General features: G+C 31.7%; 4 protein-coding genes across 7 annotated transcripts; 2 read left to right on the top strand and 2 right to left on the bottom strand.

Annotated features, from left to right (window-relative positions):
- Positions 1-2326: 2326 nt before the first annotated feature.
- LOC131655095 (2-oxoglutarate-dependent dioxygenase AOP3-like) lies at positions 2327-3579 on the top strand. The gene is made up of 3 exons (XM_058924997.1): positions 2327-2708; positions 2841-3171; positions 3279-3579. The coding sequence occupies exons 1-3, from the start codon at positions 2332-2334 to the stop codon at positions 3522-3524; spliced, it is 954 nt and encodes a 317-aa protein (XP_058780980.1). The 5' UTR covers positions 2327-2331; the 3' UTR covers positions 3525-3579.
- Positions 3580-15669: 12090 nt separating this feature from the next.
- LOC131655096 (probable 2-oxoglutarate-dependent dioxygenase AOP1) lies at positions 15670-16927 on the top strand. The gene is made up of 3 exons (XM_058924998.1): positions 15670-16040; positions 16158-16488; positions 16679-16927. Exons 1-3 carry the CDS (start codon positions 15670-15672, stop codon positions 16925-16927), a joined length of 951 nt encoding a protein of 316 aa, XP_058780981.1.
- Positions 16928-27002: 10075 nt separating this feature from the next.
- On the bottom strand, positions 27003-28219 carry LOC131655097 (probable 2-oxoglutarate-dependent dioxygenase AOP1). The gene is made up of 3 exons (XM_058924999.1): positions 27846-28219; positions 27412-27742; positions 27003-27294 (listed from the first exon to the last, which is right to left on the bottom strand). Exons 1-3 carry the CDS (start codon positions 28217-28219, stop codon positions 27049-27051), a joined length of 951 nt encoding a protein of 316 aa, XP_058780982.1. The 3' UTR covers positions 27003-27048.
- A 9221-nt stretch (positions 28220-37440) lies between these two features.
- On the bottom strand, positions 37441-45000 carry LOC131660593 (transcriptional corepressor LEUNIG-like). 4 transcript variants are annotated; one of them, XM_058929854.1, is made up of 18 exons: positions 44801-45000; positions 44373-44470; positions 44134-44243; positions 43614-43970; positions 43433-43518; positions 42730-42808; positions 42570-42645; positions 42405-42454; positions 41957-42268; positions 41607-41819; positions 41011-41256; positions 40780-40924; positions 39656-39765; positions 39306-39455; positions 38579-38734; positions 38339-38455; positions 38022-38228; positions 37441-37917 (listed from the first exon to the last, which is right to left on the bottom strand). In XM_058929854.1, the coding sequence occupies exons 1-18, from the start codon at positions 44830-44832 to the stop codon at positions 37774-37776; spliced, it is 2688 nt and encodes an 895-aa protein (XP_058785837.1). In that variant the 5' UTR covers positions 44833-45000; the 3' UTR covers positions 37441-37773. The 4 variants fall into 4 exon arrangements, with proteins under 4 accessions (XP_058785837.1, XP_058785836.1, XP_058785839.1 ...); XM_058929853.1 differs by having other exon boundaries at positions 43433-43521; positions 44801-44999; XM_058929856.1 differs by having other exon boundaries at positions 40780-40897; positions 44801-44998.
- Between the last annotated feature and the right edge of the window lie 24210 nt (positions 45001-69210).

The raw sequence follows: 69210 nt of genomic DNA on the forward strand, positions 1-69210 counted from the left end.
GATGACAATGCTAGGCTCCGACGAGGTTGCGACAACAAAACACCGGCGAAGATGCGGTGATGCTGCACGACTATGGCGGTTGCAGCGAAGACCAATTGAGTTTTAGGTTTTTGAATTGTGTTGAGCAAAGTAACGTTGTTGTAGAAAAAAATTTGTTTAATTTGAAGAATTACAATAACAGCAAAGTATATATAACTTCTGTTTCAAATGAAATAACAATTTAGTGTAGTGTTTTAGTGGTAGTTACTTAGTGCAAGAATTAATTTCTCACCTCTATACTAGTTCTCATCAAATTAATTTTTTTTTATAGTTTTTTAATTTTATTTTTTAAAAACATACATATCTATTTTTTTTATAGTTTTTTAATTTTATTTTTTAAAAACTATCATACCTATTATTAAAATATAAAATATAAATCCAAGAATTATATATATATATATATATATATATATATATATATATATATATATATATAATTTAAAATTTGCATACCATTAATTTATTTTATTAAAAATTAACTAAAATACATTATAAAAATAATTAATAACATTGAAAAAATTTAGATTAAAAATTAAAATTAAACTAAATATAAAAACACCATAAATATAATGATTAATTTTTTTTTTATAAATTTAAATAATGAAATGTCAAATCCGCAGGTAATTTCACAGGAAACTTTCCTGCGGAATTACCTGCGAATTTTGTATTACAGTTCGGTGTTAATAGAAGTTGATAATCGCAGGAAGATCCGCAGAAAATTTTCCTGCGAAATTGCCTGCGGATTTTATATTTTTGTTTGATATTTTGTTTAAAATATATTTTTCGCAATAAAATCTGCAGGTATTCCTGCGGAATTTGCTGCCAATGCTGGATCCGCAGGAAATTTATTTTATTTATTAAAGTCCCAGGAAAATCCATATTTTTAATAGTGGAAGGATAACCTTAAAAAAATTGACGTGAAAGATGATGTAGGCATATTCATAGAATATTCCATTTCAAGCAAACCTTTTAGAGGCTTTAATAAAAGAACCATGATAACAGAAGAATTTATTCACGTTACTTTTGATAAAACTAACCCTAAACTAGTAGAAATAGAGGTTCTTAATTGTGCAGATATCCTAGAAAAGACAAACATAGAAGAAAAGGTTCAAGAAATGGAACAAAGTCAAGATCAAGCTTTATATAAAAAACTTGGTCATGACTCATGACCTATTTCGAGCTGCTTGTAACTTCGCAGGGCATTTCTCCTTTCGCCAGTGTGTTTGACCTTCCATGTTATTCCATGAACTATCTCCTCTTAAAGTCCAATAAAATTATACCGATCCATAATGATAAAATTTATTTTTTTATAATATTTTTTTAGTGTCCAATAAAATTATACCGATACATAATGATAAATTTCATTTTTTTATAATATTTTTTTAGTTTCTTGGGTCTTCGATACAAAATTTATGAGGTCCATTTGATTCAAGATAAAATGACTTTGTAATTTAAATTTTTGTTAAAATATTTGAAATAAAAAATTTAAATTAATTATTAAAAAAATGACATTGGAGTTAAATTTATTTATTTTTTGATCAAGACAATATTCTATTTTATACATTGAACAGAGGGACAAATAAAACCTTATAATTAAATTAGTATTTAGAAAACATATAAAAAATTATGAACCTTACAAACGAATTTGTTTTTAAAAATATTGCTTTCCTTTTAAAATAGTATACATTCAACGCAACTTGTTTTTAGAGATATTGCTTTCCTTTTGAAATAGTATATATTCAAGGAAATCTACAATATAAATAAATTTATTTGAAAAAAGATAATATGACTTAAAAAATTTACTATCATTTTAAATTTTCTATGTATCATTTTTTCTTTCAATATTATCTAATTAGTATTAAATATTCTTTAAAAAAATCAATATTTTGTCCATTTGTATCATGAACTTAATTTTAAATACATTAACCTGAAAATATTATATTTATTATAATTAAGAATACGCTAAGGATTGATAAAAAAAGTTTGTTAGGATTATTATAATTTTCCTTTTATTAACAATTGATAATATAAAAAAAAGGATTTTTTCTAGAAAACATATTAATATATTTATTGAAAACAAATTCATTGAACCATTTGAGTAAAAAAATGAGAGCCGGTTTATCGGGTGATAGTAAAATAATAATAATAATAATAATAATAATAATAATAATAATAAAATTCAATTAAAATTAATTTACTTTTATACTAGTTTATACATTGTCACTATATATATTTGAACATTCTCTCTGAGAACAATATAATTCACTTAACAAAATATAAAGAAGAAGAAAAATGGATACTGAGAGCGGAATCCCAATTTTAGATTTCCGTAAAAGCATTGGAGTGACATTAGAAGAAGGAAGTGAAGGATGGAAAGAAATGAGTAAAAAGGTGAGAGAAGCATTTGAGAGTCATGGTGTTTTTCTTTTAAGGTGTGATGAAATATCAAATGAATTACAAAAAGAAATGTTTACAAGCATGAAATCTTTGTTTGAGCTACCTGAAGAAACAAAGCTGAAATTCACAGGCTCAAGGCTTGCTAGAGGCTACTTAGGAAAGAGTCCTTCCATTCCCCATAGTCAATCATTTGGGATCGAAGATGCTTTTAAGCTAGATACAACTCAAAATTTCACTAACCTCATGTGGCCTGAAGGCAATCCAACATTTAGGTAATTAAATATTTATTTATTATTATATTAGTTTTTATTCATATTAAATAAAATTCACTTTCGTAATTTTGTTTTAAAATACTTTTATTGTTTAATGGAGTGTGACATAATAGTATCTGTACATACTTACAGTGAGACACTATTTTCTTTTACCTCAAAAGCACTGGAACTAAGCTCTCTTATTCTAAAGATGGTTGTCGAGGGATTTGGCCTTCCAGAAAAATACATTTCAGAAGTTGAAGAATTGAGTAGCGACACTGATTCACGATTGACAAGGTACCAACTCCCTGAGAAAAACAAAGATTCTGCAGTTACTTTTGTTCCTCACACCGACAAAGGGAGCATAACCCTTATATGTGAGAACAAAATCCAAGGTTTGCAGGTGTTACAAAAATCAGGCAATTGGGTTAACGTAAATGTTCCTACGAATGGATTTATTGTAATGGTTGGTGACATGTTGCAGGTAAACTATTTTTAAAAAATATTGTTTTAGAAATCAAATAACTTTATTTTTTTTATAAATAATCAAATTAAGTGATTTTATTAATGACTACAATTATTAATATATAGACATGGAGCAATGGGAGATTTAAAGCACCAATGCACAGAGTGGTGTTAAAAGGAGACAGAGAGAGATTTGTGTTTGTTCTTTTTTCAGTGCCAAAGGAAGACACACTCATCAAAATTCCCTCTGAATTGGTAGATGAAGAAGATCATCCTCTCCGTTACAAGCCATTCAAATATGAGGAGTTCATGAATTTTATTAAAGTAGTTGGCACTAAAGAGGGGGCTCTTGAAGAATTTGCTGGACTTTGATGTCTCACTTTTTTAATTACGAATAATCAAATATTATGTATTACCTTCTGTCTTCTGCAAAAGTTATATTTTAGTGAGTTTAAATAAATGATATGCTTGGAATAAAATATGATTGCACTAAAAATTACCACCATTCCTTTTATATAAAGTATTGTAAATTCAATTCTTTTAGTGACAAAAAATATTTTACAAAAATTAAATGAATATTGAACTTGAAAGGAAAAGCCACACCAAATGTTGCTTGGTTGAAGAATCACAAAACTATAAATAAAATATCTTTAATAATGATTAAAATTGAAAATAAAAAAGTAACACAGTAAAAAGTTGGTATCTCCATAATTTCCTTTATGTGAAATTATTTTAAAAAGAAGAAAATAAATATGGTTACACAAAAATTTAGTATTCCCTTTATATTTTATATACAATATTCATTTATTTTTAATTAGTTAAAATAAATATCGATTTTCTCTCACACCTAAAATCATACAAGTTAAATGATGTTTCTATAGTCTAATTTGATTAAATACAACACGGATGAAATTTCATGAAAAATATATAAATATTATTTGAAGCTTTTTCAGTTAATATTGGAATTTGCACATCCTTATAAGTCGAATTGCATGAAATCATGTTTGCTATCGAATATGTTAACATGAAGAATTGGAGAAATGTTTCAGCTTGAAATTGACTTAATGTTGGTAATACGTACATTTTTTAATGTGAATATTGTCCATTGACATCTTTTAATAAAAGAGAAGAATACTTTACACACTATACGCTCTTTTAGATTCAAGATATTTCATATTCTTTAATAGAACAATGCATGTGGAAATAGATTAACAAATGCAATTTTTTTTGTTGACTATGATATTTGGTGGGATTCGTTTCCTATTTGTGTTTTTAAATTTTTTTTGTAGATAGGTTGAAAATATCCAACTGTCATTTTAGCTAGTTTTTTTATGGATTAAGTTTTATATCCCTCATTCTTTTTTGTTTATCCTTTTTTATTTAATAATTTATCTTTATTAAAAAATAGTTAAAATAAAAATTATAACAAATAAAAAATCAAGAATAAATTATATAAAAAGTAAGTGCCCCTTTATATATATTATGGTATAAAAAACTCAATTATTTAATTGAGTTAAATATCTCAAAATTAAAAAAAAAAATAGTTTAAATAAAAGAGAAAACTAGAAAAAAAACTTAACATTAAAATTTGATATCTATTTTATATCAAGAAGATGTAGTTACAATATAGTTTTTTAATTCATTTTTTCTTCTATATGTAGAAAAGTAAAATTATTGTAAGAAGAAAAAAAAATACAACCACAACAACAATCAAAATTTATCTCATTAAATAGGATCAACTTCATGAATCAACTTTTGCTATAATGTTCTATGCATTATCATTGTAACACCCGAGGTTGAAAAAGGTGATGGATGGTTGCACCACATATAATACCTGAGGCCAAAGGGGGCTAGGGTGGTCGCCACGTCGAAATGAGAGGAATCCTGAGGCCGTGCATGTATGAGACTGCATGGTTGAAGGAAGGCTTATAATGATTGATGGGTACTACCTATACCAACAAGATGCATCTTCTTTTCGCTAGTCTGTTCCATAAGAACTCCACAGTTAAGCGTGCTTGACTTAGAGCAATTCTGGGATGGGTGACCCTCTGGGAAGTTTCCTGGAAAGCGTGCAAGTGAGGTCAAAGCAAGCTGAAAAAACTCATGTTGGTTTGTGGGATTAGTCGATCATCCTGAAACCAGTCTGGGCGTTACCAATGGTATCAGAGCCAGACCTCTTCCAATACAATGTGGTTCGAGGTTCTGGTGGGCATGTGTCGCCACATCAGAATGAGAAGAATCTTGAGGCCGTGCAGGTATGAGACTACATGTTTGAAGGAAAGCTTATAAGGATTGATGGGTACTACCTATACCAACAAGATGCATCTTCTTTTCGGTAGCCCATTCCATAAGAACTCCACAGTTAAACGTGCTTGACTTGGAGCAATTCTGGGATGGGTGACCTTCTGGGAAGTTTCCTGAAAAGCGGTCAAAGCAGTATGAAAAGACTCGTGTTGGTTTGTGGGGTTAGTCGATCATCCAGAAACCAGTCTGGGGCGTTACAATCATGCTTTTATCCAAATTATTAATCTCAATATTTTTCTCAATAACTTCTCGTATAGTCTTTTCAGGTCTTCTTCTTCTTCTTTTTCTAGTTGTTTGACTTCTCTCTCTGTATCTCTCTCTGCCACCTAAGTCTATTTTTCACCATCAACTCTACTATAGATTCTACCCTAACACTCTCTCTATTATTTTCATTTTAATCCTATTTTATATAACCTTACCACACATTCAATGAAACATTCTCATCTTTTCTACCCTCACCTTATTCTCGTGATGATTCTTAACCGCCAAACATTAAGTCTCGTACAACATCATCAGTTTTATCCCCAGTCCGCCCTTTGGCTTGAGCGATACATATGAGTTACATAAAAGGAGAAATAGGGGGTCTTACCACAGTCCCCTTATATTTCTCCATCATTTTATTTTACAGGCCCAAGATATTAAAATTGTGAGACTCAGTGGATGATATGGTCTCTAACTTTAACCTATATGTTAAATATGCTTATTCTTTTGTTGAACTTACATTTCATATACTCCATCTTAGTTCTGATTATGTAAAAACCATACGTTTTTAAATCTCATATCCAAGTCTCCAACCTTTCATTTAAATCATCCTTCAACTCTCCAAATAGGACTATATCATCTACAAAAATCATACATCTCCTAGCTCTTAAATGTGTTCCATAAGTACATCTAAAATTAAGGTAAAAAGGTAAAGGTTTAAGGTTGAACATGTATGTAAACCAATTGTAACATAGAAATATTTTGTCTGTCCACTTTGTAATTGCACACCAGTCGACACTCCTTCATATAGCTCAAAAATAAACAATTATAACCCTTTTATTCTCTAGGGATTTTCACAAAATCTCTCTAGGCACTCTATGATACACATTCTCCAAGTCAATAAAAATTAAATGAAAATCTCGTTGGTCCACCCGATACTACTCCATAATGTAACGCCCGTTTTATTTTTGTATTTTTTATTTATTTTATTTTATTTAATTGTGTGCTATGTGGATTAAGTGTGAATTATGTGGATTAAGTGTGTTTATATGTGGCTTTATGTTATTTATTGAGTTTTATTAATAAATAACATAAGTTAGTGATGGTTATTAGTTATTGAACCTAAGTTAGTGTTAGTAATTGTGGGGTACTAATTAGAGCCCATTAGCAATGAGAAAAGATAGTAAGGGTTTAACAAAACAAGAGTTTTAGAGAATTAGAGAGTTAGAAGCTTGTTTTGCGAAATTGGGAAAAGAAGAGAAGAGTGTAGAGAAGAGGAGAATCCAAGATTGAAGTATAGAGTTGGCTTCAATCCAAACCCTAAGGTAAGGGTGAGATTCTTTCATTCTAAAGGGATGTATGATGATGTTTAGGGTGGGTTTCATCATATGTTTTTTCTCCATGAATGTGTGATTTGAAATTGTTAGGGTTTATGATAGAATTCTTGAAATTGTGCCATTAATCATGTTGTAGATGTTTGTGTGAGAATCCATGCCTAGAAGCATGAATAGGAACCCATAACATGTGATAAAATGATGTTTGAAATGAGTTTGAATGGTTAAAATTGAATTTGGGTTGGTGTTGGAAGTGGTGAAAACACACAGATTTTTCTGGTTCTAGTGTAGAACGTCGGGCGAGCGTTTTGCTTCGTCGGGCGAGTGCTGTTTTGTGGCTTCCTCCGGGCGAGCGAGTTGCTTTATTGGGCGAGCCAGCGCCAACATGGTTCCGCCGGCCGAGCGTAGCAGCGAGAGGGTGGCCAAGTTTCTGCCTCCGAGCGTCGGGCGAGTGATTGTTTCCGTCGGGCGAAATGCCTGTTTTGAGAAATTTCAAATGTTCATATCTTTTGATCTGTAACTCCTTTTTAAGTGTCGTTTGAACCTCCATGAATCTCTAATTGATATCCTTCTAGTGTATATGATTTGAAAACCTTTCGATATCTCTTTGAAACCTTTCCTTGGCTTGTATGTTGCTATTTGATGATGTTTTGAATTACCGTGAATGATAACGTTGATGTTGTTGTTGTTGTTGGATTTCAATATTGATTATGTCGTTGAAGTTGATTAAGTCGTTCAAGTTGATAATGTCATTTCAGTTGATTAAGTCGTTCAAGTGTGAATATGGGTGTGCATCATTGAGTCACATCCATTGCATTATTTGAGACGGCCCTTGTGCCAATTGTTTGAGACGGCCCTTATGGCAAATGTTTGAGACGTCCCAATGGCAAACTGTTTGATACGGGAGTTTACTCCAATGGTACCACATGTATTTCCATAGTTTGAGTTGCATAAAGTAAAGTCGCATGATGAGTTGTATTTGAATGTTTGTGCTTATGACGTGGATGTTAAGATGTGTGATGAGATAATTGCGTCATTGGATATGTGTGGTAATTAATTATATGTGTCATAAATTAATTATTTACATTATTTACCGTTTGCAAGTTGCTTAAGTTATGTGAATTGTGGTATATGATGTATATTGAGAAGTGATGACCAATGTATGATCTTTTCTCTTGCTTTGAATATTATCATACATTTCTTTATAATGATTGATATCCCATCCCTTTTATTTGAATGTTACCCTCCGTTGGTAATGTGCATGTAATGACATGGAGTAGCCATTTACCTATTAGCTCGTGTTGGTGTGTCTATGCTCTGATACGTAGCACTCGGGGGGACGTCTAGCTTGTTTTGATTATGTTGTGTTGTCTTGTTGTTATATTTGGATATTGTTATCTCTTATTGGAATATGTTGTTATGCCCCAAGGAGATATGTTGGATGTGTTGTTGTTCATGATCGACATGTATGATTTGACTATGTCGTTGATGTCGTTCTGCTGCGATGTTATTACTATTGGATTTTGGTAATTAATGAAGTAGGAGTCATCCTCCATTATACTTGCTATGTATCTTTATATGTGAGCATGTTTATGATTTGGTTTAAGTTGAAATTGTGACGCCTCAAATGTGATGTATGGTTTGAGACTTTTATACTCTGATTTTCCTGTACATTTGTCGGGTAGATTTGGGATGTTACACATCGCATATTAAATAAATTATAAAGACTAGTCGAATAAATTGGCACTTCACTTGAGAATAAATATTATATATTTTAAGATAATATTTTTGGATGTGATGATTTTATGAATTAAATCTAAGTATTGTCAAATATAATTCATTAATAAATCATGTTATAGAAAAAATACATAAAGTATATAATTAAATACAAATATTAGTATTAAATATTGCTTGGTGTACACATTCCACTTTTAAATAATTAATCCGAGAGGAATAATTTTTTCAACTAATTTATTATTCAAAATATTAGTATTATTGTCACAGCTTTACACATTCCACTTATAAACATCAGGGTGTAAGGATATCTTATGTAAAATTCTAGGTTTGAACCTGAGTTACCACATTCCTTCATATGCGCCTATGTTTTATTTGTGAATCTATGTACTTGCAGGTACTGTCAAGGTGATTCAAAGTGGTGAAGTTTATTGATAGCAAAGTTGCAATTAACTATTTAGTTTTGTGGTGACATTACTTGATATCCAACAATATTCAAATGTTTTGTTTTGATGATGAAAAAACCTAATATCAAGCGGTTGAAGATGCTCTCACTATCAAGATGTTTATAAAACTATCACTTTGAAGTCATCTATGTCATTCAACAATTTTCAAGTGAAGAATTATACTTAAAGCTTCTCTGATGGTTTTCTCGCTACACCTGAACATTATTCTTATCTCATAAAAGAGATGCATTTACTGCCTTTCAAAAACCAGCAAATGTTATCTAGAATGAAAAAGGAGTAAGTACTTCATCCATCAGAAATGATCATGGTGGGAAATTCCAAAATGAGGAATTTGAAAGATTTTAAGGAGAACAATATTTGACATACTTTTTCCATTCTACAAACTCCCCAACAAAATAGGGTAGTAGAAAGGAAAATATATCTATAGAAGATACTTATAAGATGATGTAGTAAGCATTACTTTCTATGTTATGAATCATGTCTTTATAAGACCAATTCTAAAGTGGATACCCTATGAGCTATATAAAGGATGAAAGTCGAATATTTTTTATTTACATATATTTGGATACAAATGCTTTATCCTTCACAATGAGAAGTATAACCTCGTAAAATTTGATGCAAAAGTTGACGAAGACATATACACAGGATATTCCATTTTAACAAAAGATTTTATAGCCTTTAACAAAAAAAACTGACTACAAAAGAATCTATTCATGTTACTTTTGATGAAACCAACACTAAACACAATTACTGATTGTACATGTATTCTGGAAAAGTCAAATAGAGAAGAAAATGATCAATAAGTGGAACAAAGTTAAGATCAAGATTTATATAAAGAACAAGGTCATGCCCATTTCGGAAGACCTATAGCTTCACGAGACCAATAAAATTACACTGGTGTTATTTTAGAATAATTGAGTGAAATTGGTAGTATTTTGACTAGCAAAGTTGTTAAGACAACTTCGACAGAAGGATAGCTACAAGGTTTTTCACTTCTTCAAAACAATATTAGGACATAGTATATTTTGGAGAAAGTTCTGATATTTCGATAGAGAAGTTTGAAATAAGGCTAAGAAACTGTTTTTTAGCCTTATCCATTCTTATAATATGCGTGGAAGCCAAGTGGTGAGTGAAGTGCATGCAGGGGAAATGTGTCAAGCAGTGGAGAAAAGACTGTTTGTTACGGTTATTTCATTTTCATTATAAATAAGGATTTTCAATGTTATTTCGTGTGTTCAATTTGTACAAACTCGTATTACTCAAAGTATATAGCGTATTGACAAAAGAGTTTTCGAGTGAAATGTACATATGAATCACCATATTTATTTCATTCAACGCCAAGTCTTTTATATTCATACTGTCTTCATGCACTTTAAATTCCATTCGAACTCATTTTATATTCCTTTACATTTTATTAACTTTTCTTGCATTATCTTAGAGATTAGTGTTGAAACCCTCATTATTAATAAAATCAATGCACATATATCCTAGGATCAATCTAGTCAATCTAGCAAGAAACCAAACTTTAACTTTTGGAAGACTAGTGGTTGTTTATCAAAATCCACGGTAAACAAATTGGCAAAGTTTTTTCCTAGTGGGACCCTTGTGTCAAATCCCTTTTAGTTATTTGTTAGAGTTTTTTTTTCCTGTTCTCAAAATTTTCAAGTCTTAGTATGTATAAGATTGAGGAATGGTAATATTTCAAAAGACTACCCCAATAGGACGAAAAGCAAATACACTGGGATGGAAAATCCAAGAAATAACAATAACAACAATGTAGAACAACCAACTAATACGACAGCGGAGGGAACAATCGTTGCGCATTCGACCGAAGCAATTCCTTCTACTACAAGTATGATATATAATCTGTCTATGGCGCAAAATAGGGGAAATATTAACCCCCAACGACGACGCAGAGTCATCCAGTGACTCCGAATCAACCCCAACAACAATATTAACCAAACTAATCAATAATTAGTAGTACAGATGAATCGAATTGTTAATTTCTTTGGCGTCCCTCAAGCGCCAATTCAATAAATTTGACCAATTGTCCAGTTGCAACCAACTAGGCTTCAAAATGAAGTCTTGGTTATATAAGAGACTGTCAATCAGGGTTAACATTTTGTGCCCCAAGTGGTAGAGGTAAATTAGGGGCGGCAGCTTGTACCCAAAATGGTCGAACAACCCAAAATGGTCGAACAACCAAGAGATGTCAAATGACCAAGAGTGGTGTTGGTAAATAGAAATAAAGATGCTTATGAAGTAGTTCATAGAGTCCAAAGAGAGCAGTTTGAAAGAGAAAATAACTTAGCTACCATGGTCGAAAGGATCATGGCGTGAAATAGAATGAATGTGAGCCTTCACAGACCAAACTATGTTTCCCCTCTGATAGAATAACTCTTACAAACTGAACTTCCTAGGGGATGGAAAGTCCCAAAGTTCACTAAACTTAATGGTGATACTAGTGGGTCTATATTTGAACACATAGCGAGATATTTGACTGAGGCAGGGGACATTACCAACAATGAGAACTTAAGGATGATATACTTTCCTAGTTCTCTTACCAAAAATGCTTTTACTTGGTTTTCGACCCTTCCGACAAATTTCATCCATGAATGGACTCGTTTGGAAAGACTATTCCATGAAAAATAGATGATTATCTAAATAGGTTATGTTTCTTAAAGGCAAGATGTTCCACACAAGTGCCCGAGCATGGGTTGGTCGAAATGGCTGCTGGTGGGTTGAATTATTCCATTAGGAAGAAATTAGATACCACGGTACTTGAGAGATATGACCCAATTGGAAGACAGGGTTCGACAGGTGGAACGCCTCAAGGTTGAAAAGACCAAGTCAAATAAATAGAGGAGATAGGGTAGCCTATGTCGACATGGACAAGGATGATCAAGAGATCAACTTCAATGTTGATAGGTTCGATGAAAGTGAACTCGATTTAGCTGAACTGCGTCTCAACACCCCCTCAGCAAGGTATGTAACCATGTGGATTTTATTCAAAATTTGAGCCAAAGGAAATTGATGAATGTATCATCATCTAACATTGGTCTATTGCTATGCAAGAAAGGTTAAATCAATTTGAGAGAAACAACAGCTAGAAACTCGTTCCCGAAGCTAGTTGAGTGACTGAAACCTTAGTGGATATTTCACAAACAAGCTTAATGTGTTTGGAAACGTTTTGAGAAATAAAACAAGACTCATTACTAAAGATTATAATCAACAACAAATCATAAATCTCAATGAAACTTATACTTTTGTAGCTCAACTTGAAGCCATTAGGATTGTTATAGTTTTCTCATGCATTTTTTTAAAATCCTCCAAATGGATAAAAAGAATGCACTTTTGAACTATTACATCCATAATGAAGTTAATATTCTCCCAATTTTATAAAAATCACATTCTTTGCTTGAAAAAAAAATACTAAGAAGGAAGAATGATGTAACATTTTTTCAAAACCAAGACTTTCCTTCTTGGGCACGCTCTTTTTGTCGATTTGATGCTACTAAAGAATCCTTGTGCAAGAATATTTTTGATATAATGCAGACTAAAATAGAAAAAATATAGAGCCTTTTGTACTTTAATGGGTGTATAAGAAGAAATGGTTACCTAATGGTGATTGTCAATCTTGATGGATTTGATCAAGTTATTGATGGTGTTCTTTAATGAATGTGATAAAGGTGTTAACGATGATCATGGAACCTTTTAGAAGAGAAGGAAAATCAATGGTGGGTTGTCATTCAATCAAGGGGGAGTTTTCTCAAATTATCTTGTGATTTTAAGGTAGTATGCTAAATAGAGATTGAAAAATTGGAAAACTCTGATCGAATCTCTATTAAGTGATTTATTAATTGGTTAGTCAATTTTTTTTGTCACTAACCTTGTGTGATTTTTAAGATTTTGAGGAGCAAAACTTTGTTCCAAATACCTAGAGCCCAATACTAATCTAAGGCCCAATGAGACTAAAAACAGGTTCTCCAAAAGACTTCTAAGGGAAATAATTATCTCTCGGAGAAATCTAAGCAAGAAAGACTCCAAAATGTCCTCTCGATTTAGAAAACTTTAAAGACTTATGAGTTATGTTCGAGAAAGAATTATGGGAAAAGTTCTCCAAATATTACCCAATGTTTGATTTAAAATATGAATACTACCGTCTGTGGGGAGTAATAAGATTTTAGATTCTACTTTTAATGTCTTACTTTAGACTGCTTATGTCCATCTCTATAAGGTAGCATGTTCCTTTTAAATAGGATCTATATGCTTTATTTGCTTTTACCTATTAATTATGCCAAAGGGGGATAAGTGTACTCTCAGTGGAGTAGAGTAGACTCTTTACTTAATTGAGGGAGAGTTTAATTACTCTAGTTATATATCTATCTAGTTGTGTTTCACCACCTCTTTGAGAGATGCATTGTCATCATAAAAAAGGTGGAGAATGTGGATATATGTGCTTGAAGGTATAAAGTTGATAATTCCACAAAAGGTCCTCTTGAAGTTTTGATGACGACAATAGTTGTTGAAGCTGGTAGAAATAACTTTTAACTCTATGATGGTAACCTAACTAGAAAATCATCTTAAGCATCATCAAGAAAAGATACTCAAGATTGAAGTTCTTATACGATCGGTGTATCCGGAAAAGAATATTGAAGCCTCTAAATAATGAAAGAGAGGAAGTGTGAAAGCCTGTTAGGTTGTGTCTTCCAAAGTAACTAGAGTTTTGTAAAATTAAGAAAACAAATCTTAAGTGCTAAGGCAACTCACACACTCACTTAAAAGTATTTTTCTAACCATTTTATATCTTAAAAATGTTTTCAAACAAATCCAAGTGATTGAGTTGTCAACTATTGTTTAAATAGATTTTTAAACTAACCAGTTGATTGTGAACTCAAGCCAATCGATTGGGAGAAATTGTTTGAACCTACAAACCGATCGGATAATTAAAGCAATCGATTAAAGAAAGCCTAAACGATTAACCAAAAAATTAAGAAAACACCTTAATGATTTGTAATGAATCTATCAAATACTTCCATGTTGGGCAAGGTAATCGATAAAAAAAATGACTATTCCAATCAATTGGAGTGTTATGTCAATCGATTGGCTCATCAATTCTACCCATGAATTATTTCTTTTACTGAATTTTCCAACTCTTATATAAAGAAGTCTCGCCTCCTCTTCCTTTCACGCCACTTTCTAAAACTTTACATTTCTTTTAGGATTTATCTATCTATTTTCTCTCTAGTAATATTACTTTTCCACTTAAATTTGTCATAGTGCTTTTGAGTGAAACTTTGCTTGTGAGGAGGAGTTTGTAAGTGGTCGTGTTGTTTGTTTAATTTTTAAGAGTGTGATACTCTTGAGAAAATTGAGTTTAGTTCGTGAGATGAACCAGTCATAAGATCTCTGTTTTGGTTTATTGAGTTTTATCAGAAAAAGTTCTATTTTGGTTATTGAAATAAACTTGAAAATCTATAAAGGTTCAATATCTTATCTTGGGGGTAAAAGCTATATTTGGTTAGAGATCAGCCTCTAAAAATCTCAAGATCAGATTGTATTAAGGTTCGTGAGCATAACCTGTAAAAACTCAACAGTTTGTAGGCAAAATCTCAAGAAGATCTCTTGGAGACATGATTAAGCCAGCGTTCTGCCAAACTTGACTAACTCTCAAGTGCAATTTCTCTAACTCTTATTCTCTTTATTTTCTGCTATATAGCATTTTTATATTTACTGCTATTTACTCTTAAGAAGCTACTAACACAACTACAAGTTTAATAGAAAAATACAAAAATAATTGCGATATTTAAATACTACTATTCACCCCACACTTGTGCTTGAAATCACTTGTCTAACAACTCATGCCTTAAGGAAAACTAATACGTGTGCTGATTTGTTGGTCAAAGAAAATCACTCTTAATTAGTTTCCATTACTTTAGTTGCATGCCTCTTAGCCTTGATCCCCCTTGGTTGCTAACAAGTTAGGCATGTCTAAATTTAGGTTCACCTCCCTTTGTAACAACTTTTTTTTAATATATTGACTTTCATCAAATTAAATTATGGTGCAATTATAAAAAAAAATATTAATATTTAAAGGAAAATTGAAAAGTACCCTCATTTTAAAATATATTTTAAATTGTTTTCTAGAAAATAAATTCAAAGAACCATTTAATTTTTGAAAATAATAATAATAATTATTATAATGATAAAACAAGTCAATTGAAATTAATTTACTTATACCCACTAATTTAAGACAATATTGAATTATCAAGCTTTAGGTTCACCACTCACTAGTTTGTGTAGTGTTGCTTGCTTGTATTGCCTTTCATCTTTCAATATATATATATATATATATATATATATATATATATATATATATATATATATATATATATATATATATATATATATATAATTGAATATTATGATTGAAAACAATACAATTCACATTACAAAATAGGATAAAGAAGAAGAAAAATGGATAGTGAGAGTGGAATCCCAATTTTAGATTTTCGTAAGAGCACAAGAATAATTTTAGAAGAAGGAAGTCAAGGATGGAAAGAAATGAGTAAGAAAGTAATAGAAACATTTGAGAGTCATGGTGTTTTTCTCTTAAGGTGCGATGAAATACCGAATAAATTACAAAAGGAAATGTTCACATGCATGAAATCTTTGTTTGAGCTACCTGAGGAGACGAAGCTAAAGTTCTCAGACTCAAGGCTTGCTAGGGGAAGCAAGATTTCGTTCATTCCCCATAGTCAATCATTTGGAATTGAAGATGCTTTTAAACTAGAAACAACTCAAAATTTCACTAATCGCATGTGGCCAGAAGGAAATCCAACATTTTGGTAATTAATTACTAAATTAATTTTTTTATATTAAATAAAGTTTAATTTCATAATTTAATTTTGAAATACAGTATTATTTTTTAATGGAGTGAGGCATAATCGTATATGTATATGTAGTGAGACACTATTTTCTTTTGTCTCAAAAGCACGAGAACTAAACTCCCTTATCCTAAAGATGATTGTGGAGGGATTTGACCTTCTTGAAAAGTACAATTTAGAAATTGAAAAGTTAAGCAGCGACACTAATTCACGATTGACAATGTACCAATTTTCGGTAGAAAACAAAGACTCTGCAGTTACTTTTGTGCCTCACACCGACAAAAGCACCATAACCCTTATATGCGAGAATGAAATCCAAGGCTTACAGGTGTTACAAAAATCGGGCAATTGGGTTAACGTAAATGTTCCTTCAAATGGATTTGTTGTAATTGTTGGTGACATATTGCAGGTAAACTATAATGGTATATAAATAAAATATATCAAGTTTTGTTTTTTGCATTTATTTTTTATTTTAATTAATCCATTCTTTAAATAATTATGTTTTAATAATTTTATTATTCTTTAATAAAATAAATAGCTTTTTTATATAAATAATCATATTGAGTGATTTGTTAATAACTATAATGATTGATGTATAGACATGGAGTAATGGAAGATTTGAAGCACCTATGCACAGAGTTGTGCTAAAAGGAGACAACAAAGAAAGATTTGTATTTGTTCTTTTTTCATTTCCAAAAAAAGACACACTCATTAAAATTCCTTCTGAGTTGGTAGATGAAGAAGATCACCCTCTCCGTTACAAGTCATTTAAATATGAGGAGTTCATCAATTTTATTAACACAACTGGTACTAAAGAGGGAGCACTTGAAGAATTTGCTGGACTTTGATGTCACATTTTTTATTCGAGAATAATCAAATAATATGTATTACCTTCTTTCTTTCATATAATGCAAATAATCAAATAATATGTATTATCTTCTTTCTTTCATATAATGCGAATAATTAAATAATATGTATTACCTTCTTTCTTTCATATAATGCAAATAATCGAATAATATGTATTACCTTCTTTCTTTCATATAATGCAAATAATCAAATAATATGTATTATCTTCTTTCTTTCATATAATGCAAATAATCAAATAATATGTATTACCTTCTTTCTTTCATATAATGCGAATAATCAAATAATATGCATTACCTTCTTTCTTTCATATAATGCAAATAATCAAATAATATGTATTATCTTCTTTCTTTCATATAATGCGAATAATCAAATAAAATGTATTACCTTCTTTCTTTCATATAATGCCAATAATCAAATAATATGTATTACCTTCTTTCTTTCATATAATGCGAATAATCAAATAATATGTATTACCTTCTTTCTTTCATATAATGCGAATAATCAAATAATATGTATTACCTTCTTTCTTTCATATAATGCGAATAATCAAATAATATGTATTACCTTCTATCTTTCATATAATGCAAAATTACTTATATTTTTATGAGTTTAAATAAATGATAAAACTGGAACAAAATATAATTACAGCAAAAATTAGCATTCTTTTTATATTTTAATAATAGCATATTATCAAATAAAAAAAAGAGAAAAATATGAGAAAACATAAAATCTAATTATCAAAAAATTAATAATTAGAACGATAGTTAAACATATGTAATCTATCTGCATATATACTTTCTTCTTTAAAAAATGAGATATCTTAAATTTAAACAAGAGCATAGTCTAAGTATTCTTCCATTTAATTAAAACATGTTAAGGGATATTATTCAAATTTAAAAATACAGAATAGTTAGCATTGAATCAATATCAAATTAATGATTTCCCTAATTTTTTTTATTACCATATTGACATATTCAATAGCAATCATGATTGTATGCCATTCAAACTTAAGAAAAGTGCAAACTCAATTCTTAGCCTTAAAAAACCACACCAAATGTTAGTTGGCTGAAGAATGAAAAAATTAAAAATAAAATGGTAAAAATAATGAATAAAATTGAAAATAATCATTTCAATTGGAAAAGAAAGATAAAATTTTATGTTGAATAATTTTAAATTTTTTTAAAACTACAATAAAATAAGTGTAGTTATATCAAAAATTGACAGTCCCTTTATATTTTGTATGTAAAATCGATTTGTTTTATATATTAATATATAGAAAATTCACTTATTTGCTTGAGTTAAGGACCTGTTTGTTTTGGTTTTTTTAAAAATAATTTTTATAGTGTTACATAATTTTGTGAAAAATAATTTTACAAAGAAATTTTTTATAAAAGCTTCAAATGAAAATTTTGTTTGAATAGTTATTCTTAAAATGTGATTTTAGGTATTTCATCTATTTATAGCAAAAAAAAATTAGATATCAAAATTTTAAAAAATCATTTAATTTTGAAGCTATTTCAAATAGATTTTCATAAAATCATTTTTCAAATATAATTTTTGAAAAAATTACGATTTTGACTGAGTTTTGGTCTTAATAATGTGTGTTTATGTTATAGGATGTTAAAATTAGTGTTTCATTTTTAAAAAAAAAAACGAATATAAAAAAATTTGTAATATTTTAAAAAACTATTTTGAAAAATCTATTTTAAAAAATACAAAGAAAAAATCTATTTTTTTTTAAAACTGAAACAAACAGGCCCTAAATATCACAAAATTACAACTAAAATTGTTACGAAAAAATAAAAATTAAGAAGAAAAAATTAACACCAAAATTTGACATCTCTTTTACATCTAGAAGATAAAAATATAATATATTTTTCAAATTCAATTTTTCTTCTTCGTATGTAAAGGTAAAATCAGTATAAAAGAGAAAACAAATTAAATAAAAAAATAATAATAAAAGAAAAATTTACAAAAATCTATCATCCTCTTCCTATAAAGATTTCTTTTGTTTTTTATAAATATCTATATATTTCATAATGATGTTTTTAAATGTGATGAATAAAATATGTAAGATTCCTATTTTAAGCCGTTTATTAAAATGACTAATTATTTTATAAATTAATGAAATTTGGAGGATAAGTGTAAAATGATCAAGATAATGAAGTGCATTTTAGTATTTCTCAACGAAGTCACATTATGTTTAAAAAAAATTTTAATCAAAAGTGGGAATTGGTCCATGATATATAAAAGTAAAAATTAAGTATACAAAAATAGGGGAAAAAGACTAAAACCTCAAACACGTAAGTTAGGAAGACCTAACTTGTTTCTATTGAAATTCCTAGTTACATTGAGGTGTAAACAATTTCATCAGGTATAGTTAGCGATTAATAATTTTAAATTAGCAATCTTATCAGCACAGTGATCTCCTTCTCTGTAGATGTGAGTTGCCATGAAGTTGAAATTTTTAAGGGTGTCTATTTTTAAGCTTCCAAGGCACAATTGAAGCATTGATAAAAGCAAGCAGGGGCGGATGCACATATTGTGTTAAGGGGGCTTCAGCCCCCACAAAGACAAAAAATTGTTTGTTACAAACAACTAAAATTTTCCATTTGCCTCGTTAAAAATATTTGTTATTTATTTAAATCAATCTTGAATAAAATAAAATAATATTAATTTTTAATTATTATGTTTAATTAGATACACTTATGTAACATTAAATACATACCACAATATAAATTTAAAATTGATTGTCCGGTGAGAAATTTATTTTTATATATATATATATATATATATATATATATATATATATATATATATATATATATATATAGATTATTTCCTAATTAATTTTACAAATATTTGCATATGATGTGTAAAAAATATGTATATTGTGAATGTATAATTAATAATTTTTATAAAAAAAATCATACTTTTAAGCGGAAATATCGTTCTACATATTATAAATTATTATTTTTTTGAAAATTTTAACTTAATCTTATAGTATAATGGTTTAACTGTGATGATATTTTATGTATAATTTTAGATCGAATTTAAGTAGCCATATTTTCTTATCTTGATAATTATAGTATAAAAAAATTTGCCCCCACTATTAAATATTTCTGGATCCGCCATTGAAAACAAGCACCACAACCTTAGAATCAGACTCCATCCACAAATTGTGTCAATTCTGACTAAAAACATGCTCCATGGCTAAGATGGCTCCCATGAACTCCACATATAAAGCATTGACTAGACCAAAAAAACTAGCAAAACTGCCCAAATGATCATCTTATGATTGCGAAAAATACCACCACAAGCTGCCACCACCGGCAGAGTACCAACTACAGCCCCATCCGTGATAACTTTAACCTACAACAAAGGTGGGGAACTCCACAAAACCTCGATACAAAACTTCACTTTTAGAGGGTGCGCAGTGACATCAAAATAACAAGATTTTTTCTTTAGCCACCTCCCTATGGGGGTGACCCCCAGCGAAAAACCAAAACTACCCCTGCTTCGGAAATGAACTTCCGAAGCGCTTTTTTTTTTGAATTTTTTTTGTCTTCGGACATGAACTTCCGAAGATGTCAAAACCGTTAATATTTTCGGAAGTTCATTTCCGAAAATATTTCTGCATATACAAATTTCCCTCCTTCACTATTTCATCATTTTTCTCCAACACTTTTTCAAACCCTCTACAAAACCCAATCAATCTCCATCCATTTTTTGTCCTAAAATCAAGTTTCAAACTGTTGATCACGTTAAAGGGAGCATAGAAAGCTACAATTTCAGGTAACTTTAATTATACGTTTCAAAATGTTGACTCATCCCCACCTACCTGTGATCAACAATATGTAACTTTAATTATATGTAATATTATCGTTGTAATCTTCACCCGATTAAATAAAGCGAATTGTTGTTGTTTTTCATTTTCTTCTGTCAAGACATATTTTCGGAAGTTCATTTTCGAATTCCCCAAGGGGGGTGCGTCCGGAGATGAACTTCCGAAACACCATATTTTCTGAAAAAGTAACTTTATTTCGGAGATGAATCTCCGAACTCAATATTTTATATTAAAAAAAACACGTTTTCTGAGATGCATTTCCGAAAACACCTTTTTTAAGAAAAAAAGTACAGTTTCGAAAATGAACTTCCGAAACAAGGGGTATTGTGGTAAATTCACCAGGAGTGGTCAAGAAGGTTGGGAGGTGGGTGAAGAAATTTTCAATAACAAAGTCCTGAATATCATTGTTAGAGCAATTTGAAGTGAGATTACTTGCTAAAACAGTGAGACAAAGGATGTAGGCACAACCAGATTTCCATTAGGAGACCTAGTTTTGAAAACGAGCAATATTCCGAGCATTCCATTGAACAGTGCTTTAAGAATGACAACTTTGTATTGCAAGGAGTGCCTACTGCCAATGCCCTCTTTTATCACGGGTGGGTGGCACATTATGTTTTCATTCAAGTAAAACACAATTAGATTTAAGTGAGTAATTAAGTCCTTGAGTTTAGTTTTTTTTGACAAAGGGCTTTTTGGGAATTCCAACTAAAAGGTATGGGCATAATAGTCTTTGTGGTTCCAAATCTTTACATATATGCCACCCACCCGCAATTCCTTCACATATAGGTACTATAAACCAGTGTTTTTCATGTTCTAAACCATCTTACATTTTAGCCTTAGGCTTTGGTTTGAAAATATATCAACACACATCATATTGGTAAGTGATGTTAGCAAGTATGGCTATAGGTTAAGACCAAGCAACGATTGTAGGCATAAATTCATCAAGGAAGGTAAATTATGTCATATAAGAGTCCGATATTTTAGCTTTGACAAAACATTAAATTTTAAGTATATTTGGATAATTAGGTTTGACTTGTCTATTAAGATAAACACCTTGGGTATACTTGATGCGAGAGTTATATCTTTATTATAGTATAGTATATGGAGGAAGTTGACAACAATGTAACCTTCATAAGATGATTTCGAATATATCGAAGTGAATGCATGGAGACTTCCCGTACAACAGAGGATTACAATCACAAGCATGTGTTGTGTCTTGGGTTGTCTAGGTCGAGATAGTACATGAATATAGATCTTAATTCGATACTCCAATTGGTGGATATGGTGTTATCCTATAATCAAGTCAAGTTCTTGAATACTAGATTGTCGATCATAGGTGTGTTGAGAAATTATCTGAAATGATTGTTAATTATCATGGTTATAACATATAGTATCTCACCGATAATAGTATCTCACCCACACTCTTTTATTATTTTTACCTCTTTTTTCCAACCATTTATGAACTCATCTCAAAATTGTGATGCTTCACTTAACAATTCATCTAGACCCTCTTACACATGATGGTGACCTTAAGTCATGAAGTTTCTTAAATAAGGACTTAACCAATACTTATGATTCTAGAATGGCTCGTTACACCTTAGAATCTAGATATGCCCCCTAACACTCGAACATTGTTTTGCATAACCTTAGCAAATATTCTTCCTTTGAATCAAACTAGTTTTACACCTATGTCTTTGTTTTAAAAAGTATAATGATTTTGTTTTATAAAATATACTTATAATTATAAAACTAATAAAAAAAATATGAAATGAAGCTCTTAATATCGAAAAACCGAAAAATAGAATGCGAATAGAGAACTAGATTTTTTCAAAAATAAAATCATTTTAGCAAACAAATTATATTTAAGGGTTAATACTACTTTATCCCCCTGTCATATAGGCGAGATTCGGTTTACCCCCCTTTAAAAAAAAAATTTATTGGACAAACCTTGCAAAATAAAGATTCCATCAAATTTGACCCTGATCAATTTTTTTGGTGAAGATTCTAAGAATCTTGCCTACGTGGCATTTTTGGGAGTGCTGACTGTACAGCACATAAGCAATGTGGCACAGTCAGCACTGCCACGTGGAATTTAATTTTTTTTTTAAAAAAAAATTTATTAATTTTTTTAAAATTTTTTTAAAATTTTTTTTGTTGATTTTTAAAAAAAAAAAAAATTAATTTATTATTTTTTTTACGTTTTTAAATTTTTTTTCCAATTTTTTTTTTTTATTATTTTAAATTTATTTTTATTATATATAAATTCGCAGGTATTTTTAAACTCGCAGGTAAATCCACAAGTATTTTTAAAGGTAAATCCCCAGGTATTGTCAAATTTGTAGGTAAATTCGCAGGTATTGTCAAATTCGTAGGTAAATCCGCAGGTAAATTCGCAGGTAAATCCGCAGGTATTGTCAAATCCGTAGGTGAATCCGCAGGTATTGTCAAATCTATGGGTATTGTCGAATCCGTAGGTGAATCCGCAGGTACTCTCAAATATTTTTTAAAAACGTAAAAAAAAAAATTAATTTTTTAAAAAAAATATATTATTTTTTTTTTAAAAAAAAATTAAATTTTTTTTAAAAAATAAAAAAAAAATTCAATAAAAAAATTTTAAAAAAATTTTTAAAAAAAAATAAAAAATTAAATTCCACGTGGCAGTGCTGAGTGTGCCACATTGCTTATGTGTTGTACAGTCAGCACTCCCAAAAATGCCACGTAGGCAAGATTCTAAGAATCTTGGTAAAAAAAATTGATCAGGGTCAAATTTGATGGAATCTTTATTTTGCAAGGTTTGTCCAATAAATTTTTTTTTTAGAGGGGGGTAAACCGAATCTCGCTTATATGGCAGGGGGTAAAGTAATATTAACCCTATATTTAATTTTAGAAAAGGAAATAAATTATAATGATAAAAAAACAACAAATTAAAAGTTATTCAGATAAACATGGACCTTTAGATTAAAAAGATGAAAATAAAATTTGGTGTCAAATTAAATTTTTTTTATCTCAACATATTTAGACTAATTTATAAATTTTGGCAAAAAATCTTTAAATTTTTTCTAAGTTTATACTTTTCTGCATGCAATAATTTTAAAAAAAACTATATTACATCTATATCTCTTAAAGATTTTTTTTAATAATCAAATTTTAAAAAAAATACAAAACAAACTCATATTTCAAAAAAAATTATTTCAATAACCATGTTTGGGGTGTTTTACACGTAGGCGCCATCTCACATGGCGTCTCCAATTTTTTTTTAAATTTTTTCAATTATTTACGAAATATTTTAATGTTTGGTCTGCAGATAACTGAAAATTTTATAAAAAAAATAGGAGATGTCATATGGAATGACGCCTACGTGTAAAACACCCCAAACATTATTGGGATAAATTTTTTGAAATATAAGTTTATTTTGTATTTCTTTTTAAAGTTAGTTATTAAAAAAAAATCTTCTCTATATCTTTAGATTCAGTTGAGATATTAGTTTTTGGTGCAAATAGATAAACATGAACCTTTAGTTTTAAAAAATAAAGATAAAATTTAGTGTCAAAAGAAAACTTTTTTTTTTATGTGAACAGAGCCTGACTCATTTATAAATTTTGGCAAAAAAACTTTTATGTAAACCTTTTCCTTTTCTTACAATAATTTAAACCTTTCTGCGTGCAAAAATTTTAAAACTACTAGATTATATCTATATCTTTTACTTTTCTTTTTTATTTAAGAGAAAAGGGATGATGCACGGATAGTGTAAAATATTTTTACACTGTCAACCAATCACCACCCATGTATCCAATTAAATTAATTTTTTATTTAAAAGAAACTTAATGACATGGCACATTTATGATTTTCTATTGGATGACAGTGTAAAATTATTTTACACTGTCAGTGCACTATCTTTTAACTCTTTATTTAAAGTGTTTTGCTAATAATTTTATGATTTAATTTAACCAAATTATTAAATTTCAGTAGTATATATTGTTGAATAGTATATATTATTGAATAGAATATAAGTGTGGAATGGGCTTTATATGGGAAGATGTTTGAATAGACTTTTTTCTAAATGATTTTCAAAATATTTTTCTTTAAAGTAAAAGTTTTGTAAAAAAAATGTGGCCGCGGAATTTTACAAAAGATTATGTTTGGTTTAATTTCAAGGTTTAATCAAAATATCAGAAAATGTAATGAATGTGAGAAATGAAGATGCTAAACAAGCAACACATCAATTAACTGAATTTGATTTTCACACGATGATTAAATTGAATCTTATTAATTATTAATTGAACAATTAACCTAACAATAAGAGTATTAGTTAATACTGATAAAATCTACCTTACACACATAAATCGCCATAAGCAGATAAAAACCTAGCCACATGCGATTCTTGAAAAACGATAAAACCTAAGATCTTACAAGTATAAATTTGAGTACCGCAACAATGAGATTTTTGATTCAAGGTTGAAAATTATTGGTTATCTCAAGAATCTTACACTACTCCTAAACATATCCAAACAACACTTGATGAAGTTTTTCTATAGACTTGACTTGAGAAAGAAGGTGCGTGAAAAAGAACACTCATGTTTTTTTTCTAGATTTGTGAAAATATGAATTCTTACAAGAACTTTGTGTTGAGAGAATGACAAAAATGATATATATATATATATATATATATATATATATATATATATATATATATATATATATATATATATGCTAGAGATAAGCCACTAAATAGGTGAAAAATTAAGCAGTTGAGCCGAGTTAGATCCTTTAATTATGCTTTGAATGAGATGAAAAAGTGGCTTGAATCAAGATGATAAATTTTGAGTTAAGCTTATTTGATCCAGATCATGATTTGAATCACGTGATTCGAATCAAGCAACTACATAATTCAAATCATACAAGTAGAAGGAATTTTCAAAATAAGTCATTTAGTCGTGATATATATCAATCATGGTTATGATTCACATCAAGGTATCTTTGATTTGAATAAGATAAAACCTAATTTGAATCACACTCACAACCACGAATTTTCGTATATCCCTTTTATTCTTGATTTGAATCAACTAAAGTTGTGATCCGATTAAGCCTTAAAAAACACTGTGTTCTATGACTTCTAACTTGTGATTCGAGGCATATATATTTGAGTTTAACTGATTTGTTTATAATAAAAAAATATTGTAATTAATTCAACCTAGATGAGTGAAAGGGATAACACAAGGTAGAATACTACAAAATAGCTAATAAAAATAAAATAACGATAAATCGGTCCATTCAAAGTTACAACTGATGATAATTCAAAAACTATAAAAAAATACGATAAAAGATCAAAATACACAAATAAAATTACATTACACTATTACCAACGGAGTAATTTCATATTATCATATATAATATATATATATATAGGGGGCCGAATTTCGATATGGATATTGCATTCTTACTTTGGTATTTATTTAAACTATTTACTTATAATTTTTTATTTTACATAATTGAAAAAAATTGAATTTTCCATGCTATATATAAAGAAAATACTAATTTTTGGTGTAACTATAATTCTTTTTTTCCTGTTTTAACATTTATTTAAGTTATTTTATTTAAAAGATTTTATTTTTACCCATTAAAATAAAGGGGATACCAACTTAATTTTTTGTGTGACTATTTACTTTCAATTTTATTCTTTATTTAAAGAATTTTCTTTATATTTATGTCATTCTTCAACCAACTTTTGGTGTGATTTCTTTCTTTCCAATTTATCATTCATTAAAACTATTTTATTTATGAGTTCATTTTATTTTTGTCAACTAAAAAATTGAATTTACTATATTTTACATTAATTTAAAATATACAAGAGACCGAAAAAAATAAAGACATAATAATATTCAAATTTAAAAACGGTTTTTAGAATTTTAATCGATACAGATATTACGATACTGATTGTAATTGTCGCAAAATGAATTAACCATAATTTTTTTTTAAATAAAAAATTAGTGATAATAATATTAATATCAATATTAACCGTTTTATCCCGGTTATTTTTGTCCTTTTTTTAAAAACTATGATAATACTCGTTTCAACACTAATATAATATAAATAGGATAAGAGGGCTTAGGATTTAGGAACATAAATAATTTTGAATAATATGAAAATAAGAAAACAACACATTTTATTTTATTAATCCTCATTTATTGTAAAAGTAAGAGTCCAAATAGTTTGCATCAATATAGAGGATTATTGCTTGCATCAAATAGTGAGCCATTAAAGTCCAGCAAATGCTTTGAGTTCTCCCTCTTTAGTGCCATATATCTTAAGAAAATCCATAAACTCTTGAAAAGGGAATGACTTGTAAAGGGAAGGGTGATCTTCTTCATCAATCAACTCAGAGGGTGCCTTAACGATGGTCTCTTTCTTTGGCACTGAAAAAAGAATAAATACAAATCTCTCTTTGTTTCCTCTTAACACCACTCTATGCATTGGTGCTTTGAATCTCCCATTGCTCCATGCCTATATACCATCAACAAAACCATGTGATAATTGAAATAATTAAAATTAGAGATATAATTAAAATTAAAATAAATGCAAAAAAACTTCATATTTTATTTATAAATAATTATAGATTACCTGCAACATGTCACCAACAATTACAATAAAACCATTTGGAGGAAATTTTACATCAGCCCAATTGCCCGATTTTTGTAATACCTGCAGACCTGGAACTTCATCCTCGCATAAAAAGGTTATGGTACCTTTGTCTGTGTGAGGCACACAAGTAATAGCAAAACCTTCATTTTCTTCGGGAAGTTGATACTTTGTCATTCGTGAATTAGCATTGCTATTCAACTCTTCAACTTCTAAAATGTATTTTTCAGGAAGGCCAAAGCCCTCCACAGCCATTTTAAGAATAAGCGAGTTAAGTTCTCGTGCTTTTGAGGAAAAAGAAATAAGTGCCTCGCTGCATATACATATTCGATTATTTTTCATCAATTACAAACTATTAAAATATTTTATAAAAATTGCTACAATAGATTAATATAATAGAAAAATAAAATAATTACCTGAAAGATGGATTTCCTTCTGACCACATGAGATTAGTGAATTTTTTAGTTGTATCTGACTGAAAAGCATCATCAATACTAAAACTGTGACTATGGGGAAGGCCAGGAAGTTTGTTGTAGCCTCTAAAATTCCCTGTGCCAGTGTACTTCAGCTTTGTCTCCTCGGGTAGGTCAAACAAAGATTTCATACCCGTAAACATTTCTTTACGTAATTCATGTGGTATTTCATCACATCTTAAGAGAAAAGCACCGTGACTTTCAAATGCTTCTCTCACTTTCTTACTCATTTCTTTCCATCCATGACTTCCTTCTTCTAGTGTCACTCCAGTACTCTTACGAAAATCTAAAATTGGAATTCCACACTCAATATCCATTTCTCTTTCTTCTTCTTTTTTTTTTTTAACTATATTTTATTACGTGGATTGTATTTTTCTCTACTAATGTTCAATTATATAGATAGTGATAATATATAAAATACTATTAAAGTAAACCTAAATTTAATTGGCCAATTGCATTATTATTATTATTTTATACATTATTTAGATAAGTAAAGATTATAATTATAATCATTATTAATAATATTATTATTATATACTATAATTATTATCACCTATTAAAATTATTCTCCTTTTTTTTTTCTTTCAAATTCAAATGGTTCATTGACTCTTCTTTCAAGGACAACATTAAAAATATAAACTTTCCATTTAAACATGCCTATTGGTCAAAAAAAATATATCAATATTTTGTTTTTTAAGATATTTTTAAACAATTTTTTTTAAAAATATATGATGTACATTGAACTGATCAAGTGTACTACATTGAATTTAATCTATTATTATATACAATCCAATTATCTTTAAAGGAAACCAAGTGATGTACATGGAACCCAATTATTTTGATCAAGTGTACTACATTGAATTTAATTTAGGGTTAAATGCATTATGCATTATACCCTCTGCTATTAGGACGAAATTTGGAAGTATTATCTTTTTATTCCCCCTTATAAAATAAAGATTTTATTTCCAGAACCCCTATCATTTGTTTGGCTGACTGAGCATGGAGAATTTTGTAAATGGCTTCCTACGTGGCGTCCACGTGGCTTGTTATTTTAATATAGAAATATAATAAGAAAACAGCAACTAAATTTTTTGTTAGATCCAGGCGAGATTTGGTTTTCCAAGTATTTTCTTTTTATTCCCCCTTATAAAATAAAGATTCTGTTTCCAGAACCCGCTATCATTTGTTTGGCTGACTGGACATAGAGAATTTTGTAAACGGCTTCCTACGTGGCTTGTTATTTTAATATAGAAATATAATAAGAAAACACCAACTAAAATTTTTGTAATATTCAGGTATCCTTTATTTGGCTGACTGTACATGGAGAATTTTGTAAATGGCTTCCTACGTGGCGTCCATGTGGCTTGTTATTTTAATATAGAAATATAATAAGAAAACATCAACTAATTTTTTTGTAATATCCAGGTATCTAGGGCTGTTCATGGTTCGGCTCTGTTAAAAAACTGAACCGAACCGAACCATTGTATAATGGAATCCGAACCGTACCGAACCGTTTCAATTTGTTAAGAACCAAACTGAACCAAAAGTTTTGGTTTGGCATAACGGTTCGGAATTCTGAACCGTACCAAATTATTAGAAGACAATTTTTCCAAACCGAACTATTTACTAAAAGAACCAGACCGTTATACTTAGTTTTGATTTTTTTTTAATAAAAAATCTATTTAAATTTATTTTTAGCATTTTTTTATAAATTTTTTAATATACTATTTTACATCATTTTTAACTTAATTCTTTTTATCTACATAAATAATCAAAATCCAAATTAATTCAAAATTGCAAAACTCATTCAAAAAATCACAAATTAATAAAATATTATTTTATAATATTTAGGGTTGTTTGGATAAACAGCTTATAGCACAAGTGCTTATAAAAATAAGCACTTATGAATAAATTTGTATAAGTCATTTTTATAGCAAAAAAATGAAATAAATTTAAATGGTTTTTATATCTGTTATAAGTTGTTCTCATAAGCTATCTCGAAGAACTTATAAAAATAAGCTAAAAAAACTTATAAGAAATGTGATAAGTTGTTTTGATAAAGTCTCCCAAAGAGTGTCAAAAAACTTATATTAGTTGATAAGCTCGAAGAAGTCAATCCTAGTATCTAATTACAACTTTCACACAAAAGTCAATCGAATTATTTCTTAAACCAAAAGCAACTAAAATTAAACTAGGGTGTTCTTAAACTCTTTTAACTTGCAAAGTCCTCATCATCATCAAGATTAACCGACGTCGAAGATGTTATCTCTACAAAACAAAATCAAAAATTAGCAACAATCATATAAATTAAGATGACAAACAAGTTAGATATCAACATAACCATAACCAATATATCTTTCAAAATTAGCACTTATATGTATCAGGATTTGAGAATAAACAACAAATATCAATCGTATTCGAACTTCAAACTAAATCAAAGTTCAAAGTTCTAAGTCAATGTTATTTGAGTCACTTTTATATCCAAGTGAAATTCAAGTTCATATTACTAACATGAAACTTACTTACCATATATTTATTCTCTATTAATACTTGACTTACATATCCTAATAAATCACTCCCTAGATTCTATTTTCAACTAAACATACCTTTGCTTCGACAGATTAATTAAAATAACAACCGAAGTTAGATTTGAGTAAATGAAAATTTATTAGAAAGCAGTGTTTATATTTAGAAAATGATTTTTGTTTTAGGACTCATTCATCCAATTGGTTCAATTAAAATAAGGAGTGTGAATAAGCACGGAAATAGGATAAGCAATTTTATTGGAATTACAACTAACATTACTTCCAGTGGAATTTGAAACTTCCAGTGGTTAATATCTATAAAATTCAGTCTAGTTTCTTAAAATATAAGTATCAATAAATTCTAAATTTCAAGTAAAGAGTTATCTTTAAATTACTAAATATTTTACAAACACAATTCAGGTATCAATCCTCAACTTGCAATCAGCATATCTTATTCTATATTCAGGTATCAAACAGAAACTCTTTTTTATGTATTAGTACAGTAAATATATCATGCTAGCCAATTTTTTTGTAAATAAAGACTTCTATAATATAATCTACTACTTAGTAGTCATTTTCTCTGACATAATTGATTTAAATTAGAGAACATCTCTTAAACAAGTGCACATTGTGTTAAAATAAAAAGAGTAGTGATAATTATAAATATAAAAAAAAGGTTAGAAAATTGATTTATCTTGCTCTAATTGATGGATTTCATCAAGGTCCTCCTCAAAAAATAAGGAGATGGATTTTCCTTTCAACCCATCTTGCGTGCAAACAAGCGCTTCCACCATTTTAGGTGTTAGACAAGTGCGATAATCACTAACAACCCTTCTGTCAGTGCTGAAAGCTGACTCTGAAGCTACAGTAGAGGCGGGAATAGCCAATACTTCTCGAGCTATGCTTGCCAAAACAGGATATCGAGTTAAGTTGGCTTTCCACCATCCCAAGATGTCAAACTCAGCTCCTTTATTGTATGGTACCCGTGCTTCTTGTAGATATGATTCAATTTCAGTCTTAAGATCATACTTATGCCCAGTTTCTTGACTATAGTGACAAAAAATATTATCATCATCATTCTCATTTGGTGGTGTATATAGTTGGCTAGATTGAGAGTCATCAACACCTCGATATTGAGCATAAAGTTCTGAAAGAGAAGACTTCAATTTTTTATTTAGATCATCATCTTTTCCAGTGTGAGCATATAAAAGAGTAATATAAAACTCCGCAATAGACAATTTCACCCTTGGATCAAGAACAACAGCAATCAACAGTAAGATGTTTATTACGTCAGGATTTCCCCAATACTTGTTGAATTTGCGTTTCATCTTCTCTGCCGTGTTTTTTATGTGCTCATTGTCACTCTCTAAATGCTTATTGATCCCTTTTCCAATGGAGAACACCTCTGCCATATATGAAGCACTAGTGACATATAATGATCCAGACAAACGATTTGTAGATTTGTAAAACATCTCAAGCAAGGGAAGCACTGATGCAACATATGCCCAATCCTCTTTCTTAACTCCCCCATTTGTTTTGTCCATTTCTTCGCGGAATGTCTTATCTCGTGCATAGAGCAAATCAAAAGCTTTTTGATACTGTAAGGCTGCCTTTAACATTGAATAAGTTGAATTCCATCTCGTTTCAACATCAAGGATAACAACACCTTTGTATGCAACTTTTTCCTGTACTGCATATTCCATAAATTCAACTAGTCTGCTAGGAGAAGATTTGACATATTTAACCGCATGACGAATTTTTTTTATGCAACTTTTATCCTCCTTCATTCCTGATTTTACAATTAAATTCAATATATGCGTACAACAACGCATGTGAACAAATTCCCCGTTCAAAACAAGATTACTTCAAGACCCCATCCTTATGCTAAGATACTTAATCATAGTGGTGTTTTCCGAAGCATTGTCAAACGTTATGGTCAAGATTTGACTCAACCCCCAACTTCTTAAGTAATCATAAATATATTTCCCAATCATGTGACCCGAGTGCCCCGTGATTTGACAAAAGTTGATGATTTTCTTATGCATCTTCCACTCATTATCCACAAAATGCACGGTCAAACTCATGTAACTTAAGTTTTAAGTTGAAGTCCAAGTGTCAGTGGTCAAATAAACTCTTCCACAATTTGTTTAAAAAAATTCAATTTCTCCTTTTCTTCAAGGTAAAGCGCCCAAATATCACGCCTCAATGTAGACCGTTATGGGATATAAAATTGAGGCTGCAAGGTGATCAATAGCTTTCTAAACACTTCATTCTCCACAAAACGAAATGAAAGCTCAGCACACACAAATGTTTTCACAAGTAGCGCTCGACATTCCTCTTGATCAAATTTAGAATAGCTTGGCGAACAAAGTATTTTTCCCATCTGAAGAGGTTTTTCTCCTTTTGTTTGGTTGGGTTGCTTGGGTTTGATCATGATCATAAGCAGTGCATCTACCTAGATGAGTCCGTATACCACTTGTTCCATTACTATACTTAATTAAGACTCCACAATATTGACATCTAGCCTTTTTCTCATCACCTTCCACCATGGTGAAGTGGCTCCACATATCAGACCGTAATCCGTAATTGACGCTTTTTTTCTTTGAGATGTGGTGGCAATATAGCTTTATCATGAGGGTTAGCTGAAGTTGTAAGACTTGTATGCTCTAGATTCTCTGTCATCTATTTAATAAAAAAAGCAATAGCAAAATTAGAACGACAACCCGAAAGAGCATTTATAGTGGTAGTTCTGTGCAGTAAAATGAAACCTCTATGGTTTTCTTTACTTCCTTTTTTCTACCTTCTGTACAGTTAAAAGTGGTACAAACATTTTCCATATAAAATCATTTTCCATAGAAACAGAGCTCACCACTGACTTACCGATATCACCTTTGGCAAACATATGATATAAAGTATAAACTTAATCCAAAACTGTAAACAGGAGAAATAGAACAGCCTTTTAGTCTTAATCTGATCACTAAAAATTGGCTAGGAATTTACACACTCTGAAACATATGATATATATATATATAAGAGAAATAATATCTACTTAGAGACTCAAAATTAGTTTACTATAGTTGAAAAACAAAACAATATTAAAACTATTTCATTATCATAAAGACCTACACCTTAAACCATTATATAAGATTCAACACAACCCATGGTTATTATCAAAGTTAGTTCTTAGTAAAGTCCTATTTAGTTCTGTACTCTCAAGAAACAAACAACATAAAGAAACAACATAATACATCAAAGACAAGAAAAGTTACACAATGCATTAACTCAATTTAATTTAGTCACTAATATAATCTAATTATAATACATGAAAATTTAAGTCAATTTTAAGTTTATGTACCATATTTCACGTTATGAATTATAAAACAAATTTGCATCCGACATTAGTACTACATGTTAGTAATTGTCATTAAATATAACTTTCTGTTTGACAGAAATACAATTCTGATATGATAGCTCCCCACACTCTCCATTACTCCTTTATAACCGAATAAATTTACACACTTTGACACACTTTGCTTAATTACATTTGTTATATTAGTAACCTATGTCTCACTTGGAAGTGCTCAAGATAACTCTTTTAAACAAGCTATCACCTTGCTTAAACTATCTTAATGTGACTAAAAACCCACCTGATAGTTGTTGTGAACCATTAAAATCTTTGATTAAATCTGATGCAGCATGCTTATGTAGCTTGGCAAGTAACAAAGGTACAAGACAAGCTGAGGAAGATGTGGCTATTTGTTTTAATTGGCACAACAGAAGCAAATCGTTTTAACCATTCATACGGTTTCTTCCAAATTTACAAGCTGACAACATCCAAACACTACTCAGTGCCATTTTAACCAACCAACAAACATGTTTAGAACCAACCAACAAACATGTTTAGATGGTCTAAAAGACATTTCTTCCACTACTCAGACAACACTAATTATATTGCTTATTAACATACAAAATCTCATAGAATGTACATATAAAATCTCATAGAATGTATGTTATAGTAATATACAAAAACGTGGCTTGTTATTTTTAATATGGAAATATAATAACAACACACCACCAACTAAAACTTTTGTAATATCTAGGATTCAAATCTGGTTTCAGTAGATTGTGAGGCGAGAATGCTACCAACTGAGCTACATATTTGAATTGATTATAATTACTTCAAACTCAATTAATATAAAAATCTTTTACGCTTCAAGGTTGCAAATATGTTTTCTAGTTGCACCAAATTCAATGTCATGCCAGAAACACATTTCTTCTCTTCCGACATGAGGCGACATGCAATTGGATTACCAACTAACTTTTCACACAAATCATGGCTATGTAAACCACATGTCACATTAAATCTCCATTTTTTATTTGTCAACCGATAACCACGCAACTTAAAGGGGCACTCACATTTTCTTATACTAGTTTATCTCGTTTGAAATTCTGGAGGAGACTATATTTCCCACTTCTTTCTCATGTCAATGTAACAAATGTCCCTCTTATATCTGAATCATTATTGAACCTTTTGATTACAACAGTAAACCTCAATTTGGATGCCTCTATATGAATCCTTAGAAGTATGTGATCACGAAATCAAACTCTTGTTCATTTTTAAACTAATTGCTAATATCTATCTCATTCACAACTACTCATGAGGCATCCAGAGACACATTTGGTTTGGGAAAAACATCAGGATGTACCATTTCTAATGAAAACAAAAACATAAAATGCTCGAAAACATCTAAAACTGAAAAATCAGAGTGACGACTTTTAAAATGCATCTCCGAGTGAGTTCATAAAGAATTCAAATATACATTTCCGAATATGACGTAACTTTTGTCAACGACATAACATGATTAATGTGAGCGGTGAGGTTTAAATAAATGAACTTTACCTTACATTTCCACCTATTTTGCTCTTTCTTAATTTTGATGAAACATAAAAAAGAAGTTTCGAAGTAAAAATCTTGATTGAGATTATTAGAAGGATTTTTTAAAAGGAACTTATGAGAGAAAAAATGGATATGAGATATGATCATGCAGGTGGTTGGCTTTAGCAGTAACATATTTAATTTTTGTGGAAATTCATCTCCTGAATAATCTAACATCTCCGTATAACTTGATACTATGCAACGAAGATGTATCTCCAAAAAAATGGTTAGCCTGTAGAGTAAAATTTGGTGCATATGAAAATTTATTTCCAAAATTGAGGGACAATTTTTAAATTTTCATAAAATTCTTTTCCACCTCATATGCTAGGCTGAAAAAATCTCTTATTATGTAACTTTTTTTTCTTTTGGGCTTAGGCCCTCTTTACTAAAAAAAATATATTTTTCTTTTTCTTTTAGGCTTAGGTTCTCTTTATTATTAAAAAAAAGAAATTACTAGAACACCTCGTGAAAATACAAAAATACTTCCTAAATTCTCAGTGGCGGATCTTGCTCCAAAGAATAAGGGGGGCAGCAATTTTTTTTAAAAATTCATAACAATTATATATAATTTTACTTTTTTTTAGAGACTTATTCTTTACATAAAAAACATTAAATTTCTCATATTCAATTACTGTATCACTTCTAAAATAAAATACACAAAAGAATTATTATCAAATAAGAGTAAGAGTTTAATTTTGAGGAATGCTATAGTTACACCAAAACTTACCTCTAAAGCCTACACAACATGCTGATATTATGTGATGGTTAAATACAATTAAATACAAGTACATATTTCTAAGTGGCTATAAAATACTATAAAAAATAAAAAAACTGCATAAAATACCTTATAATGTTAAAATTTGGTGTCAACTTAGCATTTTTGTTTAATTTTATATATAACATTGCATAAATTAACTATCAATTTCAATACAATGAACTAAGAGAAAATAGATGGTGCACCGACAGTATAAATTATTTTTACACTGTCAACTAATAACAATCATGTATTCCGTCAAGTCAGAGTGTAAATTTTAAAACACTTATATGATTTGCCACTTTAAAATAATTCTTTACAGTGACAGTGCACTATCATTAAAACACTATCATTAAATTCATGAACTAAAATCAAATCAATCTAACACTAATACAATTAAATATTTAGTATCATTATTAACATAAAAAAAAAAAAAAATACTAAAATCAAATCAATAGGACCAACATAATTATATAGTCTAAAATATAGACGATTCAAGAATTTTTCACTCAAGTATATTTAAATTGTTTATGGTTAATAAATTTTTTATGAATTAATTTTATGCAAAAGATAAGTATCTTAGTAAAGTTAAAAGAATTTTTTTAATTTATTTTTTGTTGGAAGCTTAGAAATAAAACAGCCCAAATTAATGTATGATAATAATAAAATAATATAAATCATGAGAGGTGTCTTAAAACAAATACAGCATGTTCAAAGAATTTTCAACTTTTGAGGGGTGCAGCAGCACCCTCCCGCCCCCACGATCCTCCGCCACTGTAAATTCTAAAAATGCATTGCCAAATGCACCTCAAATTCACTCATTTTTGGACAATGTCCCAATTTTATGATTAAATTTACTATGGAAATACATTTACATCCGAAAATACATTCCCAAAATCTCAAGGGCATTTTTTAATTTTCATAGGACGTTCTTCCACCCTATCAAAAACACCATAAGCGCCTTTCTTTTCAAGATCCCCTCAATTTAATTAGAATTCATCAGCAAATAATTTAAAATAACACTTAAAAAAATATTTCACAAAATAAAAGTAAAAACAAGCACACAAAAAAATATTTAACATTTCTTTCAATAATATTATTGACTTTATATTATTCTCTTTCTCAATTCTTTAAATTATCTCATACTTAAATGGATGATAATTTTGTAAAACAACACATTATTTCTCTTTTCCAAGCAAAAATAACTAAATTTCTTAATTGGTCTTAGTTGCATTAATTTAATTATCCTTCAGCAAAGTCTCAAGTTAGAACTTAAAGTCTACACGACTCGGCTCGAGTATTGCAAATGGAAAAAACACACACTACGATAACTATATAGTTCTATAAGTCTCCTCGACTCGGCTCGAATTAGTTGTTACTTGTTAAACAATCTTTCAACATGTCACAATATTCAAGTAAACGACCAACTAGATACAAGATGTGACAGCATGGTAGACTATCTACATTGCAGTGCCATTACATATAGGTTAGAACCTAAAGTCATAGAAAATCAAAACCACCAAAAGGAGAAGATGAGGTGGGTTGATTCAAGAGTCCAAAAGATAACCTACAAAATGTGTGATCAAACACTAACAGAAACCTAAGAGTATCGCGAGTATTGTCAATCGGAGACGGAGTGGAGTTACTTCATGTTACTTACTTCCAGAGCTTGATGAACTTATCGTGACTGGCAGAAGCTACCAAACCATTTACAGTTGAAACCGCCAAGGCAGTAATTAAACCATCATGAGCAGACAAAGTCATTGTCTTGTTCTCGGCCATGTTCCACAGCTCCATCGACTGCACGAGAACGTACCAATTATTAAGCATGTGTTTGTTAATTGCATAATAGAGTAGGAGAAATGACAAATAACGCCAATATCAACGAGACAATAAAGACTTGCCTGATAACAGCCAATGACGAGCAGTGAAGGGTATGTTGGATGAAAAACACATGAATGAAACTTACTTCCATTACAGCTAAGCTCATGAACACATTCCCCTTCATTTCCTGTTCCAAGAGTCCAAATCCTAACTGAGTCCTCGCTCACTGATGCCAGCAACTCTCCAGATGGATCCCAGCTTACAGAATCTATTGTCTTTGTATGACCCTACAACCATAACAGTTCATTAGTTAATATTTTAAGTTCATTTCTAACACTTTGACATTAAGATGCATCACTTTGCGATCCTGACTCTTTGAGTAGAACTACTAACAAACCTTTAATGAATATCGGCAGGCCTGTGTCTCCACGTCAAGTATAGACACAATGTTCTCGGCAGCTGCAGCGAGGTACCTCCCTAAACGAGGTTGAAATCTCATCTGGGTAGTACCACCCTAAGCAACAAGAAGATTGTCATTTGTCAGCAGATTGAAATGAATACATTGTCGATTCCAATACATAAGGCTACAGAGGGGTGTATGTGTATAGAAAGTAAAATAAATTGATTAAGATTCTACCTTGGAGACTCTAACACAGCTGCCGTTGTTTATACTCCAATACCGTATCTCACCGTCACCGTCACAAGAGCAGATAAGGTCATCTTTATTTGGGTGAAAATCTAGTGACATAACAGATGTGGAATGTCCTGTGAATGTGCGAAGAGAATACCCAGGCTGCACAGAAATCATTATTCAGTTAATGCAAAATACCCATTAGAGAAACACAGTTTATCTTCTATACAGACGCAAAGAAACTAACCAAGACTGCAAACATCAACAACATTCCAGCAAAAATATAGATCTAACGCTTGAAATTACAATAACAGGACAACTCTTTTGCCATATACAACACCTAATCTACTAACAACAACAACAATAAAGTCTTATCTCACTAAGTGGGGTCGGCTACATGAATCAAACTCCGTAATAATGTTCTATCCAATACCATGTTTGTCAAACTGAAAATTATGCATAGATTACATTATCTTATGATGTATGAGAGTTATAACATAATTAATGATGGAATAACATCTAGGTCGAACACAAATCATAATCATCAATTCAAATCATTTTTGTGATTCAAAGTATGTAGCACAAACACATTATTGTTATGCTCAATCACTTCTATTTTCTAAAACTAATATTGTCTATGTATTAGTGTTGTGTCTGGTGTCGGTGCTTCATGAAAATAATTTCCCAAAAGTGATATTACTATTAGAGAAAAACAGTAAAGAAATTTACTAACATTGTCAACATCCCAAACCCGGACAGTTTTGTCAAAAGAGGATGTTGCTAGACGCGGCATGGTTGGACTGAAACGGACGTCAGTTATCAAAGATGAATGTTCTTCAAGAGTAGCTTTTTGTTTTAGAGAATCAGTATACCATATAACGGCCTGCATTATGGGAAAATCAGGATGGAAATATAACATTATTCCATATCTAAACATAATAAAGAGAGAAAATTCCTGATTTTTTCTTTCAATATCTTTCAAAAGCAGGACATTTGCACAAAGCTCGTTGCTAATTTCAGAAAGTTGGTGGAACAAAAAAAAGTACAATGAATATTCTTATCAAAATTAATGATTCCCCTAACCTTTTTGTCATGTCCACCGCTTGCAAGTAATTTTCCATCAGATGAGAAATGACAACAGGCAACTTTGCTTGAGCTTGCGCGTACAGAATTTACATCAGAAAATGTGAAGCCTGAAAAAGAGTCCCCTTCCCTTAGCTTATAAATCTTTGCCATTGCCTTGCGTCAAGTAATTAAAGAAAAGTGCAAACGTGTGTACTGGAGTGGCAGAAAATTAGATGAGCAGTGCTGTATATTGCGAAAAATATCCTCACAAAAGTGTGTACTGCACTTAGAAACTGGTTAACTTTTTTTAGGCAAAGCTCTTTACCTGCATACCCACAACTAATAGCTATTTTTCTAATAAAAATTTCTTTCACATGCGGCAAAGTATTTCAAAATAGTGATCGTAGCAGCCAAACCGTCATTATTGCCATTTTCGCTACCATTGTAGGTATAAATGATTGACCCCATCTTTTCATTTTAAAGTTGTGGTAATGATGATCCACCCCAATAGACATCAAATATATAAAACAAATTGGATGGATAAGATTAGGATATCAGTTTTTTTTCAAATGCAAAATTAAAAATTACCAAGTCTAAATTTTAAAGCATAATAAATGCCTGCACTATAAATTCACTTTTCTCTGCATGGCTGATTTTTTTCAACTATGTGATCACATAGCTATAAATAGTTTGCCAGAAATCTGATTGGCATCAACGTTGTAGAAACATAGTGGTACCTGTTTATGTTAATATAGTTAGAGTGAGATTGTTTGAAATTCAAAAAACTATAAAATGGGATATCCATTTAAGCGACACACTTATTCGCGTACTTATCATGAATTTGTTCTCGCACTATTCAGCACTTCACAAATTAGACATACAGATGAGAAACTCATTGCAAGGATGAAGTCAGAATATTTTATGGTCAATATAAAGTTATGAAGCAGGGACACCTCTAAAATTAAGTGTGTTGTGGTGCCTATGTCCTGTGTTTTTACACTGGCAGAGTCAACGTGTCTGTATGTATCGTGTCAAATGTCTGTCCGTGTATGGGTCGTGTCAAATGTTTGTGTCTGTGTCCATGTCTGACTCGGAACCTGTGCTCCATAGATTCTATGAATATGAAGTGGTGTTTACTGCACCTTTGCTTACATCCATACAACGGCCAACATGGTCTCTAGGGTCTGTATCATCCTGTGATAAAAAAGACTCTACATTTTCATCAAGAGATCCATCATCCACAAAGCGATCAACATCAGCCTGCAATTCAAGATCTTTATCATCCCACTGCCAAAATGGAATGTTAATGAGTCTACTTGCAAGGAATGAAATCATTCCTTCCATCAATCAGACCATGAAAAAAAGCAACTCACCAACTGGTTTGAAGGTGATGTAAGAGTCCCAGTGCCATCAGTGCCAAACATCATTAGAGGCTTTGAAGAATTGCCATTATGAGGCAAAGCAGGCATTGACATAGCATCTCCAGGAGTATGAGTTGAGGGTGTTGAAGGTGCTGAACTTGGTGAAGGACCCGCTGTATTTGCTGTTCCTGAACTATTCGCAGGACCTGAAGAAGACACAGTCTGCTTTCTCTTTCTTCCAATCTGGCTTTTCGTAACCTTGAAATGTATTAAAAAAACCAAAATGCATTTAAATAATGGTTTTCACACATTTAAATGCAAAAAACAAAATAAACAATAAAATCATTTTCCAACAACACAATAAAACACTTGAGGTTAAAGAGATTGTTTTGTAATATTAGAACTTGAAACTGGTGAAGAAGCAACCATTAAATAATCAAGGCACGGGCACATCCATAAAATAATCCTGCTGCGACGTCCAAAATTATAAAAACATACCAACAGAAAATTGATGAGACCAACCACAAAAAGGAACACATGCATAATCATGCAACTGGATGTAAAAGCTCACACATGTATGAGATATTGATAGCTATAAAAGGACTGACCTGATCATTTCCTCTATATGAGTTTGACATGCTACCGTCCATGGTGACACTACCACTACCTCCCCCTACTTTATCTTGCTGGTGCATGCTATGATTTGAAGACTGAGACTGCTGATTTGAAAGAGTGTGCTGTTGAAGTTGCTGCTGCTGTAGACTGATGCTCGACTGTTGTTGATGCTGCTGTTGTTGTTGCTGTAGCTGAGCCAGTTTCAACTACACGCAAAAAAAAGACACTTTCAGAAGATGCAAACCATGAAATAGTATAAGAGATTTCTATATATAATTGTTTGACTAATTATGTAACAACTAAATTGGAGTTGAAAAGATACTAATTCAAAGAGAACCAGCACCTTCATTAGCATATCTGTATCTCCACGAGGAAATGGAGGGCCGCCACCATGAAGAGGTGATCCAACATTCGATAACACATCAGCCCCAGGGTTCGAAAGACCGTCCTTATTTAGGCCAATATTCCTATTATTCAGTAGCATTCTCAGCCTCCTACTTTCTTCACTTACGGATGGTGATGTCAAATTCTGTTGTGCAAGCATAAGCTGTTGCTGATGTTGTGGAGTCAACATTTGCAGTTGATGAAAAGGCTGAGGAGACTGCATGAAAGGCTTTTGTTGCTGGAGTAGACCAGAACGTAGATGCTCCAAACCCTAATAAAAGGACGGAAAGGCTTAATAAGGAAAATTAACAACTGAAGTGCATTCACAACAATTAAGGAAATGTGTGTGAAAATAGAAAATATCAGCCGGGAATAAAAATAATAAAAAAATAATAATTATCACATACTGTGAGTGGCCACCCTTTCAAAGTCAAATTGTTATTTCCTTGATTTGATCCTGGCACAAGAAAAATCAAAAAATGCACATTGTTAACTACAATTATAAGCAAGAATTAAAAATATAAGATCACAACTAATATAACATTAAAGCCCAAACTTTCTTATGGAATTACCAGAAATTCCTAACAGTGATCCTTCAGGACCCGCAGCTCTGGGATTTAAAACAGAATTTATATCACTCTTCATATCCTGATTACAAGTGGCAAATCAGGGAAAAGCAGCTGATATGGAATATAAGAAGTAACAAGATAACTCTAGGAAATAAGGTGTTACCGTTGTAGACCCTGGTAATTGCTGACTACGAGCTTGAACTTGTGGAGACATCCCACCAGCGGCGCCATGCAAAACTTGCCTGAAATCAAAAAAATTGGTAGAGTAAACACCCACCGATATCGAGATTGCATAATGTAAGAGAATTGAACTTGCAAGAGAATTGAACTTGCAAGAGAATTGAACACCAGAAATTATTTTTAAAATAAGAAACACATGACCATTGAATTATCAAAGTCAGAAGTACAGTCCAGAAGATTATGGCCCTAGCTTGGATAAATAGCTTATAGCCATAAGCACTACTCCACATGGTGCTCATGTATAAGCTATTTCTCTAACAAAAGATAAAATAAAGTCAAATTGTTTTCATAATGCTTATAAGTTGTTTTTATAAACTATCTTGAAGAGCTTAAAGAAATAAGCTGGAAACAGCTAATGGGCGTGTCATAAACTGTTTCTTTAAGCTCAAACACTCTCAGAAGTGTTTATATCTGCAGCTAATCCAAATAGGCCTTATATGATAAAGGAATGTCTTTTATTTCACATTAATAAAGTGATGTTTAATAAAGTGATGTTTAACTCATAATATATCAGATGAAACTTCAATGAACAAAGCCACAGACAAATAATTGAAGAACAAACTATCTTCTGTCTCCACAAGACTTACATATTAAGCAATAAAGTACAGTTTCTAAAAAAAACTCACCCTGAAGGCTGACCAGAAGTTGCAGCTGACTTCAATATCGAGGCATGACTTGGGTCCAAGAGTTGACCCATGTTCTCACCAAATCTCTGCTGTATACCATACCAAAACAAAGCAATGAACATAGGCATTATAAAAACAGCATTCATCTTGTAGTTGTCAGATAAGCAGAACATTTTCCTACCTTCATTGCTGCATCATCCAAAGAATCCCTCTGTAGGGGAACTTTTAACCTTTCCTCATACATCTTTGTTGCTATTGCATTTGCAGTTCCCGGGTTTCCACCTAACCCATTTGCGCTACCATTTAAGAGATGAGCCCTGTCCCTACTTTGTTGTTGTTGTTGTGGTTGCGACTGCTGTTGCTGCTGCGATTGTGGCTGTTGTTGCTGCTGATGTTGTTGCTGCTGCTGTTGCTGTTGTTGAGCATGTCTCTGCAACATAAGTTGTTGCATCTGCATGTGTTGTTGCTGCTGATGTTGCAACTGCTGCGGTTGAGGTTGTTGCTGCTGTTGTTGTTCCCTTGCCTTAACTAATTGAGTCTGAATACAAAATTTCACATACCAAAATTAAAAGCAATAACAACTAAATTTCATCTTTTCTTGTAATAATTTAGTAAAATGTAGCTCCTACTTTGCCATCAACTTAACAAAGGCACCACCAAGAAAAAGATAGCATAATATGAAAGATTTCCAACCAACCAACCTCTATATACGATGCAGCAACCTCGGAGTGTTTCTCATTAGTCCTGGCAATAAAAATATCCCAGAAAACCGACCACCACTCAAACAGAAAACCACCAGGAGCATCAATAGCTGCAACCCCATGTCACAACCAACCACACACACACAAACAAAGCAACAAAGTCAAGAAAATGAACAAACACAAGATGAGAGTAAAAAAACACAAAAAAAACACCACCTTTAAACCTAGTTTTTTCTTACCAACAGGGTCCGAGGATACTTTTCCCTCGGCTTGAAAAGCCTGAGCAGAAGCCTTCAAGTCCCTCTTAACAAGATAATCATGAATGTAAACATCCAACCTGAAATTTCAACTACCATCAGCATAAAAATCGAAACTTTACACCGACATTCCAAAAAAAACACACAAAAATTGAATTTTCATAAGCCAAAATTAGCAATTTCTTGTAAAACTTGCAGAAAACTACAAACCCTAAGAAACTCAAAACATACAAAAAAAAGTGTGCATTCATGATAAACATAAAATAAAAGTGCAGAAAACCGAATAAAACAAAAACAGAAACAAAAAACCCAAAAGAGAAATCAAGAAAGTGGAAAAGAACGAATAGAGCATGAAATAGAAAAGCCAAGTTAATAAAATGACGAATAAGAAACGAAAGGTTGAAACTTGCATCTTATCAGCTTCCCAGTTAGTCTGAGACATGGTTGTGAAGCGAAAAGATGAGCGAGTAAAGGTGAATAGAGGGTGGGGTGTTGGTTGAATGAGTAGGGTGTATGTAGTAGTAGCGGGAGAGTTTGATTTTGAAGCGGTTGCTGTGACGGTGAAGAAGAGAAAAGTGAAAAGAGAGAGAGAAGAAGAAGTAGAAAATATAAGAATGAACAGAACCAACGTCGTTAGATATATAAAGGAGGATTTCTTTATTCGTTCATTTAATAATATATTTATTTGTTTGAACAAATTCCTGCAATTATTTATTCTAATAACTAGTAACAAACCCGTGCGTTCGCACGGGTTCTGGTACGGTACACGCATTTGTTTTAGATGTATATTTTTTAATAGAAAAAAATTATATTAAAAGTAATTAATATTTTGTGGAAAAAAAAGAACAATTAACATTAAATTGTGTCTGAAGAAAATTAGGAACAAAATTGAAATCACCAAAATTAAATTGTGTCTAAATAACCTTTTGTAATTTCACGTTCCCGTTAATAATCAATATTTTGATCAGTAACTTCATGTTCCCGTTAATATTTAATAATTTGCTCAGTAACTTCGTTCCCGTTAATTTCAAAATATTTTGATTAGTAACTTCATGTTTTCGTTAATATTCAATATTTTGATCAGTAACTTCGTGTTCGTATTAATATTAAATATTTTAGTCAGTAACTTCAAGTTCCCGTTAATATTCAATATTGTGATCAGTAACTTCATGTTCCCGTTAATATTCAAAATTGTTATTAGTAACTTCATGTTCCCGTTATTATTCAATATTTTAATCAGTAACTTTAGGTTCCCGTTAATATTCAATTTTGGGATCAGTAACTTTATGTTCCCGTTAATGTTCACTATTTTGATCAGTAATTTCATATTCCCTTAATATTCAATATTTTAATTAGTAACTTTAGGTTCCCGTTAATATTCACTATTTTGATCAGTAACTTCATGTTCCCGTTAATATTCAATATTTTAATCAGTAACTTTAGGTTCTCGTTAATATTCAATATTTTAATCTGTAACTTCAAATTTTCGTTAATATTCAATATTGTGATCAATAACTTCATGTCCCCGTTAATAAAAAATATTTTAATCAGTAACTTCAGGTTTCCGTTAATATTCAATATTATGGTCAGTAACTTCATTTATAGACTTCATTTAGATAAATAATTAATTATTTCGTGTATAAAAATATTTATATCAATAATAGATTTTTTCTCGTATACCATTTTTAGATTAAAAGTATTTAATCATAAATACCATTTATAGACTTCATTTTTGTTTAGGTATGATTTACAAATGTTTCGATCAATAGTAAATTTCGTATATAAAAATATTTATATCTATAATAAATTTTCTCCCGTATACCATTTTTTAATAAAAATATTTGGGTCATAAATACCATTTTTTCGTAAACAATAGATTTTTTTTCCGTATACAAATATTATTTTTGTTTAGATATCATTTACAAAATTATTTGGATCAACATTAAATTTTCGTATATTAAAATATTTAGATCATTAATATATATTTTTTCCTGTATACCATTTTTGGATCAAAAACATTTGATCATAAATACAACTTCTCGTATATAAAAATATTTAGGTCAATAATAGATTTTTCCCATATACAGACTTCATTTTTGTTTAGGTATCATTAACCAAATTATTTGGATCAATAGTAAATTTCGTATATAAAAATATTTACATCAATAGTAGTTTTTTCCTATATACCATTTTGGAATAAAAAATATTTGGATCATAAATAACATTTTTCATAAATAATAATACAAATATTATTTTTATTTAGGTATTATTTACAAAAATATTTGGATCAATATTAAATTTTCGTATAAAAAAATATTTAGATCAATAATAGATATTTTTCCTATATCATTTTTGGATCAAAAATATTTGATCATAAATACCATTTCTCGTATATAAAAATATTTAGATCAATAATAAATTTTTTTCCCGTATACAGACCTCATTTTTGTTTAGATATCATTTACAAAAATATTTGGATCAATAATAAATTTCGTATATAAAAATATTTAGATCAATAGTAGATTATTTTCCCGTATATCATTTTGGAATACAAATATTTGGATCATAAATACAATTTTTCGTAAACAATAGATTTTTTCCATATACAAATATTATTTTGTTTAGGTGTCATTTACAAAAATATTTGGATAAATATCAAGTTTTTGTATATAAAAATATTTAGAACAATAATAGATTTTTTGGCCTATTCCACTTTTGAATAAAAAGTATTTGGATCATAAATAACATTTTTCGTATATAAAAATATTTAGATCAATAATAGATTTTTTTCTCGTATACAAACTTCATTTTTGTTTAGGTATCATTTACAAAAATATTTGGATCATTTGTATATAAAAATATTTAGATCAATAGTAGATTTTTTTCCGTATATCATTTTTGAATAAAAAATATTTGAATCATAAATACAATTTTTCGTAAATAATAGATTTTTTTCGTATACAAAAATATTTGGATCAATATTAAATTTTTGTATATAAAAATATTTATATCAATAATAGATTTTTTTGAATAAATTTTCCCTGTATATTATTTTTTATTAAAAAAAATTCGGTCATAAATATCATTTTTCGTATATAAAAAAATATATATCAATAATAATATTTTTTATAATATTTTTTTGGAAGAAATAAGTCAGAAAGTGATGAAATAAAAAAAATAGAGAATTGAGAGAGATATGATAAGTTTGATAAAATATAAGAGTTGTATTATTTTAATAATAAAATTAAGAACTTTTTGGCGCAAAGACCAAAAAAGCACAATTTTAATGTGGTGTCAAATAATCAAATAAGGATATTTTTGACTTTTCCACAACTATTAATTTTCTTATATTATAGATTAATTGATTGAGGTGAGGGTGAAAAAAGTCTATTATTGTTGACAGAATCATATATCACGCATAGCAAAAGAATAATAATATAAAACTATATTGATACTACATTGGTTTGAGAAAATAAATATTAAATAGTAGCAACATGCATTGAATGACATGAGGATGAAGCTACTCTGCCAATCCTTATGAAAATAGATGTTAAATTGTAACACTGAACGATGCACAGATAGTTTCAAAATTAAAGGAGAATAGTAATGAAAGTGATATAAGTTATCTTAGTGTGCTATTAGTGGACAATCAGTTGCTTTCAACATGTTATATAAATAAATAACATGGAGGGTGATATAATTTTCCAACGTTCACTGATATGAACTTTTTAATAATTCTAAAAACTTTTAATAAAATAGATCCCATTATTATTCATATTAATTTATATGAAAAATGATATGATGATGTCCAAATGGAGTTATATATTTAAAGTAAAATCTAAATATTCAATGAAGAAATCTATGTTTAAGTTAATTACAGGCCATACAGTTCACACAAAATGTCAATATCAATTCAAATGCATATACAAACACATTGCAAGAGACCAGATAATTGAAATTAAACTACAACAACCATTTTCCCGAAAGCAATTTAGTATTCAAAAGTATCCTGAACATAATTAAATCCTACAAAATCTAACACATTACTATTCCTTTACTTATGATGTTTTAAAATAATATAGCATGCCTTAAGAATTTAGGAAAATTGGAGGAATTAATTAGTTGAATAAACCAGTTTTAGGAGTGATCCAAGCACACCTTTTCTTGGATTGTTAGCCATCAAGAGGAGGGGATTCTAACACACCTTCAGAAACAACACATTTTAGCTTCGACACAAACCGCTTCCTTGTAAAACCATACTATTAGATCAAGTCAACCTTCCAGTAAAAGCCCAGCTATGAAATGAATCAGTAGACACATTATACAAACACAGAGCATTCATATACAAATTAGAATGCAACAACTGCTCGTGTCGGCGGAGCACTAAAGAAACACTGGAAGAATGTGACTGAGGAGAAGCATTTTTCTTCTCTCTAGCTTCACCGCAAACAAAACAATAGCTTTACCGCAGACAAAACAATAACTTTACCGCAAACATATAAAGGTTTTTTCAGTATTGAATAAAGTTGTACAAATCGAATCTACAGAGACTACGCAAGTTTACCAAGACTCTCAAGTTTGACAACTTATATAAGAAGCATCGTATATAGTTATCAACTAATGAAATGTAGTAAAAAATATTAAATAGAAACCAAAATGATACAAAGAAAAATGGTGCTACCTAGGCCTTTTGATTGGGAGATACATGACACCAAATAACAGACACACAATTAACAACTAATGTCAAAAACTGGTGTTTGATATCATCTTCTAAAGCATATGTTAGAGTTTTTCTGTCAATAATCAGTGCATGTGCAACATGTGGGTCTTCTCGAGCTTCATCAATTGTGAGGAATCACTGATTTGAGTCAAGATGTTGCCTTTGATTACCTGAGAGGTATGCCTATCATTAGATGAAATCCATGTCTAAATAGTAAAAATGTCTACTAAATCTTAGCGAAATGAATACCTCTTTTCCCAACATTGATTAGTGAATTTGAATTTGTAGTAGAGATACACATTTGCTTCATACCATATTGAAGCAAACTACATGAATATCTGCACCATAAAAAAACAATTATCCAACTCATTTAAATTTAGTAAATTCAAGCTTAAAATTGAAAATGCATATAGCATTATGAAGTTAAATAATTCATAGTAGGCATACTTGTTTCCATTCATAGATAATCCATTAAATATGATACTACACAACCAGGAAATAATGAATGTCAAAGTTTAGAGAGGAAAGTTAAAAGTCTCTCTATAACAACTTTTGTGTTAATGCAAGGTCTTCAATAAAAATAAATACTCCACTTGCAAATAAACTATTGCTCCTCGTACCAACCCTTGTAAACTTCGCAAATTAAACTCCAACTGCAACCATATTTGAAAAACCTGCAAATCTGCCACCTTTAAGTACCCTTCCAAAATTACTGCATACACAAAATAAGCATTTGATCCCTATGTTATATTTGAAAGAATAGTCAATCAAAGAATAGAGATTGATTAACAATAAATTTGACAGTATCAAGGCCTATAGAGCAAACAATTTCTTGCTATTAATTCAACATGTTAGCCTACATAAATACGAACATGATAAAGTTCCCTGATAAATTACAGGCAACATACCAGGAGTATCATAAAAAGGCAGTGATCAACAATGAGCCACTTAGGTATGTTAATAAACTACAACCCAATGCCAGATCCATAGAAAAATGCACATAGATTAATGGTTATAGCAAGCATCAATCACACACATGTCATCATCATCATCATTACTCATTCCCCGTAACTACTGCAAAGTCTACATAAATAATAAACATCTGTTAACCAAAAGAATTTTAATGTTTTGCAAGAATTAACAAATAATGTAGGGGAAAACACCTTTTTTACATGTGCAACATAAAAAAAACTCTCAGATCTTACAAATTGAAGGAAAAATGTTTTAACACTTACATTGATTCAACATTGGGAGCATATGATGGTGAAAAAATTCTAAAATTTCAATGTCAGGTAGGGAATCAATGTTAAAAAAAAATCAAACACAGATCTCCATCTATTTGCTCGCTTGGAAAAAAAATCAAACACAAGTGTGAATATACAACTCAAAAGCATATCTCCATCTATTTGTTCGCTTGGAAAAAAACCACAACCCGTAAGAATATGCATCTAATATAAAGAATATGAACATAAAAGGTCGAATTTCTTACCACATCAAACATAGATTTTTATACCATCATCGTTTCTGGTGTATAGAACCCTAAAATCTGAACATATATGTACGAAGAAGAAACCCTAAAATCTGCACATATAAAATATCAATTAATATATACACAAAATATATGCAAAATTTTTGGAGCTTTACGATAGATATATCACCGCAAAATCGCCGAAAAACGTTAAATCTGTCGCCATCAACTCTTCGCTTGAAACAAAACCATAACCCATAAATAGATCTTCATCTTCTTCGCTTGAAATTGAATCGACGCCCTAAAAACAACATAAAAGTTTCTTTGAAATATTGTGGATTTTGTCTAAGATTCATAGGTAGACAGTGGAAGATGATAAAAGTTGAAGTTGAGATGAACAATGAGGAATGTGAGGAGACCTGAGTTTCAAGGTGAGAGAGAAGAGAGGTGGCGTGTGAGCAACATTGACATGTTTTGGAGTACAGAAATGTGTTGTCTTGGGTAAGTGTGAAACTGTTCACGCTAAAAATGGTTTGCATTTCAAATATTGTATTTTTTTCTGTTAGCATTTAGTTGTAAGTGAACTATCAGGACAAAACTTTTTGCTTTTTGTACACAAAACCAAGTAAATATGTTTGACTTAGAACCAATAGTACAATTTGGTTGCAAAAAGTATTTTTTGGACACAAAATACCCCCATATTGATAAGGTGGAGGGCAAAGATAAAAGGTTAAATTGGTGTTTTTCAGAGCCATTAATTTTCTTATATTATAGATAAATTCAGGTAGTAACTTGACAGCTAGCTAAATGAGAAAATAAAATACTAATAATTTACAAAATGAAGATTAAAGAATTTGTTTATTCACATAATAGTAATGATTAGAATTGGGAATGATGTAGATGAGGTAATAATAGAACTTCTTTAGCATTTGTCATAAAAAGAGCTAGCTACATTAACAAGCCTATGGACTCTTCCATTGGCTATTCTCCTCTAAGATATGCCTTATTGGAATTTGTAAGTTCTTGGTAAAACGGTAAAAAGGATCGTCAGTCTTGTCCTATCTTATGTTCGTCAAAAAAAACGGGACAAACAAGTCCGTCAATTAAAATAGAGCTAAAAATCAAGCTCGTCCCGCTAAGGTGGCGGACGGCAGACTTGTCCTTCTATTTTTTTATTAATTTAACTTTACATTTTTTAATAGATTAATACTTTTTATCTTTTAATTAAATTTTTTACTTATTTTTTAAAATATTTTTTATAAAACATCCATTTAACAAATTTTACTTAAAAAAATGTTGCATATATTTACAAATAAATGTATAAATTAAATCATTAAGAATTGAAATTATTAGAATTAACTATAAAAATGGCAAACTTAAGGCAGAATAGGTAGAACAAATGGTGAGGCGGGTTTTGGCAGGCGGACTTTAATAGACGGCGACCTTAAAATCTCAACTCAATCTGCCATTTTATGGCGAGTGCAGGGGCCGGCCTGGCGGGCCACGGCCCGTTTTGCCACCCCTATTCGGGATATATCTCGGATAGGTTATCAAACCTCTAAATAAATCTAAGTGTTTCGCTCTTATTAGACCTCGCGTTTGAAGGACTTATGTACGTCTATGATGTATATCCTGGATAGACTATCAAATTGCCTCCGTTTGGGACGTATATTTCAAATAGGTTGTCAAACCGCCAAATAAACTTAAGTGTTTCGCTCGTACCAGGCCTCACGTGTGGGAGGCTTATGTATGTCTGGGATGTATATCCCGGATAGACAATCAACCTGCCCCAAACCTATATAGACTATCAAATTGGGGTGGCAAAATGGGTCGTGACCTATCAAGTCAGCCTATGCACCCGCCAAAAAATGGCGGGTTGAGTTGGGATTTTGGGTTTGTCGTCCACCAAAACCTGCTGTCTGCCAAAGCTTGCCCCGCCAATACCCGTTGTCTGCCTCGCCTATTTGTTCAGCCTGTTCCGCCTTAAGCCTACCCTTTTTTAGTTAATTCTAGTAATTTCAATTCTCGATAGTTTTAATTTATACATTTATTTGTGAACATATGCAATAATTTTTGAAGTAAAATTTGTTAAAAAGATTATTTATAAAAAATAAGTGAAAATTTTAATTGAAAGGTAAAACAAGACTATTAATCTATTTAAAAAATAAACAAATTAAAAAATTGGCGGGGCAGACATGATTTTTATGCCCATTTCACTTGGCGGGCTTGTCCTCCCCGCTTATTTTTTAGCGGACAGCCGGTGTTGCAACCCATTCTACCAAAGCGACCTAGACCAGTTTCGTCTATCAAGTCTCTCTTTAATGCGGAAGACATCCTTAACAATAGAGTTTAATGTCTTTTATGGCTTCTCAGACCACAAGAGAACCACAACAATAAAAGGTCATAATGTGATACACACTGCAATTTTTCCTGACCATCTCCGAAAATTATCACATTATTCTTCAATAATAGTTTTATTTTGGAAAATAATGGTATATTGGATAAGTTAATTATTTAATTTATGTTATTTGATAAAATTAATGAATTTATTTTATAAAGTTTTTTATATTCAATAAATTTGGTATTTTTAATTTATAAATATTAAATAATATAAAAAATATTTGTTTGATTAAGATTGATTTTTAACCAATAAGATAGCATGAGTTAAACGGAAAGAAAAACTAGTCCCTTATAAACTACTAGCTACTTGAAGTAGTTCATAAAAGAACATTATAAACTAGTAAAACAAATTATAAATTCTTAAGAAAAATTTGTTAAAGTAGTTGATTAAAAAATTAGAGAATCTCTAACCCCATCCCTTGAGTTTCTCATGTACCATACGTGTATTATATATGGGAGGACTACACAGCATGCCCCTGTGCGGTGTGCACGGATGCAGATGTTGTCATAGGTGACAGATGGAGCCTCCATTCCAACTAGAGCTGTCAAAATGGGCCGAAGCTCATGGGCCGGCCCATTGGGCCCTGAAAAAGTTAGGGCTTGGGCCTTATTTTTCGAGCCCATTTACATCTGGGCCTTTTTAAGCCCCGCCCGTAAAAGCCCTAAAAAATATGGGCCGACCCGTATGGGCCATGGGTAGCCCGCCAGCCCGAAAAAAATAAAAAATAATTAAAAGTAAACCTTTCTTAACCCATAAAAAAATAAACAAAATAATATTAGCTACGGATGCAGTAACGCAGTATAATATATTAAGCAATGGATATATGGTTAAATTGAATAATTTTTTTATTCATTATAAACAGGGTGCATATTTTGGTTATATAGTTATATAATATGGCTATATGGTTATACTATGGTTATAAAATGGTTATAGTTATATTGAATATTTTTCCTATTCGTTATAAACAAAGTGCATATTATATGGTTATACTGTTATATGGTAGAAGTGTTTCTATATAATCTGATGCTCGTTGTTGTTATTGTGTTGATTTACATGTAGGTATATATATATATATATATATATATATATATATATATATATATATATATATATATATATATATATATATATATATATATATATATATATATATATATATATATATATATATATATATATATATATATGGGCCCGTATTAGGTATTATATTTTAATTGTTAACCTAATATAAAAGGAAGAAGAATTTTTTTAAATGGGTCCCTTTAGGGCCTGGGGCCGGGTAGCCCGCAGCCCAGCCAGGGCTGGGCCTGGGTAGTAAAATAAGAGCTCATTTAAATATGGGTATTTTGGGCTCGGCCCTGAAAAGCCCAAGGCCCGCATGGGCCGACCCGTTTAGGGTCGGGTAGCGCATATTGACAGCTCTAATTCCAACAGATGGACCTGATACATCCGTTGTAGCAAAGGTACATGTTACATCCGTCCCAGTTGAGGGGTCTTCCACATCTACTACCTCACATACGCCCTCCGCCCGCAGGCATTGACGGGACACTTCTTCTACTCATGTGCCACCTCATGAGCTGCATGAGGAGGCTGATGCGCATGAGGAGCATGTGGGCTACCCAGCGGGTCCTTTAGATTCATCCCTGTTGACATGGTATGTTGATCATTCAGCTAGAATTTCTTAGACTTATTATTTATTACTTTTTTGTCCTTAGTGAAAATTAATTATTTATAACTTTGCTAATTACTAACAGTGTTTTCTTTTGAAAAATTCACAATAGGGATCCGCAAAAGTTCTACAACCACGACGAGAAAATTGTCTCTCTCGTGCAACCTACCGAGTTGTTGTTCGAAGATGTCCTTGCATCTTTTGGATTGAAGGACCTGTGTCAAATTGGGTATCACATGATACATAATGAGATGTTGATGGTACATGCCTCATGCATACACCTATTAGGGGAACCCTTCTTGGTATTGGTAGGCTAACCAAGGAGGTCGAGGGAGGTTCTTATTGCTGAGCTCATGACTGATCTTGAGGACGCGCTTGAGGAGGTGGAGAGGACCCGCGACGTGCACGTGAGATTTTCCTTCTTAACGCGACAGTACGAGGTCGAGCTCCTTGTGGCACAACAGGCTACTAGTGACCCAATAGAGGAGGACATACACAGGCAGTAGGTGCTATGTTACTTCTTATTTTTGTTAGGCACTCTTGTTATTCGTGGACACCAGCTCCTCGTACACATACATTATTTACCCGAAGTACTTATCGGATACCGCACGTATCCATGAGTACAACTGTGGAGCAGCTACATTGGCGTACAACTACCATAAACTAGGAGAGGGCTGCCTGTGGAAGGTAAGGACTGTTGTTGGCTGTTGTTCCCTTTTAGTGGTAACAATTTTATATCATTCTACTTTTTTGCAAAGTGTTCATTATATATTTGTGATAATGTTTAACCCCCGTTTTTTTCCAGGGTTGGATATTACACCACTTCCTCATGATCATTGGTTGGGGAGAGGTGCATGACTACACTACGGCCATGCCCCGTGCTAGTGCCTACATCCCCCTCAGAGGGATCCTTACAGGTACTCTATTGACTGCATGGCTGTAGAGGGCATCTGATACGACTGTTATGCTGCTCACCGTGAGACGGTTCCATGGGATCATATTGCCTTATATTATGGATGGTTGGCTGCCAATTTGACCATCATTGTTTGTTATCTTCTAGAGCGCGTCATGCGATAGTTCGACTACTATTAGACAATACCTCACAACCCTATTGTCTTCGCTCCTATCTTGATGACCCGTCGGTAGATAGATAGGGTCTTTGCAGACTGGGAGCATCACATGGTTCATGACGAGGCTCGAGCGACCAGATCAAAGAGAGACTGGAGTTGCGCTGATGGGTACATCACTTGGTACTTCAAGGTGTCACACCCCTAGATGATCCCCATTGTAGTGGGATCACCGCCCAGGCCAGCTCATGAGGAGATCTTGCAAACTCATTAGTCTCAGTTGGACCATATTGACAATGTTCTTCCTCGATATCGTTAGATACTTTACATGGCGCGGGCAGGCATTGCCAATGGTTTCTTCCCTAAGGGGTCTGATCATAGGCGTATACTGGATTGTATCATTAAGGTGGCAGATGAGGCATTTTTGTACCATCGACATTGTTCCAGGATCGGTGGGGCACTTGACGGTAGAGGCAAAGTAGCCAATAGACGACGTGGTGGACGCAGAGGCAGAGCCAGGGTAGATGAGGAATATGTTGTCCAACACACACAGTAGTGATGCATGTGGTTTTATTGATATATATATATATATATATATATATATATATATATATATATATATATATATATATATATATATATATTACATTTTTGCACTTTATTTTGATTATGTATTTGACACTATTAGAATGATTTATATACAATGTACTTTTTTTCGTACTATATTTCATTGTCTTTAAATTGCACTACTTTGATGTACTATAATTTGATGTTCCATTTTTGTTAAAAATATTGGAGTTTTGAAGTGAAATAATACTGATTTAAAATATAACAGAAGGTTTCGTAGGTACATCTGCGGAACACTTTATTTTTAACACATTTTGTAGATGTACCTACGGAAAAAACCAAAATTTTTAAATTAAAAGGTGCTACCGGATGTGTATCTCTGGAATATCTACGGAATCAGGGGGCATAGTTGGAATTTCACCAGATGGATAAAAGATTCAAGGGGTGGATTGAGATTTTCTTAAAAATTATTAGAGTAGTTGATTCGTTAAATATCATCCTTTAGTATATTATATTTAGAAAATTATTTGATTTTGATTAATTTTTCTAATTAACATAAATTTAGGTATTTTGCTAATTATAATGATTAGATAGATTATAAATTATTTCTTTTGAGCTTGTCAAATAGAGTTATTGTCATAATTCAACTTTAATAATGCAACCGTATTTACATTTTTTTGAGAGAAAATTATGTTGTTTAGTGTAATTTTCTCTCATTTGAAGAATTAGTCTTTACAATTGCATGTAGAGCATGTTAACCAAGTAACTATAAATATAAATGAGCGTAGGTGAATTGTGAAATTTGGATTTCAAAAAAATGATTTAAAAAAATTTGATTTCGAAAATGTTTATGTTAAAGGATAGAAGAAAGTGGAGTAGAAGTGGCTAAATAAAGAAAATAATTGAAAAATATAAAGGATAAAGAGTTCACACTAGATAATCATTTTGGTTCAGCTAAATCATTTAGCCTACTCCAGTCTTCAATAGTTTTTCATTGAGATTTTCACTTAAACAATATTGAGTTTTTCATAGGATCTGACAAAACAATCTTTCACAACAACTTAAACCACAACAATATTTTGACTCTACGACAATGCCTAATTTTTTTTAGAGATAAAAAGATTGTTCTTGTATAGTATAATAGACAACAAATTTCATATTTCACTGCCATATCATATATATTATGCAACAGCTAATAACCATTATTGTAGATGAGAAATAGAATGGTTGTTTTTATACTTTTTGTAACAACGAGCAAAAGTCTTTCTCATACAATTTTTAATATATATATATATATATATATATATATATATATATATATATATATATATATATCATTTTGGTATGTTTCATAAAAGGACAATATTAAAAAAATTCATTAAGATCATTCTCATATATCTTGTAAAACATTCATTATACGTTAGAAAATTTCAACTTCCCCCCGTTTAGAAAATCGCTCCCACCCAAAAAAACTAAAACAAATCAATTATTCCCTCTTGAACTCCTAAAAATTCAAAAAACACTCAAAAAATTTAAAATCTTCCCTCTCGAACTCATAAATTTGTATACTCATTCTTTCAATTGATTCTTCACAAACTCAAAAACTCATAAAATAAAGAAAATCTGACCCTAAAATTCATATCTTCAACCACTTTTTGAAGTTTTTCAAAACTATGTTTCCGACTTGCCTTAATTTGGTGAGTTCGTTAAGCCTCACTGTTTCAACCCTTTTTCCTTTGCATTTTGTAATTGCAAGCTTCTCAAGCATAATTGGTTTTGATGAAGACAATATGGACATCAAGATTTCATAAAGGATGTGCAAAAAGTATTTCAAGTTTTAGGCAAGAAACACATCATTTCAAAGTCTTGAAGAAACAATAAAGATTCAAAGATCGAGCTAAAACGTCAAAGGTACAAACAATACTCACTTTGACATATAATTGTTCACAAATATATTTTCATGCATATCATAAACATACTACAAAGTGTCATCCTTTAAAAGTTCATTTAAAACCTCTTTCAAAGTTAAAATCCAAAATAAAGGTTTTAGGAACCGGGTTGTCCCTATGGGGGAACCGGTTCCCAGCATTCTACATTTTCAGCATTCTGTGTTTTACTACTAGGAACCGGGTTGTCCCTAGGTGGGAACCGGTTCCTCAGTTCAAAATTTGAATTTTTCTGCTGTAACGTTCAGCAGGAACCGGGTTGTCCCAGGCAGGAACCGGTTCCTACTGAACCAGTGTGTTTTTCCATTGCATGATTTCATTCAAACGAATTTATCTTCTTACCACTAAATCATTGCATTGCTTCATGGAAAAATAACCATTCAAAGAGGTGTTTAACACATTATAAATACTACATCTTTCATAATCATTAATTACCTTCTTCATTAACAATTCATAACTTTCATAAATCTTCATCTTTCAATATTTCCAAGTGTTCATCAAATTCTTACTTTCAAGTGAAACTTTCTATACACATTTTCATTGAGAAATTCATTCAAAGTTTCATGCATACATTGTGAACACTTATATTCATTTTGAGAATTGTTTATTTGAAGAAGAAGATCAATCCAAGATTGATAGTGCTATACAAACTTCATCTAAATCTCTTGTAAAAATTCAAAGAAAATCATTTCCTTACTATCCAGGATTGTTGGAAGTAAGTGGTGTGTTTGAAGAGGATTGTTCTTCATCCACATTAGTGTTGATTGATTTTAAAGGTGTTAAGAACCTTTGATCACCCTATAGGTTAGATAGTAGGCATAGGCTTGTACAATAATTCTAACTATAGTGAAATCTCTTTCGTGTTTGAAAGGGGACTAGAGTTCTCTCGGATTGTGAGGGGAACCAGTATATATCGTTGTGTTCTTTATCTTTTCGCTTTTACCGCTTTCATCACCATTTCCAAGAAAAAGATAAAAACCATCAAAAGCCTTCAAACACTTAACCAAAAATCAGTAAAGACTTTCTCATAAAACCGATTAATTTTTGAAAACCTAATTCACCCCCCCCCCCCCCCCCTCTTAGGCATATTTGATACTTACATTTGGCATCAGAGCAAGTTATAGGTAACTTGTTCCTAAAGATCCAGAATGGCTTCCGCAAATCAAAATCCAGTTTTCAAAGATGGTGGTTCTAACAACAAGCCTCCATTGTTTTGTGGGAATATTTCGACTTTTGGAAAATCCGAATGAAGGCTCATCTAGAAGCACAAGGAGAAGAAGTATGGGAGGCTGTCCTACAAGGTCCTCATGTTCCTGTAACTGTCGTTAATAGTGTTGGATCGGATAAACTTAAAGCGTCATAGGATGATAACGATAGAAAGAGGGTTCTTACTGACAAAAAGGCGGTCAATCTTCTTCAAGGTGCTCTTAGTATGGATGAATTTTTCCGAGTATCGGCATGTACAACATCAAAGGAAATATGGGATACTCTTGTAGAAACTCATGAAGGTACCACTGAAGTTAAAAGATCAAGATTGAATACTTTAAGCCAAGAGTACGAACTGTTTAGAATGAAGCCCGGAGAAACTATTCTCGATTTGCAAAAACGATTCGTACATTTGACAAATCACTTGAAGGCACTTGGTAAGACTCTTACTACCGAAGAACTTAATCTTAAAGTGCTCAGATCTTTGACAAGGGAGTGGCAACCAAAAGTGATGGCGATATCCGAAAAGAAAAATTTATCAAAATTTACTTCCGCAACACTATTTGGAAAACTTCAAGAATATGAAACGGAACTTGGAAGATTGGAAAAGCATGAGAACTTATAGAAGAAATCCAAAGGCATTGCATTAAAGGTAGATTCAAAAGAAAGTAAAATGAAAGATGCATCGGATGAAGATGAAAACTTCTTGCTTCTTGTAAAAAGATTAGGCAAATTTTTTGGTAATAAAAATAATATTGATAATACTAACTATGTCACGAGAAAGAAATTCTCAAAGCATAAAGATAAAGAAGCATCCACTTCATCACAAGAAGTTACATGCTATGAATGTGGGAAACAAGGACACATAAAGCCGGAATGTCCAAAGCTTTCGAAGAAGAATGGATTCAAAGGCAAAAAGGAGTTCAAAAATAAAAAGGCCTACATAGCATGGGAAGATAATGAAGTAAGTTCCTCATCGGACTCTGATAGTGACAAAAGTGCAAACCTAGCACTAATGGCATCACACCACTCCGACGATGAAGAAGGCGAGGTTAGTTATGATGATTCTCTTTTTGATAATGGTGCACAAGGTGCAATAGATGAATTATTAAAAGAATGCAAAATTCTCTATAAAACTATCTCATCTCAAAAGAAAATAATATCATCTTTAGAAGAGAAGGTTAAGATAATTGAAGTAGAACATAAAGATGACAGAGAAAAAATGATTAGTGTTCAAGAAGATAATGTTGCATGCAAGAATTGTGAATCACTTTCCTTCCAAATTGTCCAATTAAAACGTGTTTTAGAAAGATATGAAAAAGGGCAAATTGGATTGGAAAATGTTCTTAGCACACAAAGATACTCCAATGATAAGAGCGGACTTGGTTTCTCTAAATTTGATAAACCAAGATCCAACAAGACTATCTTTGTCAAGGCTAGTAACCAACCAATTCAAGAGAAAATGATCAAGCCTAAAGTAATGCAACATTATCCTAAAAGGAAGAACTTTGTTAAGAAGAAATCTTATCCTCCTAGATATAGAAGTAACTTTGAACCTACTTGTTTTTATTGTGGTATTATTGGTCACACACCCAATGCTTGTTATGTAAGGAACTTTAGTGTTCCTAGTGGACATTATGTATGGGTGAAGAAAGGAACTAACTATGATGGACCCAAAGCCATTTGGGCTAACAAAACTTAATTTATTTTGTAGGCATGCTTGAAGACCACTTCAAACCTATGGTATCTAGATAGTGGTTGTTCAAAGCATATGACGGGTGACCTAAACCAATTTTCAGATCTAAGGTTAAAGGCCAAGGGTTTTGTCACTTATGGAGACAACAATAAGGGAAGAATTCTTGGCAAAGGCAAAGTTGGTGCACCACCTTTCACATCCATTGAAGATGTTCTTTATGTTGAAGGACTAAAGCATAATCTTCTAAGCATTAGCCAACTTTGTGACAAAGGCTTCAAGATCAAATTCACTAAGGAGGAATGCTTGATCATCGATGAAGTCACCAATGAGGTAAAACTCAAAGGTACAAGAATTAATATCATTTTTATGATTTCTTTAAATGATTTATCTTTGAAAGTAAAATGTCTTTTGGTAAACAATAATAATGATTCATGATTATGGCATAAAAGAGCAGCCCATATTCATATGGATCATTTAAATAAGTTAACCAAACATGATCTTGTTATTGGCTTACCTAAGATAAAGTTTGTCAAAGATAAATTATGTGATGCATGTCAAAAGGGAAAGCAAACCAAATCATCTTTCAAACCAAAGAATGTGGTGACTACAACAAAACCACTTCAATTGTTGCATATGGATCTATTTGGTCCATCAAGGACAAGAAGCTTCGGAGGTAATGTATACGCTTTAGTTATTGTTGATGATTATTCTAGATATTCTTGGACTTTGTTTCTTGTGCAGAAAAGTGATGCTTTTAAAGCCTTTAAGAAGTATTCAAAACAAATCCAAAATGAAAAATCATTAAAGATTGTATCCATAAGAAGTGATCATGGTGGAGAGTTTCAAAATGCATCATTTGAAGAATTTTGTGAAGAACATGGTATCTCTCATAATTTTTCAGCACCAAGAACTCCACAACAAAATGGAGTAGTTGAAAGGAAAAATAGGTTTCTAGTGGAACTTGCAAGAACAATGCTTAGTGATGCAAATCTTCCTAAATACTTTTGGGCGGATGCGGTTAGTACGACATGTTATGTTGGAAATCGAGTAATCATTAGACCGATCTTAAAGAAGACTCCATATGAACTCTTCAAAGGAAGAAAGCCAAACATTGCTCACTTTCACATTTTTGGATGCAAGTGCTTTGTTCTCAACAATGACAAAGACAACCTTGGTAAGTTTGATGAGAAATCCGACGAAGGTATATTTCTTGGTTATTCTCTTTCTAGTAAAGCATATAGAATTTATAATAAAAGAACTTTAACTATTGAAGAATCCATGCATGTATCTTTTGATGAGACTAACACCTCCAAAGAGGAATTAGTTGTTTGTGATGATGATGATCCTTTAGATTTACCCCCGGAAGAACTTTCAAATGATACAATTGTGAAGGCACCGAAAGAACTTTCAAATGATACAATTGTGAAGGCACCGGTGAAGGATAGAAAAACACTTAGAAAGTGGGGGTTTGAATAAGTGTAGCTTTAAAAAACTTGACCGATAAAAATAAATTGCACAGTTATTTTTATCCTGGTTCGTTGTTAACTAAACTACTCCAGTCCACCCCCGCAGAGATGATTTACCTCAACTGAGGATTTAATCCACTAATCGCACGGATTACAATGGTTCTCCACTTAGTCAGCAACTAAGTCTTCCAGAGTCTTTTGATCACACACTGATCACTCCAGGAACAACTGCTTAGATACCCTCTAAGACTTTTCTAGAGTATACTGATCCACACGATCACTCTAGTTACAACCTGCTTAGATAACTTCTAAGACTTCCTAGAGTATTCTGATCCACACGATCACTCTAGTTCCTTACAACTTAATGTAATCAATTCTAAGAGTATTACAAATGCTTCTTAAAAGCGATAATCACAAACTGTGATATTTCTCTTAACGTTTAAGCTTAATCTCACTAATATATTACAACAGCAATGTAGTGAGCTTTGATGAAGATGAAGATTCTGAGTTTTGATTTGAACAGAGTTTCAGCAAGTTGATATTCACAGAATAGATGTAGAATTCGTTAACCTTGCTTCTCATCAGAACTTCATATTTATAGGCGTTGGAGAAGATGACCGTTGAGTGCATTTAATGCTTTGCGTGTTCCGTACAGCATCGCATTTAATGTTATACGCTTTTGTCAACTACCTCGAGCCTTGTTCACGCTGTGTCTACTGACGTAGCCTTTAGTAGCTTTTAACGTTCCTTTTGTCAGTCAGCGTAGCTTGCCACTTGTACTTTCTTCTGATCTGATGTTTGTGAATACAACGTTTGAATATCATCAGAGTCAAACAGCTTGGTGCATAGCATCTTCTGATCTTCTGACCTTGAAGTGCTTCTGAGCGTGATACCATCAGAACTTCAGTGCTTCTGTTCTCTTGTTCTTCTGATGCTTCCATAGACCCATGTTCTGATTCTGCTTCGACCATCTTCTGATGTCTTGCCAGACCATGTTCTGATGTTGCATGCTGAACCCTTTGAGACAAAGCTTCTGAGCGCTGAATTATGCGTACTCTTTATATATTTCCTGAAAAGGAAATTGCATTGGATTAGAGTACCATATTATCTTAAGCAAAATTCATATTATTGTTATCATCAAAACTAAGATAATTGATCAGAACAAATCTTGTTCTAACAATCTCCCCCTTTTTGATGATGACAAAAACATATATAAATGATATGAATTTGCGATCAGAAAGAACATACGGCAAAAGACAAATTACACAGCTATAGCATAAGCATATGAATATGTCTCCCCCTGAGATTAACAATCTCCCCCTGAGATAAATAATCTCCCCCTGAAATAAATACTCGAAGAACTTTAATAAAAGACTTCCCTGATTATTTTGGTAGAGACGATCATATAAGCTTCTGTCTTTAGAGAATTCATAGCTTCTGACTTCTGCTTCCATAGGACAGCTTCAGAACTAGAATTTCTTTAGATCCCTAGAACACTCACAGCTTCTGATTCCTGCTTCCATCTAGGACAACTTCAGAACTTGAATTTCTTTGATCTTCTGAACATTCACAGCTTCTGACTTCTGCTTCCATCTAGGACAGCTTCAGAACTTGAATTTCTTTGATCTTCTGAACATTCACAGCTTCTGATTTCTGCTTCCATTTAGGACAGCTTCAGAACTTGAGTTTTCTGGATCTTTAGAACATTCGCAGCTTCTGATTTCTGCTTCCCTCGGATAGCTTCAGAGCTTTGAATTTCTACCAACACCACTTCATGCTAGATTTGTATCAGAACATTGTTGAATGTACCAGAGCATCATCAGAGCATCTCTACATCCTGAAATGTTACAGAACAAAAACTAAACGACAAAAGTCAGCATGAACGAGTTAGAACATAAAATATATATTCGAACACATGATATGTATCAGAGCCATATAGGCTAAAATAATGTATCAGAGCAAATAGAATTTTGTCAAAGCAAATAGACAAATATGGATCAAATTCTATTATCAGTGCTTCTGATTCATTCTTCTTTCTTGCTTCTGATCTCTGAAGCTTGATAGCACTCAGCTTGCTTCAGTTTCCATGGTTTTGCTTCTTGTGTTTGCTTTGAAGATTCTCTTCACTTCTTTATACCTGCAAAACACTTAAACCATATAGAACTTGCAGTTCTTGTTAGTGAATGTGTGGGAGCTTTACCCAGCAACTGATAGATTAGTCAAATCATTTATCATTTATCTTCTCCCCCTTTTTGTCATAACATCAAAAACAATATTTCAAAAGATTCAGATGAATAAAACGACAAATGAAATTACTGGAATGTAAAAACAAAGAACACTTTTTCATTGATAATCAAACGATATTACATGAAGATGTTTAACAAGCAGATGCAACACGGAAAGAAAACTACAAAGACCAAAGCCTAAGACCCTAGCTAAGACAAAGTCTGTGCCAGCATGCCATGAAGGAGTGAAACGCCTCATTGACTGCTTCTTGGGCTTCCAGGCGAGGGGTCAGGGAGACTTGGTTCTGATGCAGATCTTCCACAATCTTTATCAGAGACAACATTCTCAGCAGGTGAAGATGAGGAGATTTCTTTGGAATGGGTTGAGGGAGAGGAAAGGTTAGATGAAGAGGAAGTTGAGTCTAGAAGGAAACAAGATGAGGAAGAAGATGGAGATGATGGAGGGATTTCACCAGGGGGTTGAAACACACGTCTAGAATAGTTTCCAGATAACATTGCTTCGAATGGATTCACCTTGAGAGGGTCATAGGTGATCTTTATCTTTTTGGGTTTGGAGGGAGATGTTTCAACAGCTTTCCTCTTTTTGTTTTGATCTTTTCCATGGTTTCCTGGGCTTGATGAAGAGTTCATGATGGATTTGCAGATAATGAACAGCTAGGGTTTGATATGAATGCAAAAAGATAGAGTGATTGAAAGAGAATATGGGAGGGAAGGAGAAGTGTTTGAAGAATATAAAGAAAAACTGAAAGAGAGCAAATGATGAAAAGCATTTAATGTTACGTGACGTGAGGAGAGATAATAAAGACAAATGAGGTGACTAGCACAGTTACCTATGGTCGGCGTCCCTTCAACTGCACGCGCGCTTATCCATGAACAGTAACGACAGGTTTACCATCCCGAGATAGAACGTTACAGCTGTTTTGCTTTAAAAGAGGTTCTGAATCAACTTAGACAATGAAACGTTAGTAATAACCGAATCATAATTTCTAAAAGATTTCAATCAGAACTTCTGATTAAAAAAATAATCCATTTTCATTTCAGAAGATACTCATACATAAGAACTTCTCATCTTCTCATTCTGGGCATAAATCCATACTGATGTTCTTCAGAATGAACTTAAACCTATCTTCAGCTAGGGGTTTTGTAAAGATATCAGCCCATTGATGGTCTGTATCCACAAAGTTTAAAGATATAACACCCTTCTGAACATAGTCCCTTATGAAATGATGTTTAATCTCAATATGTTTAGCTTTTGAATGAAGAATAGGATTCTTAGATAAACATATAGCAGAAGTATTATCACAGAATATAGGAATGTTACTCTCAAATATCTGAAAATCTTCTAACTGACTCTTCATCCAGAGCATCTGTGTACTGCAACCAGCAGCAGCGACATATTCTGCTTCTGTTGTTGATAGAGCAATAGTTGCTTGCTTCTTGCTATACCAGGAGATCAAATGACTTCCAAGAAATTGGCAACTTCCTGAAGTACTCTTTCTTTCAATTCTGTCTCCAGCATAGTCAGCATCGCAGAATCCTACTAAGTTGTATTCTTTAGATTTTCTGTAAACTAAGCCAACATTAGTAGTACCTTTCAGATACCTTAGAATTCTCTTAACAGCAGTTAAATGAGATTCTCTAGGATCTGATTGGAATCTAGCACACAAACAAACACTGAACAGAATGTCAGGTCTAGAAGCAGTCAGATATAGAAGAGATCCAATCATACCTCTGTATAACTTCTGATCTACCTTCTTACTTACCTCATCCTTACCTAGGATGCATGTTGGATGCATAGGAGTTTTGGCTTCTTTGCAGTCTAGAAGATTAAACTTCTTCAGAAGTTCCTTCACATACTTGGTTTGGTGAACATACGTTCCTTCTGATGTTTGATTTATTTGTATTCCAAGGAAATACTTGAGTTCTCCCATCATGCTCATTTCAAACTCAGCCTGCATAGACTCAGCAAACTCCTGGCCACCGGTGCAAAGGTTTCTGTATAGTCAATCCCTTCTTGCTGACTATAACCCTGAGCCACCAGTCTGGCTTTGTTCCTTACCACTTCACCTTTCTCACTGAGCTTGTTTCTGAAGACCCATTTTGTACCGATTATATTGAATCCATCTGGTCTAGGAACAAGATCCCAAACATCATTCCTTGTAAACTGATTCAATTCTTCTTGCATAGCAATTATCCAGTCTGGATCTTCTAGAGCATGATCAACAGAAGTTGGCTCGATCAAAGATACAAGACCTAATTGACAGTCTGCATTGTTCTTAAGGAATGCTCTTGTTCTGATTGGATCATCCTTCTTTCCAAGAATGACATCTTCTGAATGACCAGAAATGAGTCTGGATGATCTTCTGACAGATGGTTCTTCAGAAATGCTTAGATTCTCCAGAGGAGCTGATACTTGATCTTCAGATTCTTTGCTTCTGAGAAGCTCTGCTTCTGATGCGTTGCTTCTTGGCTCAACAACTTCTGATATATCAATATCCCAATCTGCAAAATTATCAAACTGCTTTGGTTTTTCAGAACCAAGCTTATCATCAAACCTGATATTGATTGATTCTTCTACAATCAATGTTTCAGTATTGTATACTCTGTAGCCTTTTGAGCGTTCAGAATATCCAAGAAGGAAACATTTTTGTGCTTTGGAATCAAACTTACCAAGATGATCTTTAGTGTTCAGAATAAAGCATACACATCCAAAAGGATGGAAATATGAAATGTTGGGCTTTCTATTCTTCCACAATTCATAAGGAGTCTTATTTAGAATAGGTCTGATAGAGATTCTATTCTGAATATAGCATGCAGTGTTTATTGCTTCTGCCCAGAAATGCTTAGCCATATTGGTTTCATTGATCATGGTTCTGGCCATTTCTTGCAGAGTCCTATTCTTTCGTTCTACAACTCCATTTTGCTGTGGAGTTCTAGGACAAGAGAAATCATGGGAAATACCATTTTCTTTGAAGAATTCTTCAAAGGATCTGTTCTCAAATTCACCACCATGATCACTTCTGACCTTTATGATTTTACACTCTTTTTCAGATTGAATCTGAATGCAGAAATCAAAGAACACTGAATGAGACTCATCCTTGTGTTTCAAGAATTTTACCCATGTCCAGCGGCTATAATCATCTACGATGACTAATCCATATTTCTTCCCTCTGACAGATGCTGTTTTGACTGGGCCAAACAGATCAATGTGCAAGAGTTCTAATGGCCTTGAGGTAGAAACAACATTCTTGGACTTGAATGCAGGTTTGGAGAACTTGCCCTTCTGACATGCTTCACAAAGAGCATCCGATTTGAATTTCAGATTAGGAAGTCCTCTGACCAGATTCAGTTTGTTAATCTGAGAAATCTTTCTCAAACTAGCATGACCTAATCTTCTGTGCCAGACCCACTGCTCTTCAGAAACAGACATAAGACAAGTCACCTTCTGACTCATAAGATCTTGCAGATCTGTCTTATAAATGTTGTTCTTCCTCTTGCCTGTAAATAGGATTGAGCCATCCTTCTGATTTACAGCCTTGCAAGACTCTTGATTAAAGATTATATCATAACCATTGTCACTCAATTGACTGATAGATAAGAGGTTATGTGTTAATCCTTCTACAAGAAGTACATTAGAAATGGAAGGAGAGTTACCAGACTTTATAGTTCCAGAGCCAATTATCTTGCCCTTCTGATCTCCTCCAAACTTGACTTCTCCTCCAGACTTAAGCACCAGGTCTTGGAACATAGACCTTCTTCCTGTCATGTGTCGTGAGCATCCAGAGTCCAGGTACCATGACATGTTGTGCTTTGTCCTTTTTGCAGTCAAGGATATCTGCAATAGGAATAATCTTATCCTTAGGTACCCACATTTTCTTGGGTCCTTTCTTGTTAGATTTTCTCAAGTTCTGATTGAACTTGGGTTTAACATTATAAGCAATAGGAGGAACAGCATGATAATTTTTAATGTGAGTTTCATGATATTTCCTAGGTTGTGTCACATGCTTTTTGGTGTGTGTTATGTGAAAACTTTGAGCATGTGAAGTGTGCCTAATATCATGGGAGTGGCCATACTTGAACTGATCATACAATGGCTTGTATGTGAGTTTCATTTCATCAACAGGTTCAAGTTTGTATGGGGTTTCACCCTCAAAACCAATGCCAACTCTTTTGTTTCCAGACACAGCATATATCATAGAAGCTAGCTGACTTCTGCCAATACTTCTAGATAAGAACTTCCTGAAACTTAAATCATATTCTTTCAGAATATGGTTTAGACTAGGAGTGGATTTTTCTGAATCAGAAGGAGATCCAACATTATTGGATAATTTTAAAAGTTTTTCTTTTAATTCAGAATTCTCCAACTCA

Source organism: Vicia villosa, linkage group LG3 (genome assembly GCF_029867415.1).
Source record: "Vicia villosa cultivar HV-30 ecotype Madison, WI linkage group LG3, Vvil1.0, whole genome shotgun sequence".
In the NCBI taxonomy this organism is placed as follows: Eukaryota; Viridiplantae; Streptophyta; class Magnoliopsida; order Fabales; family Fabaceae; genus Vicia; species Vicia villosa.

Bases quoted from the DNA above. Each gene is read 5' to 3' on its own strand.
- LOC131655097 (XM_058924999.1), bottom strand. From the start codon at position 28,219: ATGGATATTGAGTGTGGAATTCCAATTTTAGATTTTCGTAAGAGTACT. The intron at 27,743-27,845 runs GTAATTATTTTA...ATGTATATGCAG, and splicing joins GAAGGAAATCCATCTTTCAG to CGAGGCACTTATTTCTTTTT. The intron at 27,295-27,411 runs GTAATCTATAAT...GATGGTATATAG, and splicing joins TTGTTGGTGACATGTTGCAG to GCATGGAGCAATGGGAGATT.
- LOC131655095 (XM_058924997.1), top strand. From the start codon at position 2,332: ATGGATACTGAGAGCGGAATCCCAATTTTAGATTTCCGTAAAAGCATT. The intron at 2,709-2,840 runs GTAATTAAATAT...ACATACTTACAG, and splicing joins GAAGGCAATCCAACATTTAG to TGAGACACTATTTTCTTTTA. The intron at 3,172-3,278 runs GTAAACTATTTT...ATTAATATATAG, and splicing joins TGGTTGGTGACATGTTGCAG to ACATGGAGCAATGGGAGATT.
- LOC131655096 (XM_058924998.1), top strand. From the start codon at position 15,670: ATGGATAGTGAGAGTGGAATCCCAATTTTAGATTTTCGTAAGAGCACA. The intron at 16,041-16,157 runs GTAATTAATTAC...ATGTATATGTAG, and splicing joins GAAGGAAATCCAACATTTTG to TGAGACACTATTTTCTTTTG. The intron at 16,489-16,678 runs GTAAACTATAAT...ATTGATGTATAG, and splicing joins TTGTTGGTGACATATTGCAG to ACATGGAGTAATGGAAGATT.
- LOC131660593 (XM_058929853.1), bottom strand. From the start codon at position 44,832: ATGTCTCAGACTAACTGGGAAGCTGATAAGAT. The intron at 44,471-44,800 runs GCAAGTTTCAAC...TTGAAATTTCAG, and splicing joins AACTGGGAAGCTGATAAGAT to GTTGGATGTTTACATTCATG. The intron at 39,766-40,779 runs GTGCAGTAAACA...ACTCTTTTTCAG, and splicing joins TTGTATGGATGTAAGCAAAG to GCTTCACATTTTCTGATGTA.